The 72089-nt window shown below is 42.7% G+C and overlaps 2 protein-coding genes across 2 annotated transcripts in view; both read right to left on the reverse strand.

Annotated features, from left to right (window-relative positions):
• The window catches only part of LOC311230071 (CMP-N-acetylneuraminate-beta-galactosamide-alpha-2,3-sialyltransferase 1-like), a 21133-nt gene extending 6138 nt beyond the window's left edge, over positions 1 to 14995 (reverse strand). The window contains exons 1-4 of the mRNA XM_084316219.1: positions 14839 to 14995; positions 13571 to 13834; positions 9649 to 9842; positions 7309 to 7488 (exon numbers count right to left, since the gene is read on the reverse strand). Coding sequence (XP_084172345.1) covers positions 7309 to 7488; positions 9649 to 9842; positions 13571 to 13810 — 614 coding nt within the window. The 5' untranslated portion in view covers positions 13811 to 13834; positions 14839 to 14995. The remainder of the gene's footprint in view (positions 1 to 7308; positions 7489 to 9648; positions 9843 to 13570; positions 13835 to 14838) is intronic.
• A 9431-nt stretch (positions 14996 to 24426) lies between these two features.
• On the reverse strand, positions 24427 to 48877 carry LOC311229373 (CMP-N-acetylneuraminate-beta-galactosamide-alpha-2,3-sialyltransferase 1-like; the record flags this gene model as incomplete). The annotated part of the gene is made up of 6 exons (XM_084315460.1): positions 24427 to 24632; positions 25765 to 25884; positions 26044 to 26089; positions 39362 to 39541; positions 47687 to 47880; positions 48632 to 48877. The coding sequence occupies 6 exons, from the start codon at positions 48875 to 48877 to the stop codon at positions 24465 to 24467; spliced, it is 954 nt and encodes a 317-aa protein (XP_084171586.1). The 3' UTR covers positions 24427 to 24464.
• Positions 48878 to 72089: the final 23212 nt, after the last annotated feature.

The following is a 72089-nucleotide window of genomic DNA, read 5'->3' on the forward strand; positions in this document are numbered from 1 at the left end:
TTGAGTCTATTGTAAAACCTTTGACCTATATATGCAATCTGTCTTTTCAAAGAGGTGTTTTTCCTAATAATATGAAATGAGCAAAGGTAATTCCAAAATAAAAAAAAATGGAGATAAACATCAAATGGACAATTATAGACCAGTGTCTCTACTTCCTCAATTTTCAAAAATATTAGAGACATTATTTGTGAAACAACTGGATATTTTCATTGGCGAATATAAAATATTGAGTGAACACCAGTATGGGTTTAGGGAAAATAGAACTACATTATGCAGTGATGGAGATGGTAGAAGAAATAACAAAAGCAGTTGAAAATTATGAGTGTTCTATTGGTATTTATATTGACCTACAGAAGGCTTTTGATACAATAGATCACTGCATATTAGTGAGACAACTGGAGAAGTATGGGATATGACTCCGAGGTATAGCTAACTCTTGGCTGAAGAGCTACTTGGAAAACAGACAGCAATGTGTGAAAATTAATGACACTGTGTCAGGATTTAGGAAGGTCACCTGTGTAGTACCCCAGGGATCTGTGATAGGTACAAAACGTTACTTTATATTAATGATATGTGCAATGTTGGGGTGGCTGGGTAGGGCAGCGGACTAAGCGCTCGCCTACCACCGCAGAGACACTGGGTTCGAATCCAGCTGTCAGCGGTACCTCCGGCTTGGTCGGTCATCCCTACTAACACAATTGGCAGGGTTAGCGGGTGGGAAGCCGGTGGGGTATGTATCCTGGTCGTTGTAAACAGCGACTCCTACAGGTCGGTCAGGGCGCCTGCACAGCAAGGAAGGGATCTGGGTGAGGTAGTGTGCCCTCCCACGCGTTACACTCACCCAATGAGAGTCCTCGCTGTCAGGTGAAAAGAGGCTGCTGGCTGTCTCCTATGTATCGGAGGAAGCATGTGATAGACTTCAGGGCTCCCTAGACCGGCAAGTAGGGGGGAAATGTGCGCAACGGCCAGGAAGGGGAAGGGGGAATTGGCATAACGACTAAATTGGGATGGGAGGAAAATACAAGAAAAATAGGAGGAGAAAAAGTGGATCAATGATATGTGCAATTTTTTTTGGTAATCGAAAAGAAATAGAGGGGGATATCGAGTTAGAAATATGTGATGTAAAAATAGAAAGAGTTTCTGAGAACAAATTTCTAGGGGTAGTTATTGACCAGAAATTAACATGGAAACAACATGTTAACTATATTCAAGGGAAAATATCTAAGTCAGTAGCAATATTGTATAAATGTAAGGATATATTAAACTACAAAGCCTTGTACATCATTTACTGCTCACTTATACTTCCTTAAACCCACCCTTCCTACTGTGTGGAAGTATGGGGGTCGTCATTTAAAAAGACTGTAAATCCAATAGTCTTACTGCAAAAGCGGGCCATTTGGAACCTTTTTAAGGCTGGTTACTATGAACACACAAATCCATTGTTTATAAAGTCTCATATTATGAAATTTAATGATTTGGTTTATTATAAAATTATGCAAATAATGTACAGAGCTAAAGCAAAGTTACTCCCGGACGGGGTGCAAAGGTTTTTTTCAATACATGAAAGAAAATATGATTTGAGAGATATTTGTAAATTTACTGTTCATAGAAAAAGAAAGCAATACGCTTGGACCAGCACTCACATATTTTGGTTATTTAATGGCAGCCTGAAACAAACATGTTTCGGAACAATTATGTTCCTTCCTCAGTGTTGATCAACACTAGCCATCAACACTGAGGAAGGAACATAATTGTTCCGAAACATGTTTGTTTCAGGCTGCCATTAAATAACCAAAATCTGTGAGTGCTGGTCCAAGCGTATTGCTTTCTTTTTCTATTATACTCCACGGGATTTCAGCACCCAGTGTTATATTTTGTGAGCGCAGTCTATCTTGACTTATAAATTTACTGTTCAAAAAGCTAAGAAAGGGATTAATTGTGTATTTCTATTATTGGGGTTAACTTGTGGAACAATGCAGATATACAGTTAAGAATGAGTCATTCGCTTTAGGTTTGAAAATGGTTTGTAAAGCTATTTTTGAAAACTACAAAGGTGAATAATACTGTTTTTTGCTATTTTCCTACTGTTTTGGAGTCTTCATTTAGTTAAGAATATAGGACAGGCATGGTATAAGCATTATGCTTCAGTCTGTACCTTTTCAGTCACTGTAAAATCAAATATTGTTAAATGATGGTGTATATTGTATTGTGTGAGATGATGACTCCTGTCACTCTGCATCAGAGTGTTTACAAATGCTGGACAGTGTCAACCTGACACAGCACGTGCACGTCCCCACACATGACGGGGGGCACACACTTGACCTTGTTATTTCCAACCCTGCTGCCCCTATTAACAACCTATGTGTATACGACCCGGGCTTGTCGGATTACATGGCCGTTTCCATGGAGATGCTGCCCCCCCCCCATTCAAAGCCCAAGCGCCAGATCTGCTTCAGAAACATAAAAAACATCAACCTGGACGCTCTGGCCTTGGATCTCCAACATCTCACCCCTCCTGCCCTCTCCTCAGCCAGTGCCTCAGTAGGCTACTACAACAAAGCCCTGAGTGGCCTCCTGGATGTTCACGCCCCTGTGAAATCTAAGATGGTCACGTTCTCACGCTCTGCCCCCTGGTTCAGGTAGGGAGATGAAGGTGGCTGGCCGTGTCCTTGAGCGACGCCTCACTACGTCGGGACTCACCGTGCACAGAGAGGCCTACAGAGAGCACCAAAAGGCCTACTCCAAAGCCCTTAAGATCGCTCCGTCACGGTTCTATTCCAACATCATTAACAATAGCCCTGGCAATTCTAAACAGCTTTTTTCCACCATACACCACCTCCTCAAACCCCAAACCCAGGCACACAGAGAGACCACTGAGAAGCGGTGTAATGACTTCATGTCATTTTTCACAGCCAAAGTTAAGGGCATCCGCTCTCTCCTCCCCAGCTCCTCTTCTTCACCTGCTCCACCTGCTGTCCCACAGCCTGAAGTCTCCCAGCTCCTCCGCTGTTTCAATGACACCACGCAGCGTGAGCTCGAGGTCATCATCGGCGTGTGCCCTGGATCCCCTCTCCACAGCCCTGGTGAAAGCCAACATCTGCACTATTGGTCCCCTAATGACCAGCACCATCAACCTCTGCCTGCAGGCTGGCCACGTTCCGCCTGCTCTCAAAACTGCCATCATCACCCCCCTCCTGAACAAACCCACCCTGGACCCAGAGGCCCTCGTCAGCTACCGGCCCATCTCCAATCTCCCATTCCTCTACAAGGTGCTGGAGAAGGTAGTTGCGGTGCAGCTCCAAGCACACCTCAGAGACAACAACATATTCGAGAAGTTCCAGTCTGGGTTCCGCTCTGCGCACAGAGACAGCCCTGGTCAGGGTCACCAACGACCTTCTGATGGGGGCAGATGCTGGAACCCCATCCATTCTGGTCCTTCTCGACCTATCGGCTGCCTTTGACACGGTTGATCATGTTATTCTCCTGGACTGTCTCCATTCCGACGTCGGACTCTGTGACCTAGCCCTGGGCTTGTTCCAGTCCCTCTTGGCTGGTCGGACTGAGTGTGTCTCCCAGGGAGGTGCAACATCCTCTACCCACCCCGTCACCTGTGGTGTCCCCCAGGGATCTGTCCTCGGCCCCCTGCTGTTCACCCTGTTGTACATGCTCCCCCTCGGCCGCATCATCAGCCGGCACGGTGTGTCGCTCCACTGCTATGCTGACGACACCTAGCTGTACATTCGAATTTCACCATCTTCACCATCATCACCCCCCACACTGACTGCTTGCCTGGAGGAGACTAAGGCATGGATGAACCACAGGTTTCTCCAGGTCAACAGCTCCAAAACGGAAGCCATGCTGGTTGGTACCCTACTCCAGGTCCGGTCATCCATCATCACCACCATCTCCTTCTCCGGCCAGGACATTCCTCTCTCCACCCTTGTCACTAACTTGGGCGTGAAAATGGACCCCCACCTCTCATTCGAGACTCACATCAAATACATCTGCAAGACCTCTTTCTTTCACTTCAGGAACCTCTCAACACTCCGCTCCTCACTCACTCTGGCAGATTCTGAGAAACTTGTCCACGCCTTCGTCTCCTCCAGGCTGGACTATTGCAATGCACTCCTCATCGGGATCCCTAGTAAAAGCATTAAAAAACTGCAGACCATCCAGAATAGCGCTGCAAGGATCCTGATGAGGGTTCGCAAATATTACCACATCACCCCCACCCTCAGATCACTTCACTGGCTCCCCGTGGAACACAGGATCGAGTACAAGGTTTCCCTCCTCACTCACCAGTGTGTACATGGTGGTGCCCCTGCCTACCTCAACTCCTCACCCCCCAGTCCTCCTCACACTCCCTCCGCTCCGGCACAGCCTACCTCCTCAAAGCCCCCAGGACTAAGCTGCACACCATGGGCGATAGAGCCTTCTGCTCGGCCGCGCCCAGACTATGGAATGCTCTCCCCAACCACCTGAGAGCACCACAAACTGTTAATAAATGTGGACTCAAGACCTACCTTTTTAGAAAGGCCTTTTATTAGTTTTTATGTCTTATTCATATGTTGTTCTGCTATGTGTTCTTCTTTCTTATATATCCATTTGTATTCTATTCTTTTTAACTCTGTAGCACTCTGAGACTCTCAGGAATGTAGGGTGCGTTATAAATTATATGTATTATTATTATTATTATTATGACTGAATAAACTACTACTACTACTACTACTACTACTAATGCAAGTGCATTTTCCTATGGTTACGTTTTCTAGGGTTTGCAGATGGTCAGGACTAATGCTGGCTCTAATTTAAGTTATTTTGTTATTGAAGAATAATGTGGAGGGGTGGGGGCAGTGTTGAGTAGCTAGTCGATGGCGCAGAATAATATTCTAGAGTTTCCAGCATTATCTGTGATAATCTTAGAAAAGTATTCCTTTCTTGCCACTCGTATTTCTTTGTTGATTGATTGATTGAAAACTTTAATTAACAGATTGCAGAATGGGTACAGTACAGTACAGCTCGATACACACAATTGTTAAGGGGATGCAGACCAGAGAAATACTTTTGTCTTGTTTACATCAGGGTCCCCCATTTTCAATTCATAATGACATAGCACAACCAGACCCTCACCTAGACCTGTCTGATCACATCTCGCTCTTCCTTTACCCCCTGTATAGGCAGAAAATCAAATCTGTCGGACCCACAACCAGTACTGTCAGAGTCTGGTCTGAGGGGGCTGTATCCCAGCTACAGGACTGCTTCAAGGTGACTGAATGGGACACCTTCAAGGACAGAGGGCCGCAGGTAGATCCTAGAGCGGCATTAGATAGCTACACCACTACAGTCATGCATTCCATATTTTTTTTAATGGTCTTTTTCCTCCTTTCTTTTTTCCATTTTTCTCCCATCCCAATGTTAGTCGTTATGCCAATTCCCAATCCTCTTCCTGGTCGTTGCGCACTCTACCCCCTACCGTCGGTCCCGGAGGACGGAGACTATCACATGCTTCCTCCAACACATGTGTACCCAGCCCACCGCTTCTTTTCACCTGGCAGCGCGGACTCTCACTGGGAGAGTGTAACGTGTGGAAGGTCACACTACCTCTCTTAGATCCTCCCCTTGCTGTGGAGGCGCCCCGACCGAACTGTAGGAGTCGCTGTTTACAACGACCAGGACCCAGGTCACTCCTCCGGGCCAGAGATGCAGCCTACAGGTCTGGGGACGCAGCTGCCTACAGCATCGCCAGGCTCTAAGGAGAGGCATCAAGGCAGCAAAACTTAAATATAAGGAACGGATTGAGACCCACTTCTCCAACTCCACCAACCCCCGCCAGGTGTGGGAGGGAATCAAAGCCATCACTGACTACAAGGGGACAACATCACCCATAAACAGCTCTGTCACATTAACAGGAGCTGAACCATTTCTATGCCCGGTTCGACAGAGCAAACAGGGACCAAGTAGTGCAGCCCCTCCCCCCCCAGTGGCACAGTCCCCGTCCTGAGCCACCATGACGTCAGGTGTTGCCTCCGGAATACCAACCCAAGGAAGGCAGCGGGACCCGATGGAGTGGTGGGCCGCATCCTGAAGGAGTGTACGGATCAGCTGACAGAGGTTTTTACAGATATATTTAATCTCTCTCTGCTATTATCATATGTCCCAACATGCTTCAAAACATCCACAATAATACCAGTACCCAAGCAGTCAGTTGTCATTTGCCTGAAACACATCACATCCATCATCCCGGCCTCATTTGACCAATACCAGTTTGCTTATAGGCAGAACAGATCAACTGAAGATGCTATAGCCATTGTGCTTCATACCGCCCTAGAACATCTGGAGAAGAAAAACACCAACGTAAGAATGCTCTTTGTCGACTATAGCTCTGCCTTCAACACTATACTCCCCCGTAAACTCATCAGCAAACTCCGAACCCTGGGTCTGTGTAACATACTGTGTAACTGGGTGCTGGACTTCCTCACAAACCGCACACAAGCCGTCAGGCTGCGCAACTACACCTCGTCCACCCTGTCTCTCAGCACCGGCGCCCCGCAGGGTTGCGTGCTGCTCAGCCCATTACTGTACACCCTGCTCAGCCTCACACATGACTGTTCCCCCTCCTACCCCTCCAATTACATCATCAAGTTCGCAGACGATACCACAGTTGTGGGTCTCATAACGAACAACAATGAGTCTGCCTACAGGAGGGAGGTGGAAGACCTTACAGCCTGGTGTGGCAGCAACAACCTGGCGCTCAATATAAAAAAAAAACAACAGCGATCATAGTGGATTTCAGAAGATCAAGGCCTGACCACTCCCCTCTGCTCATCAACAACGAGGTAGTGGAGAGGGTCACAGAGTTCAAGTTCCTGGGTCTCAGTGTGAGTGAGAGCCTGTCCTGGAGCACCAACACCGCCTCAGTGATCGGAAAAGAGTGTGCTGACCTACGTGTGTCTGTGTGGTTCTCCAGCTGCACGAAGGCAGAGCAAGAGGCTCTAGAGAGGGTGGTGAAGGCGGCAGGCAGGATCGTCGGGACTCCTCTACCAAACATCAACTCCGTCTTTACCTCCCACTGCCTCCACCGCTCCAAGTGTAGTATCAAGGACCAGTCTCACCCAGCACATCACCTATTTCAGCTCCTCCCCTCAGGGAGGAGATACCGGTCCATAAATGCTAAGAGCTCAAGATTTATGAACAGCTTTCTTCCCCCAAGCAGTCAGACTGAAGGGTAGATTTGTTTTGGTTTACAATCCTTCACGCCAGTCGATGTAATTCGTTGATAATGTAAATGATACACCCATAGACACTCACTGTGTAATGTGTCCCGTGGTGAAGGCACTGACGAGCCACCGGAGGTCCGTCACCTTGAACCCAACGAACACAAGATGGGTGTTCTTGTCCAAATCAATGGCACTCTCAGGATACATCATGTGAAGCGTTGTCTTGGTTCCAACATCCGATTCGTATCCCTTGACCTGAGCCTGGTTCATTCTAAAGTACAAAGAGTGAGAGAGAGAGAGATACGTCTTAATGCAAGATACAGAGAGAGAGAGATATTATGTCATAATTTAAGGTAGAGAGAGAGAGAGATGCACCATAATGTAAGGTACAGAGAGAGATATGTCATAATGTAAAGTACAGAGAGAGATACGTTATAATGTATAATACAGAGAGAGAGATACATTATAATGTAAAGTATAGAGAGAGATCATAATGTAAAGTATAGAGAGAGATCATAATGTAAAGTATAGAGAGAGATATGTACACCATAATGTAAAGTACAGAGATAGAGAGATACATCATAATGTAAGTACAGAGAGAGAGATCATAATGTAAAGTACAGAGAGAGAGATACATCATAATGTAAGTACAGAGAGAGAGATACATCATAATGTAAGTACAGAGATAGAGATACATCATAATGTAAGTACAGAGATAGAGATCATAATGTAAGTACAGAGATAGAGATACATCATAATGTAAGTACAGAGAGAGATCATAATGTAAAGTACAGATAGAGAGATACATCATAATGTAAGTACAGAGAGAGATCATAATGTAAAGTACAGATAGAGAGATACATCATAATGTAAGTACAGAGAGAGAGATCATAATGTAAAGTACAGAGAGAGATCATAATGTAAAGTACAGAGAGAGATCATAATGTAAAGTACAGAGAGAGATACATCATAATGTAAGTACAGAGAGAGATCATAATGTAAAGTACAGAGAGAGAGATACGTCATAATAGACCTCATAGACCAAGATGGCGGCGTGTGCACAACGAATGGTTCAGTGTCTCTCCAGTTTTTGCAAATTAGCGGTAATATACCTATTTGATTTAAGTCTGCTCACCCAGAACAGTCTTGCTTTCATATCGTACACCCGATAGTATCTTTTGAACGTTGGATTACAACAATCCGACAATGTCATCTGCAATCTGCAGCTCCCCGACGAGGTCGCTCAGACACAGGGCAATATCACCACAACGCGGCCGGCGTAGTAGTGAAAGGGTTAACCTTCTGTAGTGTGGTAGTGAAAGGGTTAAACCAAATGTCCTATAACTTCAATTCATCAAGTATTTCTACCGTTTTTGTATTCTACGTCACCGCAGAGATATGATAGAAGAAAGAAAATCTTCATGAATTCAAGGCATTGTGGGGTGTATATAAAAATAAAAAATTTTGGGTGAAGTGCTAGTTTAAATCTGATGGACGTGACTTTGACATTTTCAAGGTGCTCTTTGGTTCCTTACCGCCAATGTTAATTTCGTCAGCTATTTTTCATTTTCATTTTCATCTTAGTCATGTCTCAAATGCTGTTTTTCGTTTTCATCATATTTAGTCACCTTTATCTGTTTTTTGTTTAGTCAAGTTTTAGTCAACTACAGGTCTGAGCATTTTCATTTGAGTCTTTTTTGTTTAGTCTCGCCACTCAGTTACAGCCTCATAAGTTGGGGTGAGCTTTTTCTAAACAAAAAAAGCTTACAATGCTAGCTGGTTAGACTTATGTAAGCTATTTAATGTAGCAATCCGTCATGCAGTAATGTTGGGAAGAAAGTGGAGAGTTTCCTTTTCTGTATGGTGCTTTATTTCCAGCTCAATATGGGGTTTTACAAGTTGATACTTCCCTTCTCATATACAGTACAACACAGCTACCTGCTAATACGCTAGCTTCACAACAACAATGTAACATCCGGTCCGTCTTCCCATATCCCATATATTAGTGGTGTCCCTAAGACCATACAACTAGAGCGACACACAAAACCCCAGAACATTACAATAATTCACAGACGGAACGATGTGTTGGGGATAAGGGTTCCGCACGGACAATTATGTTTGTTACTTTCCTGTCTGCAAACAAGTTCCTGTTAGCTAGCAAGTAGCAAGTAAACAGTGTTGACGTTGAAGTTGAATAAACGTTTAGCAAGATATTATTTTGCAAACTACATTTTGTGTCGTAATTTTTTGTCAACGACATTGCATGAATAATTTCGTCTCGTTAGTGTCACATGATCTCCATTAACGTGACGTCTCGTCTCGTCCTCGGGGGAAAAAGCTTCATTGTCGACCATATTTAGTCATCATTTTCATTGACTAAATTAACACTGCTTACAGCCCACTCCTCGAGAACCACGTGTCTATGGTTTACCTTATGACGACGTCATGAATGTCGATGAGGGCTCCGTAGTGTGATTTAATCAGGTTCCCTGAATTACCGACCACGGCACACGTCCTGCAGCGCCGGGGGCTTGAATCCATGAAGCTCAAATTGTTTGGGAAGAAGTTGAACAGCTCTTCCACAGCGGTTTCGTAGGAAACGTCGGCTCTGCCATACTGTAAACGCTGACACAAACCAAACAAGACATGCGGCTTCAATACACAGAGTGTGCAGGAGGGGAGGGGGGAGGGGGGGGGGGGGTCAAAACTATTTCCATGATTAGCCTACATTACAACATTGTTTAGATAAAAATTCAGTAAAACCCGGATCACCTGCTCTGAGGGCATACAGTACATATTGCCAACTCATCGTCTTCTCTCAATAATTTCAAACATAGATTGAAGACCAGCCTGATGAATCTAATCAACTTGACTCCAACTAATTTACACTTGCATACAAGCGCACACACACACACACACACACATACACACACACACACACACACACACACACACACACACACACACACACACACACACACACACACACACACACACACACACACACACACACACACACACACACACACACACACACACACACACACACACACACACACACACACACACACACACACACACACACACACACACACACACACACACAATTTAATTAGCTCCTTTCAAAAGACCCAAGGTCGCTTTACATAACAAAAGTAACAAACATAGTGGACAGACACAACATACAAAGTGTGAAATTAGGGGTTAAAGGCCAAGTTGAAGAGGTGGGTTTTGAGCAGTTTTTTGAACGAGCCTAGAGTTGGGGCGTTGCGGAGTTCTGTGGGGAGGGAGTTCCAGAGGGTGGGAGCTGCCACACTGAAAGCTCTGTCCCTGAAGGTCCGCAGTCTGGTTCGGGGGATGGAGAGCTGACCAGTGTCCGTGGATCGCAGGGACCGTGACTGAGTGTAGGGGGTGGAGGAGGTCAGTGAGGTACTGAGGTGCCAGAGCGTGGACGGATTTGTACGTGAGCACGAGGGTTTTGTAGGTGATGCAGGATTTGATGGGGAGCCAGTGGAGGTGGATGAGGGTGGGGGTGATGTGCTGCCAGGGTTTGGTGCGGGTTAAAACCCTGGCAGCTGAATTTTTAACATACTGGAGCCTGTCCATGGTTTTGCTTGGGACCCCGGACAGGACCCCATTGCAGTAGTCCAGGCGGGAGGTGACGAAGGCATGGATGAGGGTCTCAGCTGTGGAGTCGGAAAGTGATGGTCGAGTCTGGACATATTTCTGAGATGGAAGAAGGCGGATTTGGTCACGGAACTGACATGGGCTTGGTAGGAAAGGGTGGAGTCCAGGATAACGCCCAGGTTGCGGACCTTTGGGGAAGGGCAGATGCAGCAGCCGTCTATGTCGAGGGTGAGATCCCCAACCAGGGCCTTGGGTGCCACAACCATGAGCTCAGTTTTATTGTTGTTCAGTTTGAGAAGGTTAGATGACATCCAGGTTTTTATTTCATGAAGGCAGTTGACAAGGGAGCGTGGGGGGAGCTGGGTGGATAGTTTGGTGGAGAGGTAGAGTTGTGTGTCGTCTGCGTAGGAGTGGAAGCTGAGGCCATGGCGGTGGATGATCTGACCGAGGGGGAGCATGTAAATGGTGAACAGAATTGGGCCAAGTACAGAACCTTGGGGGACGCCTTGGTTGACTGAGGCCGGGGTGGAACTGGAATCGCCGATGGTGATAAACTGTGTCCGGGTGGTGAGGTAGGATTGAAACCAGGAGAATGCTGAGCCAGTGATGCAGAGGTTGTCGGATAGGCGGTTGAGGAGGATAGAATGGGAGACTGTATCGAAGGCTGTAGAAAGGTCCAGGAGGATGATGTGGAAAGAGTCAGCTGCAAGGAGGAGGTCGTTGGTGATTTTTATGAGGGCGGTTTCTGTGCTGTGGTGAGTTCTGAAGCCGGATTGAAAAGGCTCATAGAGCTCATGGTTGGAGATGTATTGTTGGAGTTGGGCGGCCTCTTTCCAAATTTTTACTAAGGAAAGGAAGGTTGGAGATCGGACAGTAGTTGTTTAGCTCATCTGGGTCGACGTGAACATTATTGAATTAGCAATCTTACTTGTGTGTTTTTCTTATATAGGTGAGGACTTTGTATATCAGCCTGTATGGTTTCCTTTCTCACCTGCACACGTTTCATTGTGTACTTTTGATTTGCTTTCGTTAAGAAAATAAATAAAACAAAAGCTGTTTCACACCTGAGTGAACATAACGAGGATAGAAGTAAGACTGACTCACAGGGGTATAGAGATATGAGGATAGAGGTAAGACTGACTCACAGGGGTATAGAGATATAAGAATAGATTGACAAGCTAAAAGCAATTGGTTTTGATGTGATCAGTGAGCTGGATGCAATCCTACCTGGAGGGAAGAGAACAGATGGTGGAGGTAAACGGTACTCTACCCCCCCCCCCCCCCCCCCCCTCCCAGTGAGCTGTGGTGTTCCACAAGGAAGCATAGTAGGACCATTACTGTTCCTAATTCATGCAAATGACATGTCGTCAGCTTGTGAGTGCAACTTGTTCCTGTTCGCGGACGACTCAGCCCTGCTGGTCTCTGACAAGAACAAGTTACAGGTTGATAAAACCCTCAGCTCGGAACTCGGCAGAATCTGCACCTGGCTCGCTGATAACAAACTATCATTACACCTGGGTAAAACAGAGTCCATTCTCTTCGGTTCAAAAAAACAAACTCAGCAAGACCGACAGCTTCTCAGTTACAGTGGGTGACAATATTGTCACAAGGAAAGATGCAATTACATACCTGGGTTCCATCCTAGAGGCAAATCTTTCCTGTGACAAAATGGCATCCAATGTAATAAAAAAAGTCAACCAACGAACTAGATTCTTGTACCGGATCTCCTCTCTGGTAAACAAGAATACCCTGAAGACTCTGGCAGGAGCACTCATTCAAGGGTACTACGACTATGCTTGCACCTCATGGTACCAAAGCACCTCAAAGGCGCTAAAAACAAAATTACAAACATCACAAAACAAACTGCTTGACCTTACTCCTATAACCCACCTCACCCCTGCCCACTTTGACAACCTAGGATGGCTTAGAGTAGACGACAGAGTACAGCAACTTGCAATGGGCCTGGTCTACAAGATACACTACATCACTAAGGTACCCATATACATGTTAAAATACCTCCCAAAGGTCAGTGAATACCACGACCACAACACCAGAGGGAACCCAGATTCGTCTCAAACAAGGGACTAAACACATTTTGCAATTATGCCAGATCAATGTGGAACGCTCTACCCACAGCTGTAAAGGAATGTGAATCACTACCCACCTTCAAAACCACTCTAAAAGAGCACCTACGGGAGACTGCAATTCGAAACTGGCCCCTGTAAATGTCCAAACCCAACCCCCTCCAATGTACAGTTCCCCCACCCCACCCCACCCCACCCCACCCCACCTACCCATACCCAAACCCACCCCCCCACCCAACCACCTCCAATGTACAGTTTCCCCCCCCACCACACCTCACCTAGCCAACCCCCCCCCACCCCACCTACCCAACCTCCTCCAATGTACAGTTTCTTCCCCCTCAAATGTATTTTCTTTTTTTTAGATTTTTTTTTACTCATAAACAGTACTGTATAATTGTACAGTAGATCTGGCATGTCATAAATGTCTAGATGTAACAGTACTGTCTATCTGTATGTCATGTATGTCATATATGTTATGATGAATTGAAAATGGGGGACCCTGATGTAAACAAGACTAACAAGTGTGTGTATTGAGCTGTACTGTATTGTACCCATTCTGCAATCTGTTAATACAATTTTCAAACAATCAATAGAGATGAAACTGACTCACAGGGGTATCTGTACAAAAGAGGTGTCGCTTACCTTCCACCACACGTGGGCATTCCCCGCATGCTTGTTTTCTCTTGTCAAAAAGGGATCAATAGATTTGTTGAATCGTTTCTCGTTGTCATCTGATATGCATGTATGACAGGCACAAGGTGTGGTTCCGTTCAGAATCTCAGAATACTTGTCCATGAGCAAACTGTGTCCTCCCAACAACACGTAGGCGGTGATGACGAGGCTCAGTAGACCGGCAGTAAGTAAGACTCTTTTGACAGTCATCTCGGGTGTGGACTTTATAGCAGTCTGTGGATAGCGAGAATATAATTTTTTTCACATAACATACAACAAGACATACCAGAACACAATAATAAATAATGTATGAAGGAGTAAAATAAAATAAAATAATAATAATAATAATAATAATAATAATAATAATAATAATAATAATAATAATAATAATAATAATAATAATAATAATAATAATAATAATAATAATAATAATAATAATAATAATAATAATAATAATAATAATAATAATAATAATAATAATAATAATAATAATAATAATAATAATTAACAGATCAACAGACAATAACAATAACATTTGGGGTCACAAGACAAGAGAACAGGAAGAATTATAATTGATATATATATATAAAATACAAAAACATATATAAAAATAATATAGAAAATTATAAAAATAATGCAAAAAGACACAATTTCGCCTAAACCCACCCCCCACCCCAGGACCTCTCAGGACCAACCATCCCGATCTGATAGCGAGAATATTCTTATAAATAGGTCTGAGCAAGGATGCGACCTACAGTGGAGCCAGGGATTTTGGCTCCTCTCAATAACACACGAGCTCCCCTGAAGACATCTGTGACATTTTGATAGTGGTCTCTAAAATATTGACTTCATGTGCATTGTTTTCTGTATCATCGGATCATGTCGTAAGGCATTCCTATCAGTTGATATATTATAATTACTATAATAAAGGTCCAGCTAATATACTACTCCTACCATCACCATCCAGGTGTATAGCAGTACTATTATATCATAATAACTTAACTCACTTACTTTCTGTAACCCGTCCCCGGATTGCAAAAAAGCCATATATAAAAGGTATATGAGGCCCATTAGGTTAATATATAAGTATATATGTATATATATATTTTAAAACAAGATACCATTTTTTATTTCTAGTTTGTAATTTTTAATTGAAAAGTTCCAGAGCAAGGCAATAGCAGCCTCCTCTGTGTTTTAGTTGAATATTCCATTCTGAGAATATGAAAACGTTTTCCTACCTGGTGATGCCCTTCTGGGTGGAGGACAGGAGACAGGGCAGCTGCAGTGGAGGAGTAGCTAGCTACTAGTGTAATTATTTACTGCCTTTTCAAAAAGGGACAAACCAAAGTTACACAAATAACCAATGGTCCCACCCCTCATTCATGTGTTGTGGAGTTGAACGAGTTGAACACGTTTTAATTATTTACTGCCTTTTCAAAAAGGGACAAACCAAAGTTACACAACTAACCAATGGTCCCACCCCTCACTCATGTGTTGTGGAGTTGAACGAGTTGAACACGTTTTTCAACCGCTTTCACCAGAGTAGCCTCCCCACCACTCCCATCAATACCAACCCCCCTCCCCACCCACCAAAAGTTAAAAAAAAACTACTACTATCTACTTCAGATAGTTAACTTATTTATTTTTGTCTCAATGCTGTTTTCAATTTCTTTTTAAAACGTATCTTACTGGTTATCTGTGTAAGCTTTTTTTTTTTTTTTTTTTTAAGTTTATTTCAAATATGCAACATAACAAACAAACATCAAGTATATAGCCGTAAGCCGTTCAAATAATGAATACATTTTTTTTTATTAACAAAGAATAAACAAAAAAGTCAAACTCAATATACATTTTCCTTGCATTTACATTTTGAAAAGGAGTGGGAAGAAGCATACACTTATTTAACCTGTTCCACTCGACGGGGTCGGTACCGACCCCTTTTGACCTTATTATCATATAGGCATATTTTTATGAAGATGAAAATAATTTGTGATTTTAAAATCAACCGTTTTCAAGTAACATCACTACTATGTCACAAATACATGTAGAATGTAAAACGGTAGGTTGGCAATAGTTTAGCAATAGGTTAAAAGTGTACTTATATCATTTTAAGTTTTCTATTTGCGATCGTCTATTTTGACCCGGAACCGGAAATGGAAATGTTGAACCATGGGAATTGTAGTTCATTCGCTAGCTATCTTCCAGCGTTGAAATTTCTCCGATCTACACTTCCTGTCACATACTATGGTGGTTCAAAGTTCAGCGTTCTGAATGAATCATATCAATAATTGTTATGATTCACGATAATAAGCTACAAAAGGTAACGTTTTTGACAAATATTGAAACGCAGTCAGTTTCCCCACACTATTGTTACCATGTAGGAAGAATTAGATCTGAAATTAGTTTCAAAATGGTTACACTGTGGGGGAAATAAAATAGTACAGTCGATTACAGTAAATATCAGTATCTGTTATTATGCAAGCCTGGTGATACTATATCCAAATTGAACTCGGCCATTTGAAAGATACTATATGTATATATATATATATAAATGTGCAAATTGGCTATAATAAGGTAATGTATAAGCATATATTCTATATTCTATAATAATATTTCAAATTGCATTGGTCCGGATGGGAGAATTCAGTACTGTATATACAGAACCTTCAGTTTGATCATCTTCCCTTTATTAATTTCCTTAGATCTTTTGTACACATGATCTCAAGAGGGTACTGAATGAGCTCAGTGTCAAAGATGAAAAGAAAAATCATAATTCATATTTTCCTTTGTTTCATCACAATTTAAGCAAGCCTAGTAATAGACACAATATTTCTGACACTGAGAATACATTCATTGAGGTCCATAGATGTTCCTAGATACCAAGAATATGCAAATAGCCCTTGTAGAAGTGGAGCAATATTCCATTTACCTAGGTATACATTTTATGCAGATTTTCACCTGGGGTGAACATACTATATTTTATTTACTAATTCATACATTACTAGACGTATATTGAAAAATGAACTTAGTTTAACAATACATTTTTTAATAATACCTTATTAATATTTGCCAAACTATATGTTACCCTGTAACAGGGACGTGCACAGGACTTTAGAGGGGCAGGTGCTCAAAGGCTGAAAAGGGCACTAGACCTGTGTGCGTGCAAAGCGAGCGCGTGCATCGCACAAGCCGATTTTTGGGGGGCCTTTTTATGCTTTTTGGGGGGTTTTGGTGATCAAATATTGAATATTGAAGTATAATAATCAGTGCAGGAGCTCACTTATCCTTGAAAGACACTTTTATCACTGACTTAAAAGGCCCATACATCTCCATAAATGTTCAGGGGGGAGGGAATAAGTGCTTACCCTGAAGACCCCAAGAAATGCTGTATATTCTGTATTGTTTATTATAAATATTCCAATCCCGATTTGTATTTGAGATTCCCAGTCCCATCGGACTTGACTTCTTTGTGTCCCTCAGTGAGTGTAATACCAGCATTCAACTGTATGGGCCACAGCGGTTTCTATCATCATCATCATCATCACCACCCACGCTATGCATAAAATATATAGGTCCGCGGAGAAGCACGCTGAGGAGGCTGTGCAAACTGCAATGGAATACGGGGCATCTCTCTCTCTCTCTTTACCTAATATTTTTATTCTATCCTAACATTTTTCAGTTGGAAGGTGTGAAGTGCCACAGAACAACAGTGACCCTTTTGGAAATTGACATCCTGTTTGTTCCTTTATAACCAGTATATTCTTTATAGACTTTAAAACTAAACTCTGGTTGGAAGACAGTGAAATGATTGTTGTGTGAACCTAACCTCTTCTGCTTAAGAAAGAATTGCCTGGTCTGCATAGAGGTGTCTGTGAGAGCAAGCCTGCAGTAGGGAGTTAACCCTAAAGAATGTGACCCTGAGAGGCGGCAGGAGAGGCCGCAGAAGAGGAAGGAGGAGAGAGAGTAAACTGTAATGTGTACTGTAATGTAAACTAATGTACTATAGTACACTGAGTACTGTATTGTACCTATAACCTATTGTACCTGTATATACCTGTATATGTATGTGTTAGGCTAATCATGCTAAAAAAGGACCATGTACTATATGCTCGTGCAGAAAGTGTGAATTGCTTCCATGTCAATACTGCTTGGCCACTGGGGAATGTGAGACGACCGTGGGGCCTCTGGTAGCCTGCTAGAAACAGATAGGGATTTTCCAACACAAGGTAGTCTGTTGCTCCTCCAGTTGCTGTGACGAGTACAGAGGGAGGAGAGTTCATCTGTATGTGTTGTGCGATGATTGGCTGGTGGAATGACATAGCTATGACATCACTGTATTTGGACCAATAAGCGAAGAGATCTAGGGCCCTTTATAAAGGCCAACTTGCCAGATCACAGACAGATTTTGGGATTTTGAGAGATTTGAAGATTTTCCAAGCAGGCACAAGCCGTGTCAGATGAGATGTTTTTGTTTTATACGTATTTTAACTGAGTTGGATATTTCCAATGAAGTCTCCTTTGTAACTTGCCTTTTCTAATTAAAAATACTTCTTTATAATATATCTTTTGAGTCCTTGGACTGATTTCCAATAGCAATGTGCCCCGATGCCAGCCGACGCCCTGAGTTCCAATGGAGGGTGACTATACATGTACTGTAACTTAATAACGGATTGAATCAACTGAATGGTTAATGCTTTTCAGCTAAAAGATATATATATATATATATATATATATATATATATATATATATATATATATATATATATATATATATATATGCTATGTACTTTATAAATACTATACATGGAAATGTGTGTTGTTTGCACGTTCCGGTATCTCTGTGTCCAGAACGGACTCTGTCGAGTTATGTGGGACCTCGACCGTCTGAATCACTGCAGGGTTAGACGGTCGGTTCCGCTGACGGAGGAGGAGGGGGGAGACAGGAGATGCTGGGGCGTGCAAACAATGATTACGAGTTAGTACAGTGGCAATACTTGTCAACAGAGTAGTAATACAACCAAGCTTTCAATTGAGCAGTATTACAAGCCCTTTCGTAAAATAATAATGATGATAATAACAAAATAATTTTTTTTATTTGCTATAAGAGTTCTCCTAAGCCATACATTCGGTTTATTTCAAACAAGAAGAGATTAACAACTCTTCATGATTACATTTCATATCAACTGGATATAACTAGACCAGTGACTTGAAGTAATCTAGACAGAAATAGTAATTGACTCGAGAACTTGGCGAGTTTAGCACCTCGCCGGGGGATATCGAGCGGCCGCAGGTTTATATCTCGAGTAGGTGATTGAGATATATAGAGGCGACCTGTAGCTCTTTTCAGAAGGGCAGTCTATATGCGCAACGGTAAAAAAAAGGGAACTTTTTTATGAGGCTAGTGCTAGTGTAGCTAGCAGCTAGTGTGCTAGCAGCTGCTAGTGTAGCCACTAGTGTAGCTGCTAGCATAGCCACTAGTGTAGCTGCTAGTGTAGCTGCCAGCGTAGCCACTAGCGTAGCTGCTAGTGTAGCTGCTAGTGTAGCCACCACCAGTGTAGCCCCTAGTGTAGCTGCTAGTGTAGCCACTAGTGTAGCTGCTAGCATAGCCACTAGTGTAGCTGCCAGTGTAGCTTCCAGCGTATCCACTAGTGTAGCTGTCAGTGTAGCTGCTAGTGTAGCTGCCAGTGTAGCTGCTACACGTTATCCATTATGTATTCAATATTTATATTACATTATAACTTAAAATCTGGGATTGCCAAGCCCCCATCCTGTTTCCTACGTTGAGTGGTAGTTATTTTGATTCTCTGGCGTTTATTATTCCAAATGAATTTGGATATCATAGTTTGAGTCTGTGAGAATGTGGTCTGGAACACAGCCCAATTGCTGGATACACACAGGAGAGGAGATTGGAGCGTTTCAAGGGTTTTAATGAATTCAGTAGTACAGGAGGGGAATAGAACGGGGTTATAGTTCTTGTCTTGCGGCTGCTGCTGTGGCACCGAGCGAGCAAGTGGTCCCCTTCGGGGACAGGGAAGGTCCAGGCAGGAACGGTCCTGGGTAGTGGTATTTAATACCACGACGATTTCTGGTCAGCGTCTTGGAGTTGAAGTAGGCACCTCGTCAACGGGGGATAGGATGCAGCTGTGAGGAGAGAGGTGCCTGGCAGAGTGCGAATCAGGGGGATGAAGTGCAGCTGTGCTAGGTGACGTGAAGTGAAGTGATGCTGGTTGTATAAGGGTGAATGGAGGGGTGAATGGAGAAAGAGAGGATGAGGAGGAGTGTGTAGTGGATGGAGAGGGGGATGAAGAGGAGCGTGTGGTGAACGTGAGGGGAAAAGGAGGGGGAGTGAAGTATGCCCGTGTTGTGATTACAACAGAGTCTTACGCCAGTGGTCTTGGAGGAGGAAGGGGAAGCATTGAGCTGACAAAATGTATCCTAGGTAGTATGTTCATTTTAATTATTTTAGTTTAGTTTATTCGGATCCCCATTAGCCATTGCCACAGCAGGCTACTATTACTGGGGTCCACACAAATCAATACAATACAATAAAATCATTACAATACAACTAATACAATACAATACAATAAAACAATACAATACACCTCAACAACACATACAAATATTATATAATAAAATATCTAAGTTCACCAATCACACATACCCATCTCAATCATGTTTCAAGGCATATATGTTCACTTAAAGCACAACAATACATCTCTACAACATACAAATATATAAAAAATCTAAGTTCACCAATCACACATCTTCTCAATCACCCACTATGTTTACTTAACTGACAGTACCACTCTTTCTTATATGATTTTTAAGGTGTTTTTTAAATGTCTGTTTGTCTTCAACCCTACTTAGTGCAGGTGGTAAGGAATTCCATGCAGTCATGGCTCTAATACATCACAGTTCTTTTCATTGCATTTGTTCTTGGCATCTTTACAGTACATCTTTCCATTGACACATGCCTGGTGGAGTAACTGTGTCTGTTGATTGTGAATTGTATCTCGTCATATAGACAAGCAGGGTTTTTGTTCTTATATATATATTTCTAAAAAACATTATGATATTTACATTTAGTTTTTGTTCTACCATTAACCATGACAGTTTTTCATGCATACTTACTATGTTTGACCTTTTCCTACAATTCAGAGCAAGGCGCGCTGCCTTGTTCTGTGTCATTATAGTTTTCCCAGTTTTTCTCTTCCAGCACTTCCCCAGATCCCCGGACAGTAATCCAGATGTGAAAGGATCAGAGCCTGGATAACATGGATCACTGACTCTGGAGTTAGGAATTCTGCACATCTTCTAATTAAAGCCAGCCCTCTCCCCATCTTTTTTGTTATGTTATTTATATGCGTTGACCAGTTCAGATGACTGTCCAATGTTATACCTAGTAGCTTTGCTTCTTCTACCTGTTCAATTTCAGTTCCCCCCATCATTATTTTTAATTTTGGATTAGCAATTAGCATATGGTGAGAACCCATTAAAATACATTTATGGATTACAATTATGGATTGTAACGAATTAGGAAGGCTCGGCCATCTATCTAGGTCCTGATGTATTTTATTATATGTGGCTAGAAACTTTCCAACAATCTTTTTGTTGTTCAAATGAGACTGGTTTAGTCCTTTGATGTATTTTGAAGTATACTAAATTCAAGTCACCCATAACAATCAGTTCAACATTGGAATAATAACAGAGTGAGTCAGCTATCTTATCAATAGAGCTAGCCTCAGCAGAGAGGGGGGCTCTATAGATGAATAGAACAGTAACAACAGGAGTAAGTTCAAATCAAAACCAATATTTGAAGGATTCATTTAAAGGCACACTGGTGACGATAAAAAGCCATATACTTGTAGCAATAATCTTGAGTATGTTGCTTTCACACACAGAACATTTTAATAATTCAAAATCTAAATGTATTTGTCACATACACAATATACATGTATGATGAAGTGCTCAATGAAATGGTGGAGATGAAAAGACAGCAGTGTACTGTATACCTGTACATATGTATCTCTGTACCCAAGTGGTATAGGCTGCTGGCTTCATAAACCCAATAGTGTTTATGATTATGTCTCACGGGTTGAACAAACCTGAACGCTATTGCCTTAAAATAGAACGTAGTTTGTTTCTTTACTTTTCTGTGAATGTCTATAAAAAAACCCATCTCAATCTGATGGACATTATAAAAAAGTAACTGTACTTAAAGTAGATTTCATTCACGGTCTTTGCTGTCCTGTAGCGCCTGGTGGTAATAAATCCAGATTTAATTCTGCCATTGGAAAGAGGATGGACCGATCCATAGATGTATGACTTGGCCATACTAAGGTAATTTATAGGCCTTATACTCTATATTCTATAGTCATATTTAAAATGTTTGTCCTGTTTACATCAGAGTCCCCCATTTTCAATTCATAGTGACATACACAACATACATGAAATCATGACATTTATGGCATAGGGACATACATGATGACATACAGGTATATAGTACTGTTACATTTGTGACATATATAATATGCAAATATACAGTACTGTTACCCATAGATCCTGACAGAGAGTATATACATATGATGGGGAGGAGACTGTACATTAGGAGGGGGTGGGTGGGTGGGAGAGAAATATACATCCGGTGGGAAGAGAATATATACATACGGTGGGGAGGAGACTGTACATTAGGAGGGGGTGGGTGGGTGGGAGAGAAATATACATACGGTGGGGAGAGAATATATACATACGGTGGGGAGGAGACTGTCTATTAGGAGGGGGTGGGGGTGGGGGGGTTTGGACATTTACGGTGGCCAGTTTCGAATTGCAGCCTCCCGCCGTAGGTGCTCTTTTAGAGCGGTTTTGAATGTGGGTAGGGTAATGTTGTGTCAAACTATTTGCCAATTCTCAACACAATTGACACGTTCATTGTAATTGTGTCCATTACCTCTGAAGCCAAACTCAATAAAATGGTCTCAATAGCAACTCCTCTTTTTCAAATCAAATCAAATTAATTTGTAAGGCCCGACAACACACATTAATGTCCCCATGGGCCGGACATGTTTTCTTTAAACAAGTCAGGAAGAAACATCACAATAAATCAAGAACAAAACAAAAAAACACACCATGAAATCCAAAATAAAATGTTAAATAAATAAATGCAACACTCGCAGACATACCCCACGCGAAGGTAAGGAAAAACTCACTAAAAAGCTAGCAATAGGAAAAAAGCACCACAGGCAGTGTGGAGGGGAGAAACCTTAGAACCTTCTTTCAAGGGGGGATCTCCCTTCTTAGTGTGAGGTTTCTGTCCTTGCTCTCTCACTCGTTCTGTTCCTTTAACCACCCTCGCTCTGTTTTCATTTGTTTTTCTGTTAATTATTTCAATTCCCTCATTCACACGCTTCTCCCCAGTGACGTCATCAGAGACGTCGCTGATTGGTTCTCTCAGGACCGCACGCTTTTCAATCACATTCCCCAGCTGTCACTGCCTTTCAATCAATCGATCCCTTATTATTTATACCCCGTTTCTCCACTCTAAGTTTGTTGGATCGTCTTGATTTTTCTCTGGTTGCATTTCCCCGTTGTTGCTGCTGCTGCTGCTTTTTGCTCCTTGTGCTATCTCCAGGAATTTCCAAGAAGCCTTCCCTTGGACACCTGTTCCCGTGGCGCGCCCTCGCTCCGCTGTTTGTTCCAGCACCATTACGCATTACGTCTGGGTGAGTTTTTTTTGACTGTCTTGATCTATGCCGTTTTTCGTGTGTAATTATTACACTGAAGACTACCACCTTTTGTCAGACAGTCACTCACCCAGCTTTTCTATTTTTGCTTGTTCCCTTATGGGATAATATTTTTGGGACCTTCCATCTCCCTCTGTGTGTTGCTCACACCGAAGATATTATTTCACTATTGGATTGTTTTGGACTTCACTAACTGTGTGTATATTACACGAAGATATTCACTGGGACTGTGTTTGGATTTTTGCTAACGGTGTGTACTTTACACGAAGATATTCACTGGGACTGTGTTTGGAGTTTTGCTCACTGTGTGTATTACACGAAGAGATTCACTTGGGCTGTTTTGGAATTGTGCTCACTGTGTTTAAATTACACAAAGAATTGTTCACCCTGATCTCCTGCTCGTTCAAACTGCACTGTGTTGACTCGTTCCCTCTCTCCCTCTCTTGGTCTCGCAACACATCTGAGATTCTGCCGAGAGAATTCTGCAGAGCGGTTCAGACGTCAACACCTGCTATCCCCAAGACTACCATCACGGGAGAAGCTGCAGAGCAGCAGAACTTTGCCCCTTGTCCTATGTACCTGTCTTGTTGACTTGCCTTTCCTGTACTCTTTATATTTAGTATCAAATAAACAAGCCCTCGTATTTGGCAACTCTGAATTCCTACTCTCTTGTGTCGTGCGTTTGGGGTCGGTATCAAACCATAACACTTAGATGTTGTGATAGTAGTGTTGCTATAAAAGTGTTCCTCTCAAGAAACTCAGCATTCCCTTCTCCCTGATGCTTGGCCATTTCTGTATAAACTCTTTGTTTAGCCAGCTTGCTCTGCTAGCTTAGCTCTGTGAATAATGCTGGTGTTCACGTCGACAAGTGCCCCTCACAAGATCTTTTTTAATATATTATTTAGACCTTTTTCCTAAATAGAAAAATAAAGATACAAACTATTAAAATAACGCTTACATTGCATTGTCTTCCTCACAGAAATGATTAAATACTGAGACATGTTCTTTAATATAAATTCATACAAGTCAAGAGGGATTCGCGACTCCTTGTGGAACTTTGGCGACCCCTAGTGGGGGTCGGGACCCCCAGGTTGGGAACCACTGGTATATTCTATAATAATTGCTCAATATCCTCTAAAGAAATTTATCTTTCGTTTGTCAGACAGTTCCACAATAAGATTATACTCAAACATTCCATCATGTCCTCCAGTTTTCAGTCTTTTGTTTTTCAGTTTTTCCCAATAGTGGCTCCAGTTTCCATCTTTGTCTGCCCCAAATCCAAACACATTGACCTGGGAAGACAGACAGACAATGTTACATGAATGGAGCATGGACTTAAACTTAATTTTACTAATGATTTGCCACAAATATCTTTTAAGTCCCTCTGTGTGGCCACTGATGGGAGGGTTTCCTCTTATTCAGCTCAATCCGGTTCCAACTACACCATTTAGTTTGTTGAAGAAGTGATGTTTCTTCATGACAACCCCAGAACCCACCTCACCCCTGCCCACTTTGACAACCTAGGATGGCTTAGAGTAGACGACAGAGTACAGCAACTTGCAATGGGCCTGGTCTACAAGATACACTATACGACCGGGGTGCCCATGTACATGTCAAAATACTTCCCAAAGGTCAGTGAATACCACAACCACTACACCAGAGGAAGCTCAACAAATCATGTTAAACCCAGATTCGGCTCAAACAAGGGACTAAACACGTTTCGCAATTATGCCACAACAATGTGGAACGCCCTACCCAAAGCTGTAAAGGAATGTGAATCCCTGCCCACATTCAAAACCGCTCTTAAAGAGCACCTACGGGAGGCTGCAATTCGAAACTGGCCACCGTAAATGCCCAAAACCCCCACCACCTCCTAATAGACAGTCTCCTCCCCACCGCATGTATATATTCCCTCCCCGCCGTATGTATATTTCCCTCCCACCCACCCACCCCCTCCTAATGTACAGTCTCCTCCCCATCATATGTATATACTCTGTCAGGATCTAGGGGTAACAGTACTGTATATTTGAATACCGCTTATGTCACAAATGTATCAGTACTAAATACCTATATGTCCCTATGCCATAAATGTCATGTATGTTGTGTATGTCATAAATGTCTATATGAATTGAAAATGGGGGACCCTGATGGAAACAAGACAAACGTCTTTCTCAGGTCTGCATCCCCTTAACAATTGTATGTATTGAGCCGTACTGTATTGTACCCATTCTGCAATCTGTTAAATAAAGTTTTCATTCATTCATTCATCATTCATTCATTCATTCATTCATTCATTCATTCATTCATTCATTCATTCATTCATTCATTCATTCATTCATTCATTCATTCATTCATGCATTCATTCATTCATTCATTCACAAGGTTACACAGTACAGGTCTCTATATATAATATAATATATTTACCTCGTCACAGATGTGCATGCTAAGCATCACAGCCAGGAAGCCAGTAGATGGTTGGGTGCCCCTCTTTCTCAGCCATATTTCATGAACATATTTCATGAAAGCAGGATGGAGGACCGAAATCTGTGTGGGTTATGAATCAACAGTTAACCTATGGAAATGTCATTGGACTGATATATCTATATATTTTTAACCTTTTATATACTTTTAACCCTTTACCCACTACAGCAGTTATTTGTGACTCATTGGTCAAAATGGAAGACCTGTTTCTGTTTGACTCACCAAGTCCTTGTTAGCCTTTATCTTTGCTTTCACACGTTGGTATGTTCTGTTAGATGAAATGATACAAGAACATGTTATGGAAATGTTATCTATGTCCATCTGTGTTTAAATCTCTGTACAGCTTGACTAGTTTAATATAGGTCAACTAGTATAACAGCCCAGACACTAGGCTACAGAGTGACACTGTCTCTTTAACAACAACCAAGATTTGAGGAGATAGGAAAGGTCCAAGGCTATTTCCCTCTTCAGTTAAGACATAACAAAGGCTACTTGTTTATTCATTTCTCCCACTAGGGTAGATTTTGTTTACTTTCTGTCATATCTGGATGTCTAATGTACGTCATTTCATTTCAGGTGGGGGGGGGGGGGGGGGGGGGGCGGTTGGAGGGGGGGAAACTGTATACATTGGAGGTGGGTGGGTTTGGACATTTACAGGGGCCAGTTTCGGATTGCAGTCTCCCATAGGTGCTCTTTGAGAGTAGTTTTGAAAGTGGGTAGTGATTCACATTATTTTACAGCTGTGGGTAGGGCGTTCCACATTGTTGTTGCATAGTTGCGAAACATGTTTAGTCCCTTGTTTGAGCCGAATCTGGGTTTAACATGATTTGTGGAGCTCCCTCTGGTGTTGTGTTCGTGGTATTCACTGACCTTTGGGAAGTATTTTGACATGTACATGGGTACCTTAGTGGTGTAGTCGTGTATCTTGTAGACCAGGCCCATTGCAAATTGCTGTACTCTGTCGTCTACTCTAAGCCATCCTAGGTTGTAAAAGTGGGCAGGGGTGAGGTGGGTTCTAGTAGTAAGGTCAAGCAGTAGTCTGACCAGTTTGTTTTGTGATGTTTGTAATCTTGTTTTTAGCGCCTTTGAGGTGCTTTGGTACCATGAGGTGCAAGCATAGTCGTAGTACCCTTGAATGAGTGCTCCTGCCAGAGTCTTCAGGGTATTCTTGTTTACCAGAGAGGAGATCCGGTACAAGAATCTAGTTCGTTGGTTGACTTTTTTGATTACATTGGATGCCATTTTGTCACAGGAAAGATTTTCCTCTAGGATGGAACCCAGGTATGTGATTCCATCTTTCCTTGTGACAATATTGTCACCCACTGTAACTGAGAAGCCGTCGGTCTTGCTGAGTTTGTTTTTTGAGCCGAAGAGAATGGACTCTGTTTTACCCAGGTGTAATGATAGTTTGTTATTAGCGAGCCAGGTGCAGATTCTGCTGAGTTCAGAGCTGAGGGTTTTTTCAACCTGCAACTTGTTCCTGTCAGAGACCAGCAGGGCTGAGTCGTCCGCGAACAGGAACAATTTGCAGTCACAAGCTGACGACATGTCATTTGCATACACATGTGTGTCTCTCTATAAACTGATCTCTGTGGAAGCACAGATATTAAACCATGTTCTATGTTTTATACACAAATGACTCTATCTCAATTTCTACGGTTCACTGTCGATGGCTCATTTTAAATATTCCACAACAAACATTTAATTGTAAAGGGATTTTAATGGAAAACATACTATTTGTGTGTGTGTGTGTGTGTGTGTGTTTTTCTTTTGCAAAATGCGTTATATCTCATTCTGGCTTCAGTGGCTTGCTTTGTCCTATTGGAGTGCTCTGGTGCCAATAGGCGGCCACTGAAATAATTTTACTCAATGCACCAATCACTGATCAGGGCCACACCCCCCTGCTTTGCATATCATAAGCATGTGTGGTAGCCGCTTAATCTCCCTCCCGCTTGTTTCACGCTGAAATTTGGCTCACTAGCATCTGTACTGTATAAGAAGATGTATTATAACTAGGAATGTTCGATATTGGCTTTTTTACCGATATACCGATTACGATATGTAATCTACTCCGGGCCATAGGGACCATGCACACGGGTACAAGGGCCAAGGTGGTAACCCCAGACGGCAACAGTGAAGAGTTTGACATCCTGGCTGCGGTGATGCAACCCCTTCCTTTTCGTCCTCGACTATGCGCTCAGGAAGGCCATCAGTGGACGGGAGCAGGAACTTGGTCTCACAATAACCCCAAGGAGATGGAGACGACACCCTGCCGTAGTCCTAACAGACCTGGGCCCTAATTTATCAATGGTGCGTACGCACATCTGTACTTTTTGACTCACCTACGTACATCTGTACTTTTTGACTCACCGGCCAGTAGCGGGTAGATGGGAAAATTCTACCCGCCAAGCATATTTCTTACCGGCCAAAAAAAATACGCATTTTTGTGTCACATATATAAAGATTTTTCAGTACATTTCAAGTAGATAAGCTATTACGTTGAAGAATAGACACTTAAAGAGGCCAGAGTTAAATTTGTACTCTCTCTCTCTCTCTCTCTGAAGTGACTTCTCGCTATCTGCAAACAGCTCCACTGTCTGTGTGTATACTTAGTAGCCTCCAGATGCAGCCAGGATTTTCCGCCGCTGCAGCTGGACCCTATTGGTCAAATCACATTCAGCATGCCCGCAGCTCGAATATGCATCGAATCAATTCTCCGGCGCTGCAGCTGGACCCTATTGGTCAAATCACATTCAGCATGCCCGCAGCTCGAATACGCATCGAATCAATGTTATACGACATTGATATCAGGAGCTATCTGTAGCTACTGCTAGCCGGCTAGATAACGTTAAGACAACGCCTCAGTGAACTATTTGGTTTACTGGGACATATAGAGCTAACGTGAGCTAATGTTGCCTACCGAGCGAACAGACTTCAATGGAGGTATTATGCACTCGACTATTGCTGGAACATTTGTTGATATCAGCAGCTATTAGACAATGCCTCGTCATGTATTAAACTAAAAGTGAATAGTTGACTGGGTCATTTTTTAAACAGTAACGTTAGCTCACGGAGGTCCGCAGTAGACTAGAGCAGACTGCCTCTGTGTTGATACGAGGAGAAGCACGGACTGGGGTGGATATGACTCGTTGCCACAGGTTTTTTCAAAATAAGACTATCATATGAACCGAACGTTGCTAACTGCCGCAGCCATCGATATTATGACTGGAGCTGCGCTTGGGGCGGAAATGAGACCCGCACAGGATTTTCAAAATAAGAGTATCGATATAAACTACACGCCAGGTGGTGCCCTGCGTGCGTACGATAATTTCTAAGCAAAGTGTGGGACTTATCAATTTGAACGTGTGCTTGACTTTGTGCGTATATTTACGCACAGCTCGGAGCATGCGTACCTGGCGCCCGGCGGTAGAATATTATTATTGCAACGCGGAAATAAGCTTCTGTGCATTAGTTTCAACACTGGCGTGTTCAACTTCTGTATGACCCGTAATTCATTATAGTTCATTGTAAAATAGCAACAGTAGTGTAATTATTGTCAAACCCTATAAATAGCATTTGGAATAGGTCTTTCTTTCCGAATGAATGCAGCATGGTTTATATATAGGGTTATGGGAATATACGGGGTGCACTGACTGCATGCGCTCCGCGGGGAACTGTTTTCAGAGATAGCAGATAGGAATGAATGAATGAATGAGGGGCAGTCTAATTGCTGAGAGAACATAATATTAACTAGAGTCCGCTATACCCGAGACACCTCCTTCATTTGTACCGCAATTTAAGACTGAAATTGTAGCGTGGAACAAAACGCACAAATGCCATCCCTGTGCACATTCAAGTGCCACCGGCACGGCCCATCGTGATATTGGAGATGGATCGAGCAATAGACTGTTACTGTACCACCCATGTAGCTGTCAAAGCTCCATCACAAATGCAGTTATGTGAATAGAAAGGAATTCCACTCAGTGATGCGCATTTGCCTGATACATGTCGTTGCTGCCGGGAGGAAGGCAATGCTGCATGTTTTCAATTCATTAAATAAAACGGATACTTTCTGCAAGGGTTTACTGACTGTCATACAAATAATCAACCAACTACATACTGTAACTTTTCAGTGCACGTTTTTATTTACATTGTGACAACAGCCTTGTGAGCTCCCGCACACATGATGGAATTCAAGTTCAAGTTTGTATTGATCACATAATAGGCAGGCTACACATGGCATAGGCTATGGCAGTGAGATTCATTGTTCTTGTATATGCTCTCGTATTATTGTTTATATAGGCTACCTAATACCGACATCAAAATAGATTGTATGCCTCTACAAATCATATGCAGGTAGAACATTTACGGAGAACTTTAATCCCTGGGTATTAATCGAACGAAACGAAGAAAAGGCATATTCCAGCATGGTTATTAATGACACCAATGGCAAACAGTGGTTAACGGTCTTTATTAATGTTTGCGCTGCCCAGGCAGCAATGGTCTTTAGGAAGTTAATGGATCATATATCCGACATCACCGTACATGTACATGTCTGTCAGCCTGTCGCGTATTTCTCCCATAACACGCTTCGCTCGGCTTAGTCCACTTTTCCACATTTCATGGGGGTGTTCCATTACCGTATATGGTTAATTACGGGCGGTGCTATAAGCAAATACTTAAAATCTTGCACGAGTGCGGAGCGTAGAACAAATGGTATTTATCAACACAGAGTGTGCATACGACCCGTGTACGCACGTGTGATAAATCCCGATTTTTCTGTGGGTACACACATTCTAAATTCTGTGCTTAAGAACGAAAATAGAACACTTTCTAAGAATTGTTGATAAATGAGGGCCCTGGACTACGCGGACCACATCAGCCTGCTCTCTGACCACGTAGAGCAGGCACAGGAACTCCTGTGCAGAGTGGAGACGGAGTGCGTCAAGGTTGGCCTCAGGCTAAATGCCAAGAAAACCGAGGTCATAATGTATAACATCCTCCCGGATCATCCACCTCTGAGGACAACAGGAGGCTCTGCTCTAAAGGAAGTCAGTGACTTCAAGTACCTGCTGGGCTCATGGGTCAACACAACCTAGATAGATGGATCTTGTCCAACTCTTAATTTCCGATACCGATATCAAACAATACCGATATATGCTGGGTTCCCCCCCCCCCCCCCCCCCAAAAAAACTAAATAATTTCAGGTAACTAACATCACATATATCTTGTTGTGGAATTAACACAACATTATGCATACTTTTGACAATAAAAGTGCATTGATGTGTTAATTTCACTGGATGCATTCAACAAGGCTTTCTAAATGTAAACATTATCTGTGCAAAATATGACAACTACTTCAACTTAAGTTAGGCTGGAAAAAAGTGCCATATTTATTTAGTCTAAAAGAGCAGCTTGGACCACACTCTCCCTGAGATAATCCTGACAAACACCCACTACATAGGGCACATTTCTACTTCCTCACAAAATGTAAACAACATTGTACCTATACAACTGGTAAAGTACAAACAACTGAAACAAGATTAAAAAAGAAATGCTGGTGTTGGTCATTCGCCTACTTGGGATAACACAATCAAAAGGGGACATGTCTTGCTATTCCTTTCACTATTTGGGCAACTTTACACAATTCCTGTGAGTCTATGGAACACATCTGTAACGTTTTTTTCAAAAAATTTCATTGTTTTCTATTTCTAATCAAGTACTCTAAAGCAGCATTTTTTCACTTCAAGATTTCAAGCTGTTTTGGGCTGGGCTCCACCCATAAGTGCTTTGAGTGACAGTCACCCACAGTCTGACTGGCAGACGGAGAGAGATATAGAGAGATTGAGGGGGATACTAATACATTTAGCTGCAGGGGGCATAATCCCACGGGACAATGCATTGGTAACTTGTTTCAAATGACAATATATACCCCTGTGAATATTATTGCACGGATCGGAATACAGGCGCAATGATATTTTGACAGTGAAATGCGAGTGGAGAAGCTCCATCCCCGCGCGCACACACATTTACACACACGCGGTCGGGAGGTTGTGTGTGAGTGTGTGTGTTTCCCCGACAGAAGCTCCTGTCCCTCTCTCTCTCCCTCTCTATCTCTCTCTCTCCCTCTCTCGCTCGTTCTCTACCTCTCTCTGTCGGCACCCGCTTGAGGAAGTGCCGGTATTTCCACTCGCTCTGTTGTTGAGCGAATGGTTGCGCTACAACCATAGAGGGGGCGGTACTGCAGATCAATTCCTTGCTACGTAGGATAGCGAGTCAAATCAGAATAGCTTAGTTCACTGGGGAAGGATATTGTCTCAACTGAATTTGAGCAATCCGTCAAAATGAGAATTAGAGACACAGACCCCATTGTTACAAACCCCCATTGCTAGGAAACAATGCTAAACACTGGAAAAGGCCATTTATAAGACACGGGCTAAACTGGGATGATCTCTAAATGTAACTGGCCAGTGGCCATAATTTGGCTAATACTAATGTATTTTAGTTCTTTATCGATCGACTCGTTAACTCATTCTGCGCCAATCACGAGAAAAGTCGGGTTAACTCGCCAACCGTTCAGCGCCAATCACGAGAAAAGTCGTGTTTTAATCGTTATTTCTTTTATTAGCTATATCCATTCATTTTCATCCATCCAGCCTGATGTTATCATTGGGAATGGATCTGAGCTAGCAAAGGACAAATACCACCGCCTATGCCTTCCAGCCGGTATTGCACTCCATTAGAAACAATGTAGTTTATTTTCTGGGCCGATCTGAGCCGTGCGGACAGGGTTTAAATACTCCGGCAGGATGAGCGTTTAAAACGATACATCTGCGAGGATGCCCCCCCCCCCTTCATATGCAATGCCGGACAACGTGGGACGGACCTCCGCAAGCAGTATTTGGAATGGCAATCAGATAATTGGATTCTTTTTTTTGCATTACATCAGAGACAACGTAAGAACACTATATATCAAATCTTGCGTTGATCTGATATTTCTTTCTCCCGCGATCGAAGCTGTGTGTGTGGACTGTGTTGTGCTTTTTACCGTTGGCTGCGGTGGGGGGGGGGGGGGGGGGGGGGGCGAGCGCCCCGCTACAAGCCCCATTTCATGGGTGCATGAGGAAGGATAATAACGATAATCTAGCGTTGATTTCAGGAAGATTCAATAATCAGGCGAAAAATGACAACGTGATAAGTGGATTTCACTAAAGGGCTATTATCGCGTCTTTTCCTGGGATTACAAGAATCACCAAAACTATACTCATATTCAAAACGGTATAAAACGGAAATGTACGGATAAAAAAACAATCTGTTTTTTGCATGTTGACCAGAAGCAACTCACTGACAATCGACTGTGTTATTAGACCCATAGCTATAATATAAGATATATTTTAAGCACTCGCAAATTTCGCAGTCTCCCCATTGATTAAAGCGATGGCATTCTAGCCAGAAGGTAGACAGCGACCCCTGGCGCTGAATGAGTTCAGGGACAACCGGGTTTTTTTTTTTTTTTTTTTATTTTTTTGCTTCTTTTCATCATTTTGCTGCACAAACGCTGCATGTATCTCTGGATGATTCTTGCTGAGGTGGGAGATAACATTTGAAGTATTGAAGGAAGACGTCTTGGTTCCTCCTCGCATAACCACCGCTTTACAGTCACTTTGCCCACCTCAGGAAGAATCATCGGGAGATACAGGCAACGTTTCTGCAGAAGCAACAGGCGACACCGAAAAAACCCACCCAGTTGTCCCTTAACTTAAATGGCAAGTTTAATATCTGGAGACACTTTGAAATAATTCCAAATCAAAGACATAGTGAGCGACTCCACTAACAGTCTTGTTGTTATGCTGCAAGTGATGATGCAGTTTGATGATATCATCAAGTGTGAGCCGATAGACGTCTGCCCAAACATCTTCAAGGTCGTCTCAGAAATGCGAAAGCCACAGCATTTATTGCGAGTTGTGCCAAACAAACATAAATATCTCAAAAACTATACATCACATCTCTCATATTGACATTTTGAGTGAGAGGAGAAGTAGCTGAAGAGTTTGATGTATAAAATGTGCATGTTGTGTCATTAAAAAAGTAAAAACCGATATCGATAATTTCCAATATTACATTTTAATGCCAATATCGGCCGATAATATCAGTAGGCCGATAATGCACCTGGGCAAATGCCTCTCAGAAGCGATGTATTTATAATATTTAGGACATCAATCAATCAATCAATCAAATTTATTTATAAAGCACATTTCACATGACGCGTGTCAACCAAAGTGCTGTACAGAGGGTAAATACACAAGATACATATAGACAACAATCACACTCCGTTTTATGGGAGGACACACAGGCAAACACATAGAAAAACAGGGCATGAGTCAGTGAACGGGAAAGGCTAGTAGGTAGAAGTGGGTTTTGAGCCTCGATTTGAAGGCATCTATCGAGGGGTCGAGCCTAATGGAGGTGGGGATGCTGTTCCACAGTTCAGGGGCTGCGATAGCAAAGGCACGGCCCCCCCTGAGCTTGAGGTTAGACCTCCGGACTGTCAGGAGCCTCTGATCGGCTGACCTGAGGGACCTGGTGTTGGAATAGGGGGATAGGAGGTCTGAGATGTAGGAGGGTGTGTGACCATTAAGGGCTTTAAAAACAAATAGGAGAACCTTAAAATCTATCCTGTAGCGTACTGGGAGCCAATGAAGGGAGGCAAGGACAGGGGTGATGTGGTCTCTCTTGCGGGTTCCGGTCAACAGTCTGGCAGCAGCGTTTTGTACCAGTTGTAAGCGGGACAGGGAAGACTGGTTAATGCCTATATAGAGGGAGTTGCAGTAGTCTAATCTAGATGAAATGAAGGCGTGGATGACTCTCTGAAGGTCTGCAGGGGAGAGAAGGGCTTTGAGTTTGGCAATGGTGCGTAGTTGGAAAAAACATGCCTTTACCACTGAGTTTACTTGTCTGTCAAATTTAAATTGTGGATCAAAAATGACACCTAGGTTCTTGACATACGGCTTGACCAGGGAGGACAGGTTGCCAAGGCTGTTGGTAAGGGTGGTGACAGCGTCTGGGGGACCGAAGAGGATTATTTCGGATTTGTTTTGATTTAGTTGTAGAGAGTTTTGTGCCATCCAACATTTAACATCATCCAGGCAGGATATGAGACTGTTAAGTAGAGACTGGTTGTTGGGTTTCAGGGAAACATAAAGCTGTGTGTCGTCAGCATAACAGTGAAAAGAGATGTTGTGCTTCTGAATGATTGGACATGACTTGAAATACTCTAGAATATTTGCTTAAAAAATGCTGTGGGTATAGGGTCAATACAGGAAGTGGAGGAGGTACATTCCATGACAGTTTTATAGAGCTCAGTTGATGTAATGCAAGTGAATTTTCCTATGGTTACGTTTTTGCAGGGTTTGCAGATGGTATATGTGTTTGCATCAGGACTAATGCTGGCTCTAATTTAAGTTATTTTGTTATTGGTCGATGGCTCAGAATAATATTCTAGAGTTTCCAGCATTATCTGTGATAATCATAGAAAAGTATTCCTTTCTTGCCACTCGTATTTGTTTGTTATAGGCAGTCATGACTTTTTATATATATCGCAGACTCACAGTGAACTGGGAGCTTAGTTTCCCCCCATTTTCATTCAGTTGCTCTACAAATTCCATCAGGGACTGCAATTTCCTTTGTTTAACTGAGACTTGGTTGACGCCAGCGGTACAAGACCGTGCTATCCAGCCCGCCTATTCCTTCTCTGTTCACCAAAAGGACAGAACAGAAAGAACCACATTTCTACAGAGAGACTCAGAAGGAGCTTCTATCCCCAGACCATCAGGATGCTCAATGACTCTATGCAACACTAACTCATCCATTCTACATTCATTGCACACACCCACACACACACACACACACACACCCTCCAATGTACACTAATTTACCTAGTATGATTTTGTCAATATTCCAATGTACAGTTTTGCTTGTTTGTACAGTGTCCCCCCCCCAACCCCCTCCAATGTACAGTAAATGACCTAGTATGGTTGTCAATATTCTAATGTACAGTTTTGCTTGTACAGTTGTACAGTGTTTTCCCCCCCAACCCCTCCTACCCAACCCCCCCTACCCAACCCCACCCAACCTCCTCCAATGTACAGTTTTTACGTCAAATGTATATACTCCCTTTTCTGCACTCTTTTTGTATCACAAACAGTAGGCCTACTGTATTTGCAAATCTGGTATGTCATAAATGTATAGATGTAGCAGTACTGTCTATCTGTATGTCATGTATGTCATATATGTCCTGATGAATTGAAAATGGGGGACCCTGATGTAAACAAGACGAAAGTCTTTCTCTGGTCTGCATCCCCTTAACAATTGTGTGTATTGAGCTGTACTGTATTGTACCCATTCTGCAATCTGTTAATAAAGTTTTCAATCAATCAATCAATCACACACACAATCACTTTAAACATTCATCTTAACATTCACTTGACACTTTTTAACACTACCATCACCACCATATTTTATTTATTACTAAAATATTTGCACTACATCTCTACCTCATTTTTGCATTTTGTACTTTAGCTTTGTGTATATTTTATATAGTGTTTGGTCTTTGTTATAATGAATTGAAAATGGGGGACCCTGATGTAAACAAGATGAAAGTCTTTCTCTGGTCTGCATCCCCTTAACAATTGTGTGTATTGAGCTGTACTGTATTGTACCCATTCTGCAATCTGTTAATACAATTTTCAATCAATCAATCAATCTTTCTTCTTTTAACTTTTTTTTTACTGTATGAAGCACAATCTCAGGAGGCTCATACAGAACCAAGCATTTCACTGTATTGTGTCATGGTTTTTGCTTTATTTCGCCTTTCTGTGAGGGACAGCTGTCTATTTCGTCTTCCTGTGAGGGACAGCTGTCTATTTCGTCTTCCTGTGAGGGACAGCTGTCTATTTCGTCTTCCTGTGAGGGACAGCTGTCAATCACTGGCCTCTGTGGTTAATTGCCGTGGTAGGGCAGGTGTGTGGGCTTGATTGCACCTGATTCAGTGCAGCTGTGCCTATAGCTGAGTCTATTTAAGGGGAGACACTGCAGGTGAATAGGGTAAAACAATTAACTAATAGATATCACAATGAAACTTCCCCAGTTGATTACTTATATTAAGACAAGACTTTTTTGTATTACAAGTTTTCTGAAATTGTATGTTTAAATATGCAAATGAGGCATGATCTACTTAAATATGCACTAATTTGCATATAATTCTAGGACAGAAATCTGAACATTGGATAAAGCCATTTTCAAAATTATAGTTTCATTTTGTTGACATATTAGAGCCAAAGGTTATTACAGAGGGGATTTTGGATATCTCTTTTTATCACTCCATAAATCAGAAAATACTCCATTCAGTCCATTTTTATGGTAAAATTCCATATTTCGCCATGTTTTTAGGAATAAAATGTGATATAAATCAGGGTATGAATGCGATATCAACAAACCCTTCTGTAAATACCTTCAGAACATAGATATGAATAGAACTGGAAGGTTTGGTGTATGTGTGTGCTACTGAAGTGGAGATTTCTGGCTCAGAGTATGAGGAAAAACTCTTAAAACTCATTTTTGGGAAAACGCCTTCAAAGTTCTGTATTGTAAAATGCCATACTTTTTTTTTTAAACAGATATTTACAAACACAATACCTAATCAAACCATTAGTAATAGACAACCTAAACACATGCCTGATAACTGAATAATAATAATAATGATGTTATTGAACTGAACAGAACTACACACAGGCTACAAACAGTGTAGTACAGTGTAGTACCCACTAATAGGCAAAACATATTTGAATAGATATCACTATGAAACTTTCCCAATTTGTTATGTACATATAAACTAAGAAAAAATATATTGCAAGTTTTCTGAAATTTATGTTTATATATGCAAATGAGGCACTTCCCCATTAAATATGTGCACATTTATGGATGCAATAAGGCAAAATGATGTAAAATAAACAACTAAATGTGTGTTATTGACATTTTATTGTCACTAGTTTCATAGAAGACATGTTTAGGAAGCAAAATATAACAAAATCTCAAAATCAACAAAAAAAGTATATTTGACTATTCACCTGCAGTGTCTCGCCGTTTGAATCTTGCAGTGTTAGCTGCTGTCTCATTCCCTTTGGTGTTGCTACCCTTCCGGCCAGGCTTTGCTATAATAAAGTGTAGTGTTGATCTCTGCCCTATTCAGCATTTAGCCCTTTTCTGTAGCCATTCTGGTTTTAGGCTACTGGCTTATTTAGCACTTTATTTTCTAGTAGCTGAGCCTTTTATTGTAGTGTGTTTCTTTTTATGACAGTTTTCGTTTGTTTCCTTTTGACATGTCCACTACTACACATAAACTCCCTTAGTGGAGGTTTATTGTTATTTATGTTATTTGTATGAACTCCATTATTAGGAGGTGCCTTTGTGGCTTTGTTATTTCTATAATACCTCTTTATTGAGTGTTGTCCTGTTTTTTGGACTTGATTTATTTTCTTAAAATACTCATGTTGAGGCTTCCACCCGTAAAGGTTGTTTTTTGTTAAACTTTTCCCCTTCTCCTTAATGTCTGATTAGCAGTTTAGTGGTTTAGAGTCCCTATCAGTGGCGGCCGCCCATAGGGGGAGCTGGGGCGCCGCCCCCCCTGGTTGAGAGCAATGAGAGAGTAAAAGAAGAAGAACTTGTGTTTTTTTTATTTTAGATATTTTGAAGGCTTGAAGCCCTAAAAATAAACTAAACATGTTTAAAATTAATAATAATTACTATTAAAATGCACAATAACGTTAATATAGCAAGTATAAATCATTGTTTTTTGCATGCTATTCTAATCTCCTCCCCCTCGTTTGTGATTGACGTCAGTCTATTAGAAACTACCTCCGAATCCGGGGCGCTAGACAAAACGCAGTGAGAGAGAGAGATAGATAGAGGGAGAGGGGGAGAGAGGGAGAGAGGGAGAGAGGGAGAGAGGCAGAGAGAGAGAGTTTTGAGATTGGGGTGTGCGTGTTTATGTAGGCGCTATTGGAAACCTGGCTGCATGGACTGTGATCATATATTGATTGATGGCAATGGTGATAGTTGTACTGTAACTGTACCTACTTAAATATTCGTACGCTTGTGGTTTCACCGACGCTCTGACGCACACAGTAGGCTACTCAGTGTGTGGTTTCGCATTCATATAGAGCTTTTATCCAAAGCGCTTTACAAGTTATGTCTCACATTCACCCATTCACTCACACGTTCACACACCAGCAGAGGCAACCATGCAGCCTGATCTTCGGGAGCAGTTAGGGGTTAAGTGTCTTGCTCGAGGACACTTTGACATGTTACCGGGGGAAGCCAGAATCGAACCGGGGACCTTCTGATTACGAAATTACCGTTCTACAGTACCTCCTGAGCCACTGTCGCCCAGTAAACTGAAGGGTATATTTGTTTGGTTTACAATCCTTGACGCCAGTCGATGTGATTCGTTGATAATGCAAATGATACACCCATAGACACTCACTGTGTAATGTGTCCCGTGGTGAAGGCACTGACGAGCCATCGGAGGTCCGTCACCTTGAACCCAACGAACACAAGATGGGTGTTCTTGTCCAAATCAATGGCACTCTCAGGATACATCATGTGAAGCGTTGTCTTGATTCCAACATCCGATTCGTATCCCTTGACCTGAGCCTCGTTCATTCTAAAGTACAAAGAGTGAGAGAGAGAGAGAGATACGTCTTAATGCAAGGTACAGAGAGAGAGAGATATTATGTCATAATTTAAGGTACAGAGAGAGAGATGCACCATAATGAAAAGTACAGAGAGAGATATGTTATATAATGTAAAGTACAGAGAGAGATACATCATAATGTAAAGTACAGAGAGAGATCATAATGTAAAGTATAAAGAGAGATCATAATGTAAAGTATAGAGAGAGATCCGTCATAATGTAAAGTACAGAGAGATACATCATAATGTAAAGTACAGAGAGAGAGATACGTCATAATGTAAAATACAGAGAGAGATCATAATGTAAAGTACAGAGAGAGATGCATTATAATGTAAAATACAGAGAGAGAGATCATAATGTAAAGTATAGAGAGAGAGATACACCATAATGTAAGTACAGAGAGAGAGAGATCATAATGTAAAGTACAGAGAGAGAGATACATCATAATGTAAGTACAGAGAGAGATACATCATAATGTAAGTACAGAGAGAGAGAGATCATAATGTAAAGTACAGAGAGAGAGATACGTCATAATAGACCTCATAGACCAAGATGGCGGCGTGTGCAAAACGCAAGGTTCAGCGTCTCTCCAGTTTTTGCAAATTAGCGGTAATATACATAATAATATACCTTTTTGATTTAGGTCTGCTCACCCAGAACAGTCTTGCTTTCATATCGTACACCCGATAGTATCTTTTGAACGTTGGATTACAACAATCCGACAATGTCATCTGCAATCTGCAGCTCCCCGACGAGGTCGCTCAGACACAGGGCAATATCACCACAACGCGGCCGGCGTAGTAGTGAAAGGGTTAACCTTCTGTAGTGTGGTATTGAAAGGGTTAAACCAAATGTCCTATAACTTCAATTCATCAAGTATTTCTACCGTTTTTATATTCTACGTTCACCGCAGAGATATGATAGAAGAAAGAAAATCGTATTTAATTTTTTATCTACTTTTTCTCCCCATTTTTCTATTTTTCTCCCGTCCCCAATTTCGTATTATCCAATTCTACCCTCCCCTGTCTCGAACGCTGTTAGGCCATGCCTCCCACAGGCCGGCTGCAATGTGGACGAAGCCTTGCATCACGTGTCCCCTCCGGTACTCGAGGAGGCAGCCGTCGCATCTTTTCACCTGCACAGCGCGATCTCTCAGCGGCGAGGGTCTGCGTGGGAGGGACACGCCGCCCTCGTCGCTTCCTGATTCTACTGCGCAGGCGCACCAACCGACCTGTATAGGAGTCGCTGTCCACAACGTCCGATCCCCACCCACCAGCTTCCCACCCCCTAATACTGCCAATTGTATTAGTATGAACGACCAGCCAAGCTGGTAGCAACGCAGAGAGCTAGGCTCGAACCCAGCATCTCCTGCGTTGGTGGCGAGCGCCTTGCCCACTGCGCCACCTAGCCGCCCGAAGAAAGAAAATCTTCATGAATTCAAGGCATCGTGGGGTGAGTAATTTATATAAAAATAAAAGGTAACACTTTATAATAACACTCAGTTATAAGACCTTTATAAGTTATTTGTAGATAATGAACTAATTATGAACAAACCATTTATATACATTCGTAAATCATTATTAAATCATTTATAACTATATTTGTATAACTGTTAAGTGTAAGGGTTAATATGATTGTATGTAACTGCACTTTACTGTTCCACAAGAGGGCGCTATAGGCGTAAGGAGACACAGCTATTGTAGCTGACGTCAGGTAGAAGGTATAAAAGGAAATGTTCCCTCCCCCTCTATCTCTTTCACTCTAACTCTCAAAGAGAGTAGGTCTCGTGGTGCAGATGTGCAATGTGAAAATAAACCACGCCAGTTAAGGCTAAAGAAGGACCTTGTCATCATTACCAATTATTGATGCTCCCCAGGTGACTCTGTCAACAATAACATTTACAAATTAGTTCTACATTTATAACCATTATCAACATTGTTTGTACTTGATTTGTTCACCATTAAATAATGTTGTTTAATGTGTAGTAAAACATTTGTAGATGCTTTGAAAAATGTATATGAAAAAACGACTATACTGTACCTCCATTTATTTGTTCATGTTCAACAAATGATTTGTTAAGACATTCATAAAACATCTATAAATCATTTGCAGATGCTATTGTGTGCCCTAATCTGAAGTGAAGCCTATTCATCATTAACACTTTCAGTGCCAACGATGGGAAATCTCGTTAGTTCATGAGAAATCTCATTGTTTAATCGTTATTTTTTTTATTATCGATAAAATCGTCTGAGCTCGAACAGGGAAAATACCGCCCCCTATCGTCTCTCCGGATGGTACTGCACCCCATTGGATTGGATTGAATGAACCGCATGGGGAAAAAAGAGTCCGGATTCCACATTTTACTTTCGACCACCCAGCGTTGGATCAATAAACGCGATCGATATTTGGAATGGCGATCAGGAATTGGAATCATCTTTGTGGAGAACATCTGATCTGAGGTAAGGAATCTATTTTACCAGTATTGGGATAATCAGAGCTGTTTTCACATATATATCAACGTGTCCCATATGTGTGTGTGTGGCTGTGAGTGTGTGTAGCTGATCAGGAAATAAGATAATGGATTTTTCAGCCCGCTTCTATAGCGTGCATAAGTACACATATGCTATCGATAATCTAGTGTTTATTTGAAAACTATTCATAAATAGGCCGAAAAATGACAACGTGTTTTGTGTATTACAGTAAAGCGCGATTCCTGCAGAATATTTCTTTTTTCTGAAAGTTTTAAAAAACTAGCGTTCTTCAAAATGGTATAAAACGGAAATTAACCGATTAAAAAACAATCCGTTTCGACAATGTTGACTGCAAACAACTCATTGATAAGCGGCGGTCGTATTAGACACATAGCCATAATTTAAGATATAGTTTAATGCGTTCACATTTTGTGAGAGCTCTGTCATTGAATAGAGCGGTGGAACGCAATGGGGTATAGGACTGGCACGGCTGGCACGCAAAGTGTTAACAAATGTCTAATACAGTTAATTATTTGTTTACTTTTTCATCACCTGTTACAAATGTTGTAGACAGCTTTCGGATACACCCTTCTTTGTGACATCAAACGGTGATAGAATTAGGACTATAGATAAATGCAATTGTATTAACATATAAAATACATGTGCATAACATATAGTGTAACTTGGGGGCACTAGGACCCAGGAGTACCCTGGCCAGGTATTGACAGAGTGTGTAGAGGAGGTCTCACACGAGTGAGACTTGACTTCACGTTTGTTGCTGTCTGTTGAATGGAAGCACGATAGCAGAGCCAAGTTATTCGTGCTGCCCCACACTTTTAAGGTATGAGCAGGCTGTATCGGCGCCTATACAGCCTGAAAATACAAATAATTATTATCCTTGTGTTATCATCACATACTGCAATATACTGGGCACTTAGGAACAAACACATAATTCAAATGTAACATTAGCGCCCACCACATCAAGTACGTCTACACAACATATAAGAGTTGTAGGTCGGAAATGATGGAATAGATTTACCAACTAAAAAGGTGTTTAGCCTGCTCATACCTTAAAAGCGTGGGGCAGCACAAATAACTTGGCTCTGCTAATGTATCGTGCTTCGATTCAACAGATGGCAACACACGTGAAGTCAAGTCACACTCGCGTGATACTTCAAATAATTAACTGTATTTTGTTAATGATGAATAGGCTTCACTTCAGATTAGGGCACACAATAGCATCTGCAAATGATTTATAGATGTTTTATGAATGTCTTAACAAATCATTTGTTGAACATGAACAAATAAATGGAGGTACAGTATAGTCGTTTTTTCATATCCATTTTTCAAAGCATCTACAAATGTTTTACTACACATTAAACAACATTATTTAATGGTGAACAAATCAAGTACAAACAATGTTGATAATGGTTATAAATAATGTAGAACTAATTTGTAAATGTTATTGTTGACAGAGTCACCTGGGGAGCATCAATAATTGGTAATGATGACATGGTCCTTCTTTAGCCTTAACTGGCGTGGTTTATTTTCACATTGCACATCTGCACCACGAGACCTACTCTCTTTGAGAGTTAGAGTGAAAGAGATAGAGGGGGAGGGAACATTTCCTTTTATACCTTCTACCTGATGTCAGCTACAATAGCTGTGTCTCCTTACGCCTATAGCGCCCTCTTGTGGAACAGTAAAGTGCAGTTACATACAATCATATTAACCCTTACACGTAACAGTTATACAAATATAGTTATAAATGATTTAATAATAATTTATGAATGTATATAAATGATTTGTTCATGATTAGTCCATTATCTACAAATACCTTATAAAGGTCTTATAACTGAGTGTTATTATAAAGTGTTACCAAATAAAAAAATGTGGGTGAAGTGCTAGTTTAAATCTGATGAACGTGACTTTGACGTTTTCAATGTGCTATTTGGTTCCTTACAGCCAGTTTTAATTTCGTTAGCTATTTAAAATGTTCGTTTTCATCTTAGTCATGTCTCAAATGCTCTTTTTCGTTTTCATCATAGTTAGTCACCTTATCTATTTTTCGTTTAGTCCAGTTCTAGTCAACTACAGGTCTGAGCATTTTCGTTTTAGTCTCGCCACTCAGTTACAGCCTCATAAGTTGGCGTGAGCTTTTTCTAAACCAAAAAAGTGAACGTTAGTGCTAGCTGGTTAGACTTATGTAAGCTATTTAATGTATTGATCCGTCATGCAGTAATGTAGGGAAGAAAGAGGAGAGTTTCCTTTTCTGTATAGTGCTTTATTTCCAGCTCAATATGGGGTTTTACAAGTTGATACTTCCCTTCTCATATACAGTACAACACAGCTACCTGCTAATACGCTAGCTTCACAACAACAACGTAACATCCGATCCGTCTTCCCATATCTCCCGGGGGGAAACAACACCCCAAGCATAACAGTGGTGCCCCTAAGACCACGGACAATTATGTTTGTTACTTTCCTGTCGGCAAACAAGTTCCTGTTAGCTAGCAAGTATCAAGTAAACAGTGTTGACGTTGAAGTTGAATAAACGTTTAACAAGATGTTATTTTGTAAACTACATTTTGTGTCGTCGTTTTTAGTCAACGACATTGCATGAATAATTTCGTCACGTTAGTGTCACATGATCTCCATTAACCCTTTCACTGCCACACGACAGCCGGTTAACCCTTTCACTGTGACAATACAGAAGGTTAGCCCTTTACTATCACACAACCGACGGCGATGCTCCATCATTAGCATCATTAGCTCCGCGGATTCGTGATAGTCGGTTGTGTGATATTAAAGGGTTAACCTGGAGAGTCTGGACTGGTCAGATGAACTCAATGGTTCACTGGTTGAAGAAACATGGCTTGGTTTCAAAACCAAATTTTCAACAATACTAAACGACATGGCCCCCCTAAGAACCACCAGGGTAAAAGATTGCGCTGAGCCGTGGATGCACTCCGAAATACTGGCCGCTATGAAAACCAGAGACAAAAAATGCTCTGAGTTTCGTAAAAGTCAGTCAAAGCTTACCAAAAGCACGAGCAGTGAACTCCAAGCCCACATAACTGAACTCAAACTGGAAAGAAACAGACTAAGAAACTACATAAACTCCATGATCAAAACTGCAAAAAAGAATTTCATCAATGACAAAACTGAGGAAAACAAAAACAAACCACGTGAACTTTGGAAATGACTCAATAATCAACTAGGCTGCAGTAAAAAACTTAAAACCAGATTTTCAAACATAAACATAAAAACGGACAACACGCTCATCACAGACAAGCTGGATGTAGCCAATTACTTAAACATTTTCTTCACAAACATAGCCACAACACTGGTAAACAAACTACCCTCCCACTCAGGGCATTATGGGGTAGAACACATAGTAGCTTACTACAAAAACCTAGGGGTCCGCAAGGACGACTTCAAGCTGGAAATGGTAACAACAGATGAGGTACTCAAAAAGCTGAGTGCCCTCCAACCTAACAAGGCCACTGGCCATGACAACATCCCCTCCAAATTCCTCAGAGACTCAGCAGCCGCCATCACCCCAGTCATCACACACATAATAAACGTCTCCATAAAACAGGGGCACGTCCCCAAGGACTTCAAAATTGCGAGGGTGACCCTTCTGCACAAAAAGGGCAGCAAATTAGACCCAGGCAACTACCGCCCTGTTTCTATTCTTACCTCCATCTCGAAAGTCATGGAAAAAATAGTCAACGAACAGGTCGAAAACTACCTAGCGGAAAAAAATCGAATCTACGAATTCCAATCTGGCTTCAGAACATCCCACTCCACTGACACATGCCTTCTCTATTTGAACGACCACATCAAACAAGAGGTGGACGCGGGCAAATACTGCGGCATGGGAATGCTGGACCTACAAAAGGCCTTCGACACTGTCAATCACTCCATTCTGATTGACAAGCTAAAAGCAATTGGTTTTGATAGTCTATCAGTGAGCTGGATGCAATCCTACCTTGAGGGGAGGGAACAGGTGGTGGAGGTAAATGGTACCCTATCCCCCCCTCCCAGTGAGCTGTGGTGTTCCACAAGGAAGCATACTAGGACCGCTACTGTTCCTAATTTATGTAAATGACATGTCGTCAGCTTGTGACTGCAACTTGTTCCTGTTTGCGGACGACTCAGCCCTGCTGGTCTCTGACGAGAACAAGTTACAGGTTGAAAAAACCCTCAGCTCGGAACTAGGCAAAATCTGCATATGGCTCGCTGATAACAAACTATCATTACACATGGGCAAAACAGAGTCCATTCTCTTCGGTTCAAATAACAAACTCAGCAAGACCGACGGCTTCTCAGTTACAGTGGGTGACAATATTGTCACAAGGAAAGATGAAATTACCTACCTGGGTTCCATCCTAGAGGCTAATCTTTCCTGTGACAAAATGGCATCCAATGTAATAAAAAAATTCAACCAACAAACTCGATTCTTGTAACGGATCTCCTCTCTGGTAAACAAGAATACACTGAAGACTCTGGCAGGAGCACTCATTCAAGGGTACTACGACTATGCTTGCACCTCATGGTACCAAAGCACCTCAAAGGCGCTAAAAACAAAATTACAAACATCTCAAAACAAACTGGTCAGACTACTGCTTGACCTTAGAGTAGACGACAGATTACAGCAACTTGCAATGGGCCTGGTCTACAAGATACACTACACGACCAAGGTACCCATGTACATGTCAAAATACTTCCCAAAGGTCAGTGAATACCACGATCACAACACCAGAGGGAGCTCCACAAATCATGTTAAACCCAGATTCGGCTCAAACAAGGGACTAAACACGTTTCGCAATTATGCCACATCAATGTGGAATGCACTACCTAAAGCTGTAAAGGAATGTGAATCACTACCCACTTTCAAAACCACTCTCAAAGAACACCTACGGGAGACTGCAATTCGAAACTGGCCCCTGTAAATGTCCTAACCCAACCCCCTCCAATGTACAGTAAATTACCTAGTATGGTTTTGTCAATATTCCAATGTACAGTTTTGCTTGTTTGTACAGTGTTTCCCCCCCCCCCCCCACCCCCTCCAATGTACAGTAAATTACCTAGTATGGTTGTCAATTATTCCAATGTACAGTTTTGCTTGTACAGTTGTACAGTGTTCCCCCCCCCCAACCCCTCCTACCCAACACACCCAACCTCCTCCAATGTACAGTTTTTACGTCAAATGTATATACTCTCTTTTCTGGACTATTTTGGTATCACAAACAGTACTGTATTTGCAAATCTGGTATGCCATAAATGTATAGATGTAGCAGTACTGTCTATCTGTATGTCATGTATGTCATATATGTCCTGATTAATTGAAAATGGGGGACCCTGATGTAAACAAGATGAAAGTCTTTCTCTGGTCTGCATCCCCTTAACAATTGTGTGTATTGAGCTGTACTGTATTGTACCCATTCTGCAATCTGTTAATAAAGTTTTCAATCAATCAATCAATTCTGTCGTGTGGCAGTGAAAGGGTTAACGTGACGTCTCATCTCGTCGTCAGGGGAAAAAGCTTCGTTGTCGACCATATTTAGTCATAATTTTCATTGACTAAATTAACACTGCTTACAGCCCACTCCTCGAGAACCACGTGTCTATGGTTTACCTTATGACGACGTCATGAATGTCGATGAGGGCTCCATAGTGTGATTTAATCAGGTTCCCTGAATTACCGACCACGGCACACGTCCTGCAGCGCCGGGGGCTTGAATCCATGAAGCTCAAATTGTTTGGGAAGAAGTTGAACAGCTCTTCCACTGCGGTTTCGTAGGAAACGTCGGTTCTGCTATACTGTAAACGCTGACACAAACCAAACAAGACATGTGGCTTCAATACATAGTGTGCAGGAGGGGAGGGGGGAGGGGGGGGGGGTCAAAACTATTTTGTAATGAATCCATGATTAGCCTACATTACAACATTGTTTCGATCAAAATGAGTAAATCCCGGATCACCTCTGAGGGCATACAGTACATATTGCCAACTCATCGTCTTCTCTCAATAATTTCAAACATAGAATGAAGACCAGCCATCAACTTGACTCCAACTCACTCACACTCGCATACAATCACACACACACACACACACACACACACACACACACACACACACACACACACACACACACACACACACACACACACACACACACACACACACACACACACACACACACACACTTATGTTGTTTGTCTTGTCTTGTGATTGAATTAACAATCTATTTATCATTATTATTATTATATTCTTTAACATTATTGAATTAGCAATACTTTTTTTTATATAGGTGAGAACTTTGCGACTCAGCCCTGTATGGTTTCCTTTCTCACCTGCACAAGTTGCATTGTGTACTTTTGATTTGCTTTCGTTAAGAGAATAAATAAAACAAAAGCTGTTTCACACCTGAGTGAACATAACGAGGATAGAGATGAGACTGACTCACAGGGGTATAGAGATATGAGGATAGAGGTAAGACTGACTCACAGGGGTATAGAGATATGAGGATAGAGGTAAGACTGACTCACAGGGTTATCTGTACAAAAGACATGTCGCTTACCTTCCACCACACGTGGGCATTCCCCGAATGCTTGTTTTCTCTTGTCAAAAAGGGATCAATAGATTTGTTGAATCGTTTCTCGTTGTCATCTGATATGCATGTATGACAGGCACAACATGTGGTTCCGTTCAGAATCTCAGAATACTTGTCCATGAGCAAACTGTGTCGTCCCAACAACACGCAGGCGGTGATGGCGAGGCTCAGTAGACTGGCAGGAAGTAAGACTCTTATGTATTTGACAGTCATCTCGGGTGTGGACTTTATAGGAGAGCAGTCTGTGGATAGCGAGAATATAATTTTTTTCACATAACATACCAGACATACCAGAACACAATAATAAAGAATGTAAAGAATAATTGAAGGAGTAAAATAAATTAATATATAATAATAATAATAATAATAATAATAATAATAATAATAATAATAATAATAATAATAATAATAATAATAATAATAATAATAATAATAATAATAATAATAATAATAATAAAATAATAATAATAATAATAATAATAATTAACAGATCAACAGACAATAACAATACCATTTGGGGTCACAAGACAAGAGAACAGGAACAATTATAATTTATATATATATAATTATAAAAATACAAAAACATATACAAATTATATAAACATTTCTAAAAATAATGCTAAAAGACACAATTTCCCCTAAACCCACCCCCCACCTCAGGACCAACCATCCCGATAGCGAGAATATTCTTGTAAATAGGTCTGAGCAAGGATGCGACCTACAGCCCCAGGGATCTTGGCTCCTCTCAATAACACACGAGCTCCCCTGAAAACATGATCTGTGACATTTTGATGGTGGTTTCTAAAATATTGACTTTATGTGCATTGTTTTCTGTATCATCGGATCATGTCGTAAGGCATATCAGTTGATATATTATAATTACTATAATAAAGGTCCAGCTAATATGCTACTCCTACCATCACCATCCAGGTGTATAGCAGCACTATTATATCATAATAACTTCACTCACTTACTTTCTGTAACCCCGTCCCCGGATTGCAAAAAAGCCATATATAAAAGGTATATGAGGCCCATTAGGTTAATATATAAGTATAATAATATATATTTAAAACAAGATAAAAAAATGTATTTCTAGTTTGTCATTTTTAATTGAAAAGTTCCAGAGCAAGGCAATAGCAGCCTCCTCTGTGTTTTAGTTGAATATTCCATTCTGAGAATATGAAAATGTTTTCCTACCTGGTGATGCCCTTCTGGGTGGAGGACAGGAGACAGGGCAGCTGCAGTGGAGGAGTAGCTACTAGTGTAATTATTTACTGCCCTTTCAAAAAGGGACAAACCAAAGTTATATATTATGCACAGGACCAATGGTCCCACCCCTCATTCATGTGTTGTGGAGTTGAACGAGTTGAACACGTTTTTCAACCGCTTTGACCAGAGTAGCCTCCCCACTCTCATCAATACCAGCACCCCATTGTCTCGGACCCCTCCCAAGTTTTACATGCCGAATATGAGCTACTGCCCTCTGGGAGGAGGTTTAGAGTTCCACGCTCTAGACTAAATAGGTTTAAAAACTCCTTTATTTCGATCTCAAAAGGAAAGGTCACTAGAATAGTATAGTATAACTTGAGATTGTATAATATAGCATTGTATAGCAGTGTACATAAAGACCCAGTGCGCCTCATCCGTAGCTAACAGTGTATTACAGGACCTAGCATGTCCTACCATGCTCTGTAAATAACTCATGTAAATATACCGATATGTCCTACTTTGATTACTTGTATGATTGCACAATGTCGTTCTATTGGATTCTTATTATATTATTATATATTATTATTGTATTATGCACAATCGTTGCGGGCAAGACCCCCCGCATTTCATTGTATACTTGTATGCCGTGACAAATAAACCTCTTGACTTGACTTGACAGTTAAACTTTTAAATAGTGCCAGATAAATGGCAGCCAATTATCGAATAACTGACATTTGGTTGTTATATTATCGATATTCGATAACCGATATTTGGGTATGCCAGACATCCTGCTGTGCAGGTACTTTACTGTATCTTTTACGTTGTTTATCTCCTCTGTTTGGAGTCAGTTGTGTTGTGTCATGTCTGTATGTCTGTGGCTGTAGTGTGGGTGTAAGCCCAAGACAAATTTCACAGTTGATGGGACAATAAAGTGACTCTTGACCCCCCAAAAGTAAAAAAAACTTCAAGATAGTTAATAAAACTTACTTTAGTTAAAAATAAGAATAAAGAGAGAGAGAGAGAAAGCACAATTACAGATGCCAAGTACAATATGAGGAGGTATAAATATATATTCATAATTAATTATATGTCAATATTAAATCACTTTGATGCTTTAAAGGCACTACAATTGCATTTCCAATATGAATGAATGAATATTAGGTTAGAAAATAAATTAGCTGGATTTAATGTCACTTCCTTTAATCTAATTTGATTATTATGTTCCCATCTTGTATTGTACATTAATAATTGTTGTACAAATATATATATATATATATAAGTTCTCCATTCTGTCTATGCTTGACTATGTCGAGGGGGTGGCAAACAGGCATTTCTCTGTTTTAGGGATTGCAAAACAAAAAGCACCGATCTACATACAGATTGTCTAGTTGTAGATGCTGTGTTTTGCACGGCTCCAATGTGTTTTTTACAAGGTCTTTGGGGAACCATGTGTTATATTTGGATGACATACGTCTCAGTCACCACTTGAACAGAGACCAGTTCTTCCAATCCAGCGTCACTTACCTAGAGATCGCAGGAGAGATGAGCAGCGCACACAACAACACTGTGTTTGTATTGAATTGAATTGAAAACCTTTATGTATCCCCGAGGGGAGATTCAGGTGTTCATCACAGCATCAACAGCCATTTAAAAACAGTTAATACATAACATACAATTATTTAGTACCTGTTAAAAACAAAGACGAACATAATACGTGGGGCTATAGAAGAGCTAAAATAGGGCTAAAATAGAGCTAAAAGTGGTTAAGGGAAAAGATTGTAAAAGAAAAGAGTCTAATCATGTTGTTAATTCATTACAGTCCACAAATCAGCTCCTCCAATCCACGGCAGTTGGCCCGTCCTGGCCCTGCCTGGTTGTGGAGCCTGATTGCCACTGGCACAAAGGACTGCCCGAAACGCTTTGTGGTATGTCAGGGGGGGGTATGTCTGTGGATAAACGTGGACCGCATTGCGGTCAGCTCATCATGGAGTTTGTTTATTATTTGTGTCTGTGTTGGTGTTGCCCCCCCAGCATACCACAGCGAAAAAGAGGGCACTAGCCACCATAGACTGGTAGAACATCTGCAGCAGTTTGCTGCAGACATTGAAAGACCGGAGCCCTCTCAGGAAGAGCAGTCTGCTCGGTCCCTTCCTGTAGGCGGCCTCGGTGTTGTAAATCCAGTCCAGTTTATTGTTCATGAAAACACCCAAGAATTTGTAATAATCCACCTTGGACTTTATCCACCTGCCCATTGATTTTGGCGGCACCAAGTCTGGTTGAGTCAAATGTATTTATAAAGCACAGGCAAAAAAAAAGGGGGAAATGGAGTTTAGGACGGCATTCAGGACAATGTGATCGTCAAAACAAAGCTATACTCTTTGGACAGAATCGGGAGAAAGATATGATACAAATTTGGAAAAAAGTCCAAGGCAATTAAAATGTTTTACTTTATTATATTACTCTATTATATGCCTAGTTCATTATAAACATTAACTTTAACTTTAAGTCTAGTAACTTTGGAATTTTATAAAGCACATTTAGAAACGACCCACATTGACCAAAGTGCCATACAAACCAGAACAAAGAGCCACCAGAAGAAAACTAAAAACAACAAACACCCACATGACATACGTGTATCAGTACACACACCAGAGTGTGAGCTCAAACCAAACCATATCAGGAGGATCCAAACGCTAAAGAATAAAAGTGTGTTTTGAGCCTGGAATCAAGGGAGGGGGCAGAGATGGATAGATAGATAGATATAGAGAAGGGGGATGCAAATGTGTGCAAATGACCTGGCTGCAATTAGAAACTGGCCCCCGTAAAACGTCCAAACCCCCCCGCCCTATGCTTGCACCTTGCACCCCCCGCCCCCCACCCAGTGACGTCCTTTCACTAAAAGGCAAGGTATGGCGATAAGGGGATGGGCGGGGGGTGGGGGGTGGGGGGTGAAGTGGATTTTTTTTGTCAAATCAGTTGTGCAATAGTCACTTTTGGTGAGTTGTTTCTATACAATTCAGTTATATGACATTTAGGTAAGGACTACACAAGCATTTTTAGCATAGAAATGTGTCAACAGACTAAAACAGGGAACCACAATAATTTGCATACGAATTATGCAGAATATAATATCATAACTGTAACTGAGGGGTACAATTCCCTGACTGTATTGTTAGATATGGTTGGATTAAACCACTACCTCTTGTACTTTAACTTCTGGCCATCCAGTACATGATATAAATATGATGAACACTTTCCCACCTGATGAAACGAAGTCCACACAAATGTACAAATCGAATATTTAATATAGCAAAGGGTATATACAACGTTCACTTGTTTACACTTATGATTTGAAATGCACTTGTATGGCAAATGAGTATTCGTAGGTAAATCAACATTGAATGTCCAATCTCTGGTTACGCAGGGAGTAAGTATACAACCTGGATATTTAGGAAACTATAGCGATGGTACTTAAATGATTATAGCTGGATACACTAAGGGGGGGGGGGGGTCCCGCTGGTTGTAAGACAGTAGGAGGGGGGGGGTTAGAGAAGCCGCTGGCGGTATCCCATCTGGCCGACGATTTCTTGGGAGAATTCAAAGTCTTGAACACGGTGCCCACAGAACCTCGGTCCGCAGACGAATACAGCTGGACCCTCTGGTGGACGGTAGCTGCCGGTCCACAACGGAGAGACGTGAGGCGACCTCACTGGGGTAGAGCGCCGTCTCACCTGGAGTCCTCTCCGGGGGGTAGTTCCAACACTCCGCAGTGTTGGCCGTTATCCATGGAATAATCAAAGCACCCAAAGCATAATCCAAGCCGTGGAAGGCTCGCCGTCGTCCGGGTAGAGTAATCCAATATACAGGTCCAGTCGCCCTGGCCCGGAGCTCCTCGGATGCAAGCACCACTAGTGGTCTGCCCAGCCTGGTTAAGCGTCCAGATAACGTCAGGAACGATGGGGGTACTGATAACTTTATAACTCTAACCGACACGATGCACCATACATAAATAGACTATTATTAGCTTAATAGAATACATCCAACTCGACTGTATAGTGCCAAACTGTGACTATTCAACTATTAATCCACACGGTATCTCAATGCCTATTCTGAGGCTAAGTAGGCCTTACTACACCACACGTGCGTCGTGGGTGAGGCTTCGCGTCTGTTACTCTGTTGGAGGGTAAAGAACTGGACTAAAAGAAAGTTCTACTTTACTTGCGCCATATATATATGCGCTGTGAACAAATAGTACCATTCGTATTTCGCCAGACGTATTCCTACGCGGAACCGGGGCTTGCCACGACATGTTGGGCGGCACGATTGAACTTGAACCTAGGGGTATGGCTGATGGCGCCAGGTTCTCATCCAATGGTAGAATGAAACTATTATGGGCTGTTTTGTAGACTAAAGGGATATTCAGTGCATATTGTACAAGGAATATACAGGGGATATCAAACGATATACAAATACTATTTAAATATATATATATAAATAAATACATATATTCGGTTTAATCTGATCCTTCACAACAATAACTGTCTATTATTTTTCTTGCAATTGAGCCAATTTTCCTTAGGTACGGTTTTGAGGTGTGTGTTCAACAGAATGTAGTAATAAAAAAAACATTCACAAAAAGTATGGGTTACTGAATGCTGAACTGCACTGTTATAATCACTAAGCCAGACCTTACCTGTGTCCCTGTATCACTTGTCTCTGCTGCCCTTTGATGAAAAAACGTCCCTATGTCCATTTTCCTTTTTTTTGGCATATTTCAGTTAGTCACAGTAAAAGTCACCTAGTAAAAGTGAGATAATTGACAATATCAAAACATGCTAGGGCTGTACCGAATAGGTCAAAGCTTCGTTCATAATGTTGACATTCAAATTCTAAATCAACATAAAAAATTGCAATTATAAAAAATAAATATCTTTAATTTAAAAAAAAAATTATTTAAATTTGCCAAGGTATGGCGAGTGCCATACCTTGCCATACCAGAACGACGCCCTTGGGATCAACCCTACAGGTCTTTATCAAGGTCAATGACTCAGCGATCAGGATCTGTCTCCACCCACTCTAGCATCCAATCATTCAAAAGAAAAGAGGCTGCGGCTGAAGCTGCCGCCTCCCAGGACGTTTTGGCAGTGTTGGATGAACAGGAGGCGTCTATGCCAAATACAATGCAGTTCGGTTTCCGGGTTCCTCTGATTGGCCACGACGCCCACGTGACCCCGCACTAGCACGCCCCCTTATCCAAGCCTGCCGCTACGCCGCGCCAAGCTCCTCTGTGTGTTGCAGCGCGCGGCAGAGGTCCCTGTGTGTTCTCAACTTCCTCAATTTATACGCATGGAAGTATTGACTACGCCGTAACGAATCATTAAAAAAATATACCGTTAACTGGAATATGTTGTTTCTTTACACATATGTTGGATTATGTAATTGGTTTGTCATGACAAACCAATAAAATCGCTACAGAGCTCTCATATTTGCTATGAGTGGCGACGACTTGACTTTCACTTTCGTATTTCGCTTTCGTCTTGTTTAATCAGCCGCTTCTAAAGTCGCTGTCGAAGCCTGTTTCCGCCTCCGCGTGCTAAAGTTCTGGTAAGTTTAAAGTGCTAAGTGCTGCTAAGTGCTTTATAATATTGTATTTTATAATATTGTCGCTGAGTCAAGAGCTCTGTCATTGAAGTGGGTGGTGTTACCAACAGCGTTCACCCTGATGTACAACGCAGTAGCGATTTTATTGGTTTGTCATGACAAACCAATTACATAATCCAACATATGTGTAAAGAAACAACATATTCCAGTTAACGGTATATTTTTTTAATGATTCGTTACGGCGTAGTCAATACTTCCATGCGTATAAATTGAGGAAGTTGAGAACACACAGGGACCTCTGCCGTTCTGCCGCGCGCTGCAACACACAGGGGAGCTTGGCGCGGCGTAGCGGCAGGCGTGGATAAGGGGGCGTGCTAGCGCGGGGTCACGTGGGCGTCGTGGCCAATCAGAGGAACCCGGAAACCGAACTGCGTTGTATTTGGCATAGACGCGAACAGGAGAGGGAGGCAACAGAACTTCAAAGGCTAGAGTCTGAAGATAAACAACGGCTGGCAACATTTGAATCTGAGAACCTAACTAGACAACAAGCTATGCAAGACAAGCGTAGAAGACTTGAATGCAGTGTTAATTTGGGCAGCTATTTTAATTTTAGTTTTAGTCTTAGTCATGTGTCAAATGCTCCTTTTTCGTTTTCATCATATTTAGTCACCTTCATTTATTTTTCGTTTAGTCAGTTTTAGTCAACTACAGGTCTGAGCATTTTAGTCTTAGTCAGTGTTAGTCTCGATTTTGTCTTTTTTTGTTTTTGTCTAGATTTAGTCGCAGAAAACTGATGATCTTTGTCTAGTTTTTGCTAATGAAAAAAAGGCATTTTATATTTTTATATTGTAAATAATGCAATTCTATTTAAGTATAGTCTAGCCAAAACCCTATCAGCTTATTCACGATAATGTCAGTAGAAGGCTAGAAGCCCAATAGTAACCAAACATTCCTTCAAATGGTCAACAGATTCAGAAATAGTCAGACATGGAATGGAACATTTAAATAGCTTTTATTTTTTTTAACCAACAAAGCAACATTAGGATAGTGTAAATACACACAGTACACACTGATTGCAATTCTCACTGGGACCTACTGTACAAATTTCACTTTTGTCCGTCGAGTACAACCGTAGATCGCTGACGTCACTTTAAACTTAAAATTGCGGCCTCCATCAGAGCATTCGGCTAACAACATTAGCTTAGCGAACCTGCCACCGCACTTCTATGTGCATACAGTGTGGTAACAAAATATCACAGCCCCTAAGACTGGGAGCGTTCTAACTCTACTGAGCATGTACCCAACATATGAAAAATAAAAAGTCATTACAATGTTTTAGGGCCCTTTCTCACTCACTGCTCTGTGTCGAATCAGACCCGGCTCGCATCAGAAAAGGGTGTGTCTGTCTGAGTGAGAACGCTGTCCCCCGTCCCCGCCCCCCGCTGATTCGTCCCCGGGGGCGCTGAACCTGGACCGATGAAATAGGTGGTCTCAGGTGCGCGCTAGTGGGGGCGGTTAGGCCTGGCAATTTTGTTTGCCATTGCTACGTTGTTCAAATGCATTTATTTCTATTAGACCAGTGGTGCCCAACCAGTCGGCCGTGGTCGACCAGTAGATCAATGACATTCAATATAATGCATATAATCGATGCAGCAATGTTACTAGTAAAGGCTAAGCTAACTAGCGTTTAGCCTTAGCTTAGCGCTATCGTTAAAACGCTCAAAAGCGGACTCTACAACACCATCCATTCGTGATAAAATGGGGTGGGTTATATTGACAAGGCTTGACAACAGAGGTTCAAATATAACTTCATATTTATTGGCAATTTGTTCATTTTATATCAGCATCCAGAGTCCGCAGTCTTGTTAAGACATTCCTGTTTACATTTTCGAATGTGACATCATCGCCTACGGCAAGCATAAACGCTCAAAAGGCAAACCGTAAACAGAACCTGAAACGAACCAAGACTGCAGTGTGTACACAAACTAGAGGGGGGAGAGGGGGGGGGGGGGGGTTCGCACTCTGACCCGGAATGAGGGCGGTACGGACAGAATGAGTGAGTGAGAAAGGGCCCTTAGTGCACTTCAAGCGCTAAATGGATTCATTAACAACTTATACTAAGGGTCAATCTCAGTGTTAGTACTCGTCTGTTTCTTTTCTTTTCATACCAACATTACCTTTTTAAGTGAACACGGTCTTGTCCTTGTTGTATCCATGTGTAATGTTGATAGTAGTGGGTGTACACAGATGAAGGAGTATCTACAGGGGAGAGCAAGCCTGTGTCTGGGATATAGGTTCCAGGCTATTAGCTCTTCTCGCAGCCTAGCCATCCTCTTTAGCCTCCGTCGTCTTAAATGCTATGTTCTTTTGGTAGAACTCTTTGGCTGCCGCAGAAGTGTTGAGAGAGTAGCAGATTCCGTTCATGGTTATTGGTATAAGCTGTAGTCAAGAGAGACCTGGGACGTGGTTTTTAGCTTGGCTTTTAGTGAGCCATAAACGGTGCAGATTCGATTAGCCGGAAACGGAAATGGGAAATGCTGAAATAATAACGTGAATTATTCTAAAAGTTATAATTATTTTGTCTCATCTTGTTTTAGTCAACATAAATTGAGAGAATTCGTCATGGTTTTTGTAAAGTACATTAACGTGACGTCACGTCTCGTTGTCGTCGGGGGGAAAAGCTTCGTTGACTAAATTAACACTGCTTGAACGTCTAGAGGAAGTCAAGAAGTTCAATGCTGCAAGAGCTCGAGTTAAGGTCTACGATCAAGTTGAAGACCACTTCAAAGTAGGACATTTGCTGCATGAAGCTGAACCAGCAGGAAAACTAAAAGTGTTCAACCTCACAAATTCATTCATCCCTCAAGCCGTGCCAAACACTACTCAAACCCTCCATGCTTCAAGTCCACCATTCATTCCTCAATCTCTGGGAGTTATAAGTCAAGCTCCTAGTCTCCAAGGTCTGCAATGGACACCTCAAGTTCCACCAACATCAATGCCCATGCCTCAAATGCAGAACAGCTCTGATTGGGTCAACATGCTAGCAGAAGCCATAAGTGCCAGTCACCTTCCAACACCAGAGCCTGCATTATTCACTGGAGATCCTTTTAAATTCAATGACTGGCGACTATCTTTTGAAACATTAATAGACAGGAAGAACATCCCAAAGAATGAAAAACTGTACTACCTAAGAAAGTATTTAGGTGGCGCTGCAAAGAGTCGTTGAAGGATTCTTCCTATTAGGCACTGAAGCAGCATACGACTCAGCCTGGCAGCTGTTGGAAAAACATTTCGGAGACCCATTCATAATTGGGAAGTCCTTCAGAGACAAGCTGCATGGATGGCCAAAGATAAGCTCTAAAGATGGTTGTGAACTAAGAGACTTTGCAGACTTCCTGAATTGCTGTGAGGCCGCAATGCCCCACATTAAGGCATTGGAAGTTCTCAATGACTGCAATGAGAATCAAAAAATCCTGCTGAAATGACCGGATTGGTTGGTATCCAGTTGGAACCGCAAGGTGATGGAAGTCAGGCAAGCAAGCGGTGAATACCCACCATTCAAGAGGTTCGTCAATTTCTTATCAAAAGCAGCCGATCTCGCTTGCGATCCCATATCCTCACTACAAGCGATCAAGAGTATGGAAAGTGAGAAACCAAAGTATCCACGAAGCCAGACCATTCAAGCAAAGGCGCTGTCCACAAATACAACACAGAGCAACATACCGTCATGTGTCTTCTGCAAAAGAATAGGACATGGCCTCACCAAGTGCAGAAAGTTCAGTGAAAAGACTGTTGAAGATCGTGTCAAGTTTGTGAAGGCAGAGAAGCTTTGCTTTGGATGTTTGAAGACTGGTCATCAGTCAAGAAACTGTGATAACAAGAGCACATGTGAAGAGTGTCAGAGGAGACATCCGACATGTTTGCACGACTCCAGGGCGCTGAAGAGGGCAAGAAAGATCATGGCTGACCCCTCCCACCCCGGACACAGCCTCTTCACCCTGCTCCCCTCTGGGAGAAGGCTGAGGATCCCAAAGGCTGTGAAAGCTCGTCACAGACTAAGTTTCTTCCCCTCAGCCGCCAGGCTGATCAATGCCTCAGGTCCCCCCCCCCCCTCCGCCCCCAAGTGACATTGGCACAATGCCAGTGCACTGTACTGGTCTTTACTGGAACTTTACACTTTATATATATTTAAATTATGAATCCTCCACTGCACTGTTTCTTTTATTTTTATTTAATTTTTATTTAATTTATTTATTTTTTGTCCTGTGTCTGTGTTGGTGTTGTTGTTACTGTGAATTTTTTTAATGATAAATGCATACACTGTAATGCCGCAACAATAACCAATGTGTTTTTACACATTCTGAATCTGAATCTGAAAGAACGTCAAAGGTCAACACCTACAAAGGGAGATGACAGGGCAGACACCAAAGGCGTGGCCCCAGCTGCAACAGCAACTACCAACAGAGTCATACAAGGAAACCTAAGCACACAAACGTCCTCAATTATACCAGTCTGGGTTTCATCCACGAAACAGCCAGATCAAGAAATCCTTGTCTACGCGCTCTTAGACACGCAGAGCGACACAACTTTCATCTTAGACAAAGTGGCCCAAGACCTCAACACAAACAAGGAGAGTGTCAGCTTGCGGCTATCCACAATGTCTGCAAGGTCAACAGTCACACCCTGTCAGAAATTGAATAATCTACAAGTAAGAGGATACAACTCAGATAAACTGATTCCATTGCCAGCAGTTTTCACACGAGAGTTCATACCAGCAAACAAGTTGCACATTCCAACTTTTGAAACGGCTCTAAAATGGCCTCACCTGGAGCAATTGGCAGACAAGATTCCACCACCATTGGATTGTGAAGTAGGCCTTTTGATTGGCTATGACTGTCAACAAGCTCTTCTCCCGAAGGAGATCCTGTCCGGTGAAGAAAATTGTCCGTATGCACAGCGTACTGATCTCGGCTGGAGCATCATCGGCAGCTCAAACCCAGTAAGTGACTGCAGTGATGCAATAGGAACCAGTCACAGAATCATGCGACTTGCAGTGCGACAAGGAACACCTGCTGTGCATCCATCAGTTGAGTGAAAGAAAGAAGTACACATTGTGTGCAAAACTCAAGTCAAAGAGATCAATCCAGCAGACATAATTAAGGCTCTCAAATCTGATTTCAATGAGCACACTGCAGATGATAATCTAGTTTCTCAGGAAGACCTTCTCTTGTCTAAAGTGAAAGGAATAAGGCAGAAGGATGACGACCACTACGAACTCCCACTTCCTTTCAAGTCGGAAAACCTAATATTCCATGCAAAGAGGACATGGTGGGAGAAGTAGAATCGACGGACCCTGAGCTTCGCAATGCCTATGTGCATGCAGTCGCGACGAAATAAGTTAAATCAATGGTGAATCGCTTCACTAGATTTTCTGACTAGTCCAGAGCAGTGAGAGCCATCGCCAGGCTCAAGAGATTTGTCAAAGAATTCAAGGGACTTCAGCCAAGAACAAACACAGCAACTAACCTTGAAGAAATAAGAGAAGCGGAAATCTTCATAGTCAAACTTGTGCAAGAAGAAGCCTTCGCTGAGGACATCCAGAAAATCAAGCACCAGAAAGAAAGCAACCTAAATAAGAACAACAAGTTACACAAGTTTAATGCTTTCATGGACAAGAGCAATGTCCTCAGGGTGGGAGGACGGCTATCCCAATCAGCCTTGCACCACGACGTAAAACATCCCGCAATACTCCCGAAGAAATCTCATGTGTCAGCCCTGCTCGTCAAACATCATCCTGATGAGGCGGCCAAGTAGCGCAGCGGACTAAGCGTCTCTACCACCGCGGAGACGGTGGGATCGAATCCAACTGCCAGCGGTACCTCCGGCTTGGTCGGCCGTCCATACTGACACAATTGGCAGTGTCAGTGGGTGGGAAAGCCGGTGGGGTGGGTCCTGGTCGGTGTAAACAGCGACTCCTACAGGTCGGTCAGGGCGCCTGCACAGCGAGGGAGGGAACTGGGGAGGGTAGTGTGATCCTCCCACGCGTTACACCTCCCCAGTGAGAGTCCTCGCTGTCATGTGAAAAGAAGCGGCTGCCTGTCTCCACATGTGTCGGAGGAAGCATGTAATAGACTTCAGGGCCCTCATTCATCAACGTGTTCTACGCACAGATCTGTGCTTACCCTGTGCGTACGATCATTTCTAAGCAAAGAGTGGGATTCATCAATTTCGATTTGAACTTGACTCCGTGCTTACATCTACGCACAGGTCAGACCAGGCGTACCTCGCGCCCAGTGGTAGAATATCGTTACTACGCATAAGCACTCCTCAGTCCTGCATTAGTTTCAAGGCGGAAATAAGCTTCCGTGCATTAGTGTTCAACTTCTGTATGACCCGTAATTCATTATAGTTCATTGTAAAATAGCGACAGTAGTGTAATTATAACGGGCTCACACGCGAACAAGAGGTTGGCCTGCTTGTTTGGCACGGGGGGGCAGACGCAAAACATGCAACCTCCAAACGCGATTAGATATTGTTTCAAATAAAAAGCAAATTATTTTGTGTGTCATGATTCCAAATAAGATTGGTCACGCAATGCTTTCTACTTCAATTTGTTGGTTAGAATAGATGACCTCCGTTGAAACTTCACTGAGACTAACAGTCTATTTGTGAGCTCCCGCACAGATGTGATGATAATAATAATAATAACAATAATAATAATAGCTTCATTTTATATAGCGCCTTTCAAGAGACCCAAGGTCGCTTTACATAGATAGGGGGGGGGGGGAATAACAATGTAACAAACATAGTGGACAGACACACAACATATATATATGATGATGGAATTCATTCAAGATCCTCTCCACCCTCGGGTCTTTGCCACCGCGGCACGGTCCATCGTGATATTGGAGATGGATCGACCAATAGACTGTTACTGTAGCTGTCAAAGCTCCATCACAAATGCAGTTATGTGAATAGAAAGGGATTCCACTCAGTCAATGTTGCGATGCGCATTTGCCTGATACATGTTATTGCTGGATGCCGGGAGGAAGGCGATGCTGAATGTTTTCAATTCATTAAATAAAACTGATACTTTTTGCAAGGGTTTACTGACTGTCATACAAATGATCAACCAACTACATACTGTAACTTTTCAGTGCACGTTCTTATTTACATTGTGACAACAGCCTTGTGAGTTCCCGCAGTGACCCGCACACAGACATGATGGAATTCAAGTTCATGTTTGTATTGATCACATATAGGCAGGCTACACATGGCGTATCTGCTACATCATACATGGCAGTAAGATTCATTGTTCTTGTATAGCTCTCGTATTATTGTTTATGTAGGCTACCCAATACTGACATCAAAATGGATTGTAGTATGCCTCTAGAAATCATATGCAGCAGGTAGAAAATTGACGGGAGATCCATCGCGATTTGGAATCAAATTGAGGAGAACTTTAATCCCTGGGTATTAATCAAACAACACGGGAAAAGGCAGTCATATTCCAGCGCGGTCTTTATTAGCCGACAACAAAATAGATGCCTCTAAAAATCATATAGCCAATCGAACACAACTAATAAAGGCATTCATATTACAGCACGGTTATAATGACACACAACCAACGCCAAACAGTGGTCAACGAACGGTCTTTATTAGTATTTTGAGCTGTCCAGGCAGAATTGCAGCAATGGTCTTAGGGAGCCGTTGATATCTGACATCACCGTTTACAAATCCGCCTTTTATTTATCCCATAATACGCGATAGTGTCTTCTTGGTTCGACAGCAGTGAATTCTCCGTGGAGTTTCTCAGAGTACCGCTCGGGTCAGTCCATTATTTCACATCCCATGGGGGGTGTTTCCTCACTTTCATGACCATATATGGATAATCATGCACGAGCATTGACGGTAGAACAAAGTTCTACGGAGGAGCGTAGAGCTTGCGTACGCACCGTGTGATGAATCCCGACTTCCCTGTGCGTACACTAGTTCTACATTCCGTGCTTACGTGTGGAAATAGAACATATTCTACGTCCACGTTGATGAATGAGGGCCCAGGACTCCCTAGACCGGCAAGTGGGGGGCAAATGTGCGCAACGACCAGGAAGGGGAGGAGGGAATTGGTATAACGACTAAATTGGGATGGGAGAAAAATACAGAAAAAGGGAGGAGAAAAAGTAGAAAAAAAGAAAGAAAAAACATCATCCTGAGTGTGTGCAACACCATGTGTCAGCCCTGCTCGTCAAACATCATCATGAGCGTGTACAACACCAAGGAAGAGGCATGACCATGAACAAGTTGCGTACAAATGGAATATGGATCTTAGGCTGTGGAAATGTGGTCTCCTCACACATTTACAAGTGTGTAAGATGTAGGAGATACAGAAGAACTACAGAGGTCCAACAAATGGCAGATTTGCCAGAAGAGAGAACATCCCCTCCTTTTACCTACTGTGGTATTGATTGTTTCGGCCCCTTCTTTGTAAAGGAAGGAAGAAGGGAATTGAAACTATACGGATTGTTGTTTACCTGCTTGTGCTCCAGAGCAGTACATATAGAGACACTAGAGGACATGACAACAGACGCCTTCATGAATGCACTTCGAACCTTCGTAGCCATCAGAGGTCCTGCACGACAACTAAGATGCGACCGGGGAACAAATTTCATGGGTGCTAAGAGAGAGCTTTCTGAGTTGCTCAATGGAATGGATCAAGAACGTCAACGAGCATTCGGTTGTGAATTCGTACCGAATATCCCATCAGCTAGCCATATGGGCGGAGTTTGGGAACGGCAAATTAGAACCGTCCGAAGTATCCTGACTGCCATGCTTGACATCAATCATCAATTATTCTACCCCCTCCTGGACAGTTCTGCAAAGAAGACCTTTGCGCAAAAGGTGGATAAGAGTGCAGTTCTTAGCCAATGAGTTTTGGCAAAGATGGCAGCGAGAATACCTGCTCAACCTCCAACAACGACAGAAATGGCAAAGAACGTCACGAAATTCACAAGTACAGTAGATGACATTGTGATTATACAAGATGACAGCTCACCAAGAAACGAATGGAAGCTCGCCAGGGTTGTGGAGGCTCACCCTAGTGCAGATGGAATGGTGCGAAAGCTGAAGTTACTAGTCACTGACACTACACTTGATAAGGGAAAACCACTCACCAGATCAGTTCACCTTGAAAGGCCTATTCACAAGGTAGTTTACTTTACTTGAGGCCAACTAAGTCACATACTTAGGTTCACATTCATTGAACATTTAATTTGGGTTCTTTAATATTTTTGTTTGAAAGAAATCCCACATTCAGAACTAATGGGTGATTTGGTCCGGACTAGTTCGTTTTCTCGGATAGTCTGTTTTTTTCGGGGTGGTGTGAATGCTCGGTCGAACTCTGGTGCGGACCAAACACGCAAACTCTGGTCCGCCTGAAAACGTAGGTCTCGGTTCGCTTCATCGGACCAAACGCGGACCAAATGTAGGAAGTAACCTGATATCTTGGGTAGAAGGAAACAAAACAAAACACTGCGGCGCGCATTCACTGCCAAACAAGCATGCGGTAAACATGTCTCGTGGACAGATGTGGGCGAATGACGAGGTGAAAGCCCTGATAGACATTATGGGCAGAAGACTGAAAATTGTGACGCCTCCACTGATCTGGAGTCAGACAGGGCTCGCAGTCACACACACGCGCGCGCACACACGTTAGGGCTCGCAGTCACACACACACATTTCCACTCTCTATTGTGTCCAATAGAGAATAGACGAGCGCCCTTTTCGACCGCGTGACATTGTTCAGAAAGTTTGGTGCACTTCGACCGCGTGACATTTCACCCCCCGAACTGCACAACGGTCGCGGTCCTCTGCCGGCGTTGTTTCCGTCGGCCGTCACCGGTGGCATCGGGTCGGGGGAAATGGGGTTGGAGCACAGCGCGCTCCTCCTCCATCTCTCTGCAGGCAGCCGTCATCTGCTGCATGGCCGACCCGAAGAGCCCAGCATCGGAGAGGGGGGCCGTGAGCAGGGGAATCCTCTTCTGTTCCGGCACCCTCGCCTGCTCCAGCCAAAGGTGGCGCTGGGACAGAGTGGCCAGGGCGCACCCCTTCCTGGCGGCTATCGCCTGCAGCTGGGTAAGGTGCAGGATGGCTCCAGCCGCCTGGGCGTGAAGGTACTGTTGATGGTCGTCCTATACCGACCCGCCCGCCATCATCCCCGACATGTAGCTCGCTAGCTGCGCGATGTTGGACGTCGCAGCTAGGCTCTGAGTCACGGCGATGTATGCCTGGTCACTCCAGTTAGCCATCTGCCTAGCCGATTTCCCTTGGGGATGGATGTCATCGGGCTATCAAGCCGAGGCACCCCGTCCTTTAGTCCCTGGACCAAACCCACCACCCGCGTGACTGGCACATAGAGAGACTGGCTTAGTGATGCGGGAGATTACCTGTCCCTGTTTCACGTAGGACTCCATTGATGGGAAGAATGGGCAGACAACGCCCGTCTCTCTCACAGGACGACGTTGCCAGAGATGACCTATCATGTCATCAGGAACAGGTGCAGGCAGAGGCTGTGGCAACGCCACGCCATTAGCGGTTGCGGCGGCCGCTATGAGCTCGGGGAAAAAGGCAAGCAACTCCCCTTGCGCACCTCCCTCCACGTCACTCGCGTCCCTCACGTACGGGAGGCTGCCATGTCGGGCGCCACCATCCGACGCGGCAGATAGCTGGGCATCTTGGCTCAGGGTCGGAGGTTCTAACCCAACACCGGAGAACAAGGACCCCAAGGAGACGCCACACCCCGAGGGGGAGAATGATACGAATCCATTGGGACATCAAACAAGAACGCTCTCGCCCCCTCCATTCGATCCTCAGTTTCCATCGGAAACGGAGACAGGGCAAGAGCACTCTCGTTCGGCTCCAGCACATCCCCAAAGCCAGGCCGTTCGCCCCTGCAGCTCGCCGCCCTACAACGGGAGCGAGCAGAGGCGAAGAGCCTGCGTCGCAAATCCCCAGGCACCAGAGGAGCTGTCGGCCTATTGGCCGAACGTCCACTGACGGGGGAACCAGGGCCGAAACCAGGCCATCTCACGGGAGACGGCGGCTCAACGGCCCCTCAGAGAGGCAGACTCACCACCGGGCGCCGCTCGGGCGTATCCGACTGCCACGATCGTGGAGTCAGAGCAGCCCCACGACGCACGGCGGACACAGCAATGGAGAAACGCTGGTGAAGGGTGATGTTGTGAGCGTTCGAACCCCCCGAAGGTGGAGACATTATGACTTAGCTTTTCTTGAAAATTGGCGAGAGAGAGAAAAAATAAGATACAATGTCTACGTAGCTCCTTTCCAACAACTATTTCACCACTAAACTCAAGTGGTGTATACAGACACTTGTCGGTGGTGAAAATAGGGAAGGAGCTGTTAGTATGGCCACATCCCCACTTATATAGAGGAGCGGATGGGGGTGTGGCCAGGCGGATGGGTGTGTACATGTGAAGACATTTATTCAGTATTAGACTGGCCATGGGATATGTTCCACTACGAGCAGAGCGTAAGCTAATAATGATATATAACAAAAAGTTCTCCATTGACAAACTAGCCCATTTTGCGCAATCATAATTTTAAAGTCGGGACTAGATCTTTACTCGCGAACGGATACTTGGTCACCACGGAGTTTTATTTGACGTAATTGGTGCGAGTTCGGTCACGTATCTTGCGCTCGACCAATAGCAGCTCTCTTTGTTGCGAGGATACAGCATCCGGTGTCAACAAATGACATCCACAGACTAACGTAAAAAACACCTTCAAAAGTTGGCAAAAAGGTTTCTAAACAATGTTATATGCATCTCACGTCCGTTCAGAAAGAACGTGTATAAGATTTTACACAGACATGGTGGGATAGATATAGAAACTGCGTAGAACGTTGGCTTAACCTACCAGGCCAGAATCATACCATTACGGAGACATACAAACACCGGGTCTCATTCTCGAACGAAGTTACGACAAAATATTTCGTCTTAGCCAGATTTCGGCCTATTTAAGACATATTAGGGCTGGGAGTGGGAGTCCTCAAATTTTCCTGAGATCTTATTTGAGAGCAGATCTAAGAGTGCTGAGGAGCACACTTAAATAGGCTCTCAGCCCACGATCAAATCTCATGATTGATTGACTAATTTAAAATTATATTATAACTTGACAGACTGTGTTCTCATAGTAATTCCTTCATGTTAACGCTACAGGCCTCCTTGGAATTAATTACTTGATCATAATTAAAATAAATATGACAATATTTGTACGATAAGAAATTACGCATTTGATGTCGGAAAAATAAATAATATGGATTCATCTGATCACAGGGCAGCTGGATTAACCATATCTGAACCAGCTATTTTGGACAAATGTATAATTACTTTAATTACTCAGATATTCAAACACAATTATGCAATTATTGTGAAATGATTGAAAATAATAATAATTTAATGCCTTCTGTGGAATTTGCATTTCTTATTTGTTACACATCTGTTTTAATGATTAATTATATACATTTGAAAGAATGCAGGTCAACATGCAATGTATCCCATTGATTGGTATACAATGGGACAGACCTTTGTTTGATTGATTGATTGATTGAAAACTTTATTAACAGATTGCAGAATGGGTACAGTACAGTACAGCTCAATTACATAAGGGGATGCAGACCAGAGAAAGAATTTCGTCTTGTTTACATCAGGGTCCCCCATTTTCAATTCATCATAATGACACACACGACACAGATAGACAGTACTGCTACATCTATACATTTATGACATACCAGATTTGCAAATACAGTACTGTTTGTGATACAAAAAGAGTCCAGAAAAGAGAGTACATTTGACGTAGAAACTGTTGGAGGAGGTTGGGTATGAGGGGTGGTAGACTTACACTGTACAAGCAAAACTGTACATTGGAATATTGACAAAACCATACTTGGTCATTTACTGTACATTGGAGGGGGTTGATATAGCTATAAACCTGCATTCCTTCGAATATATCATTATCAATTAAACTTATATTGAAATACACTATATAGCCTATACACCAACACTGAAATGACAGTGGATGAATAAATAAGAACTAAAGCTAATCGGTGGAAATAGACTGCATTAATATTCCATAACAAGTCTTGTGTGCGCCTACGAATGAACAGTAGCCTATAGGCTTAATTATGGAATAATAAGCCATACTGCGTTCATTCATTACGCCCGCCGGCCCGTAGGCTATATATATTATGTCATTCATTCATTCATATACAGTCAGGGCCGCCTCAGGGGGTGTGCGAGCAGTGCGGTCGCACAGGGCCTCGCGGGAAGGGGGGCCTCGCAAAAAAAATAATAAAAAAAAATAAAAAAAAAAATATTTTATTTATTTTTTTTTTATTTTTTTTTATTTTTTATTTTGCGAGGCCCCCCTTCCCGCGAGGCCCTTTTTCATCACAGACCTAAAATCTAGTTTTGCTTATATGCTTATATATTTCACATTAGACACGTTTGTAGAATGTGTCTGACTTGTTCCTGCCTCTGCGGCTCTGCAGACTGCAGTGTTCCGGTTTCTGCGGCTTTGCTGCTCTACAGATTTTAGGATAGTGTTTCCGGGCTCTTCTCGGACACACGAGGTACAGGGATGATCTAATTCAGCGCTATTCAGAGGAGCGAGGCGAGTGGATGTCTTTTCAAAAGCAGCATGGATCAGAAGAAATTACACCGTGGGCCAAGAAAGTCTCCTTCCAACTTTACCATTGGCGCCGCATTGATACTGCGTTATGGTGAGTCAACCTATGATTATATACCCGCCGTGGACCTATCTCTCTTTCTCTCTCTCTGGAGCCAAACTGGTCGACTAGCTAATATAGTACTACTAGTAGCTAAGCTAACGGTGTGTGCCTGGTGAGAGCACCTGGCTGTATGTAGCCGCATAGCTTGCTTCTGCGTTAGCTAATGGTTAGCACAAGCATCAAACGAACGTTCCCAGCTGAAGCTAAACAGCTAACTGGCTAACAGTTAGCTCAATCAGCTGTTAGCTAATTAGCTGTTAGCTTGTGCTAACCATTAGCTAACGCAGAAGCAAGCTATGCGGCTACATACAGCCAGGTGCCTGATTGAGCTAACTGTTAGCCAGTTAGCTGTTTATCGTCAGCTGGGAACGTTCGTTTGATGCTATCAGTTAGCCTTGAGAATAGCAGGGGGTTCTGGCAGACTGGCACTCTGACTACGACATCATCTTTGACAGAAGATGTAGTCGGGCCTGCACCATGACAAGGCTCTGGCCATAGCTTATTTGTCCCGACAGCGAGAGGCCTTTCGTCAACGTGGAGACCTGTGTTGCGGCCTTTCGCCCTGCGTTCCTTTTGTGCAGGTAAGATTAATGAAAATGTCATGACATTACCCCACTCTTCCTTCCTTCCCCTCCCGAATGTTTTGTTAATAACGATGTTTTTTTCCAGGCAAAACATATGCTACTTCACAACATTTGGAGATACGACATGTGCTGTGTGTGAATGTCTTGGTCGCTTGGGTAGCGTTGGGCCGTTGGCCAAAGCTGTGTGTGGCCTGGTGTCACAGTACCTGGCTAGCCTATTTAGCTGATGTCGGCCATTGGCTCCTTGCTGCTTTGGTTTCTCTGGTATAGACCCTCTTCTTGTTGGATTTAAGTGTTGATCTTTGTCCTTTTGGATCTCTCATACATGCTCTAGTCTCTCTCTAACACACACACACATGACAAACACACATGTTCTCTCTCTCTCTCTCTCTCTCTCTTTCTAACACACACAGTCTGCCTATGGCGGCCTTTCTCGATGGCTAGGCTGTGCTCAAGGATCTTCAGTCACAGTGCTCAGGTATTCTGCCACTGTGTACTCTCTGTTTAGGGCCAAATAGCATTTCAATTTCTTTCCAATGTGTGTCTCTCTCTCTCTCTCTCTCTCTCTCTCTCTCTCTTGGATTTAAGTGTTGATCTTTGTCCTTTTGAATCTCTCATACATGCTCTAGTCTCTCTCTAACACACACACACATGACAAACACACATGTTCTCTCTCTCTCTCTCTCTCTTTCTAACACACACAGTCTGCCTATGGTGGCCTTTCTCGATGGCTAGGCTGTGCTCAAGGATCTTCAGTCACAGTGCTCAGGTATTCTGCCACTGTGTACTCTCTGTTTAGGGCCAAATAGCATTTCAATTTCTTTCCAATGTGTCTCTCTCTCTCTCTCTCTGTACACTGTATATTGACTGTAGAACGGGAGCTCTCTCTCGCTCTCTCTTTTGCTATATGTTGACTGTATCATGCCCCGCCTCGGGCAGCGCTATTATTTAAGAATATGTTGACTGTATAAAAAAAAAAAAAAAAAAATATATATATATATATATATAAGTATATATTTTTTTTAACCTTTTGGGGGGGGGGGGGGGGGGGGGGCTTGCGTTAAATCTCGCACAGGGCCTCGCATTTCTCCCAGGCGGCCCTGTATACAGTACTGCGCGCACGTGTGTGTGTGCGTGCGCGCTGCGGCAGGTGTGTACCGCGAGCTGTATATGATGCCAATACATTAATCTAATCTAGTTTTGATGGGCGCAAGCGTGATTATGAAACCTAGCCACATTTCTCGGAGACGCTCTCTGATTGGCACTGACTGACGCTAGGTTTCGTAATCACGCAGCTCTCAAAGCACTTCCGCCATTCCATTTCACACAGCTGCGTCACCAGTTGCTTTATAAGGACTGTCGGGGGCGTGGTTTGTATGCAAATGAGCTGAACGGGAACGCGCTTTGGAGTTTACGACAGAATGCCATTCTCCAAGCAGATATCAGATCATATCATTTCTGCTACCGTTTCAGCCACTTAAAGGTGACATGTACTATAAATGTCATTTTTCAGTCTCTAGCATTGTATTATAGTAATAGGAGTTCGTATCAATGTGTTTTAGTGTCTAAATACCATATTGGCGGATTGCTCTGATTCAGCTCAGCCCCTTTCCTCCTCCAGTAAATCAGGCCATTTTGATTTGAACGGCTGATATACGTCATGCGGCCGCTGGGTAGCGCACAGTGATGCGATTGGCTCTGTGGTTGGATCTAATGCCCGCCCCCATTCTACCTAGACTAGACAGCGAGTAGAAGCCACTTCCTCATGCAGCGAGGCGGAGTGGGGCCGGCCGCCTCTGCGTGCAAACTGGAGGGAGAGAGGGAGAGAGAGATGGAGAGAGAGGGAGCACTTTGGGGGGGAGGGGGGGGGCAGGGTCGGGGACCTGCTGCGCGGCACACGGGAGAGGGGAGGAAGGGAGGCCCACAAGCTGCCGCGGTCCCCCCCCTCCCTCTCTCTCTCTCTGTCTCTGTCTCTCTCTCTCTCTCCCTCCCTCCGGAGTGTGCAGAGGTGTCGGGTTTCGCTCTGGAAGAATCTCTCTCTCTCTCTCTCTCTCTCTCTCTCTCTCTCTCTCTCTCTCTCTCTCTCTCTCTCTCTCTCTCTCTCTATCTCTCTTTGTCTACCAGTCGCTGTGTGGGCTGACTGTCACTCAAAGTGCTTATGGGCGGAGCCAGGCCATAACAGCCTAAAATCTTGAGGCAGAAAAATGCTGGTTTTGAGTACTTGATT

The sequence above is a fragment of the Notolepis coatsorum genome (genome assembly GCF_963971535.1).
Source record: "Notolepis coatsorum genome assembly, chromosome: 6".
Taxonomy (NCBI): Eukaryota; Metazoa; Chordata; class Actinopteri; order Aulopiformes; family Paralepididae; genus Notolepis; species Notolepis coatsorum.